The sequence below is a fragment of the Lissotriton vulgaris genome, chromosome 8, assembly GCF_964263255.1.
Source record: "Lissotriton vulgaris chromosome 8, aLisVul1.2, whole genome shotgun sequence".
In the NCBI taxonomy this organism is placed as follows: Eukaryota; Metazoa; Chordata; class Amphibia; order Caudata; family Salamandridae; genus Lissotriton; species Lissotriton vulgaris.
In genome coordinates, this window is record NC_141696.1 from 314,984,674 (window position 1) to 315,056,762 (window position 72,089).

Here is a 72,089-nt window from a genome sequence, read left to right on the forward strand (position 1 = left end):
ATGTAATATGTGACGTCATCAGCAGTGCATTGTGGTCGCGCAAGTTATAGTTAGCTGAACTAACCATAACGGAGGGAATTTCAAAGGTTTCGTATGCGTGAAATGTCCATCTAACTATACCATGTGTGAAACCTATGGTTTTTTTTTGTGAATTTCTAAGGTTTTTTAAATGCTAATTCCTAACTATAACATGTGTGAAACCTACGGTTATTTCAGTGAATTTGCAAGGTTTTTAAATGCTAATTCTTAACTATGACGTATGTGAAAACGATGGTTTTTCTGTGAATTTCTAAGGTTTTTTCAAAGCTAATTCCTAACTGTATCGTGTGTGAAATCTATGGTTTTTTCAATGATTTTCCAAAGTTTTTTAAATGGTAATTCCTAACTATAACGTGTGTGAAACCTATGGTTTTTATCAGTGAATCTCCAAGGTTTTTAAAATGCTAATTTCTCTATCAATTTTTATATTTTTTATATATTTATTTTTCAACAAACTGCCTTTTTATATTGTAATACATTGACCGTATCCTGTAATATGCAATGGCACAGCTAGTTTTTATGATTTGGATAAAGTTTAACAGTATAGTCTATATCTTCAATCAACAGATGAACACTCAAATTCGTTTTTTAACTTTTTTTGTGTTTTTGTTTAACGTGTGCGCAACGTGTGGGCACCTCGCAGGGTTTAAAAAAAAAAAAGATTTTTTTGCCCTTCCGGGTCCTTCAGGGACCCCCTGAGAAGGCCTAGGGGGTCAGGCAGTCTTTACCCTGCCCTCTTGTCACGTTCCTCACTTTTGTTTTTGAGTCACTTCTGCCTCGAGGGTGCGTGCAACGTGCGCACACCTTGCGGGTTTAAAAAAAAAAAAGAAAACCGGAGCAATATATTCAGTGTCCTTCAGGGACCCCCTGAGAAGGCCTAGGGATACAGACACTTACCCTGCCTTCTTTTCATGTTCTCCACTTTTGTTTTTGAGTCACTTCTGCCTCGAGGGTGCATGCAACGTGCGCGCACCTCTCGAAAAAAAAAATTTTTTGCCCTTCGGGGTCCATTAGGGACCCTATGAGAAGGCCTAGGGGGTCAGGGAGTCACTTCCCTACCTCCTTTTCATGTTTTTAAAAGTATTTACGAAAATCGGGTAAAACGTCATTTGTATGCGAGGGTCGCCCAACGTGTGCACCCGTGCGCGCACGGAAAGTCATATGACTTGAAAAAAAAACTTTTGATTGGTTCATAGTAGTTTTCTTTCCAGAATCTTCAAAAACCCCACCCACTTCCCTCACTATCTCTTTCACTTTCCTGGGAGAAGGATCTTTGGTGATTTCTTCCAGCTTTTCATCTTTTATAATGGCACAGCAACAGCAGCCACAGGATACAATTTCTACAGCACACCCAGGCCTGACTCACTCCATCACTACATGCATTGCCATATTTTTAAACACATCAACTAAGCAAATTAATCAGCCACACTTTTCTAAAATGAAGTCTGACTCACTGTGATCTTAGACACATGACAGTATGCCTTGCAATTCAGTAAAATTATTACTACAGTGAAAGAGAGTCTTGCTGGGAGTGCTGTTTCAGGTTTTAGGACAGTGCAGTGGTGTTCAGGCAGTGAAAGAGAGTCTTGCTGGGAGTGCTGTTTCAGGTTTTAGGACAGTGCAGTGGTGTTCAGGCAGTGTAGGGGCTCAAGGTGGGACTGAGAATGTAGAAAGGAGAATTAACTGACATGATTACTACATGCTACAGAGAGAGGTGCTATGCAATTTCTACAGCACACCTAGGCCTGACTCACTCCATGGCTACATGCATTGCCATATTTTTAAACACATCAAATAAACAAATTAATCAGCCACCATTTTGTGAAATGAAGTCTGACTCACACTGTGATCTTAGACACATGACAGTATGCCTTGCAATTCAGTAAAATGATTACTACAGTGAAAGAGAGTCTTGCTGGGAGTTCTGTTTCAGGTTTTAGGACAGTGCAGTGGTGTTCAGGCAGTGTAGGGGCTCAAGCCGGGACTGAGAATGTAGAAATGAGTATTCACTGACAAGATTACTACAGGCTACAGAGAGAGTTGGTATACAATTTCTACAGCACACCCAGGCCTGACTCACTCCATGACTAAATGCATTGCCATATTTTTAAACACATCAACTAAGCAAATTATTCTACCACATTTTTTCTGAAATGAATTCTGACTCACACTATGATCTTAGACACATAACAGTATGCCTTGCAATTCCGTAAAATGATTTCTACAGTGAAAGAGGGTCTTGCTGGGAGTGCTGTATCAGGTTTTAGGACAGTGCAGTGGTGTTCAGGCAGTGTTGGGGTCTCAAGGTGAGACTGAGAATGTTGAAATGAGAATTCACTGACATGAAAAAAAATATCTCCTCAAACACGTTAACAAACCAAATGCAACTATCCCAATGTGTTTCCCTAAGCAGACAAATTCAGAATTACACTCTATGCAAATAAACTCCTGCTTCCACATTAGCACACATTTTTCTTATTAACTTAAACTTCACAACATAGATCCCCTTACAAATTAACTACTCACCTTTAAAAATGCTTTTGTAGATTTAGAACAGTGACAATCACACACCAGATTTTCTTAAGCAGAATCTCTCAATTGTGCACCAGTCACTGGAATCATAGAATGGCCTAACTTCCCTCTCATTTTACACACATATTCTTGTTGATAACCAATGAAATATCTTCCCACAAAAAAATCTAAACCAAACTAACATTTTAATTGGTTCTACATTTCCATACTTTCAAACTCACATAATGTTCAACCTTGCCCCACAGCTCTCTCTGCATGTTACCATGGTAACACTCCATATAACACCTAAATGAACACACAGGTGAAACGTTCATCACCAAATGTTGCAAAACAAACCAGCAAGGGTGTTTGACTTCTCAATGTACAAGCTTATCCTGTGCAATGTACTTTTCAATGACTTGTTCTCAAACATTAGCATTTCTCCTTTTAAAAAACAGTACCATGCACCCTAGTTTTCAATGTTGAATTTTAAGAAACCACCAATCATTTCTTTTTTTCAAGTGCACAGAATCTCATCTACATTTTTATCTAACTTCCTACTTTTCAAACTGCCATTTCATTTCCAGAGCCCATCTGAGTACAACCAGATCTCCCTTCAAAATGCTTAGAGTGTGGATTGTAGGACATAGCTATATTTTCTGGACTGAAAGGTATGCAGCAAATAGATGCTTTCTCAACCTTGACTTACCAAATGTGGATACTATGTGGATTGGCCAGAGAGGATTGAGATGTCACCAATCGATGCCATTGGTAAAATCCTATTTGCATCTCCCACAACCTGACCTCATAATAGTGCACTGTGGTGGCAATGACCTAGGCACATGGAGTGAGTCAGGCCTTGGGTAGGTCTGGAAATGCTTTTAAAGAACACCTTTGGGCAATTGATGTCACTTCTTCCACAAACTGCCTTTGTATATTCTAATATATGCTAAAAGCAAAAATGGAACTGGTCGAACCAATATTGTCCACAGAATGAGAAAGCAAGGAAACATGTAAATAAGTCTGTTTCTGCTTTCCTGAGAGACTATGGTATGGGTTCTATGTACCACAACAAATTGCGTTACAACATGCAAGGCATTTATACAGGAGACGGAGTACATTTCACAGATTAGGGGAACAGAGTCTTCCTCTGTAACTTTAGACTGCATCAGTTCTTACTTGTAGGTACAAAAAACACTCAATGAACACAACAGCTCTTTTTAGAGCCAACCAACATATAAACACTCAAACTTCTTATTCAACTCTATTTTTTAGCCTTTTTTTTCCAATTTGCGCGCACCTCGGGATTTTTTTTTTAATGATTGTTTTGCCCTTCAGGGACCTTCAGGGACACCCTGATAAGGGCTAGTGGGGTAGGGAGTCACTTCCCTACCTCCTTTTCATGTTTTTAAAAGTATTTACGAAAATCGGGTAAAACGTCATTTATATGCGAGGGTCACCCAACTTGCGCGAACCCGTGCGCGCACGGAAAGTCATATGACTTGAAAACAACACTTTTGATTAGTTCATAGTAGTGTTCTTTCCAGAATCTTCAAAAACCCAACCCACTTCCCTCACTATCTCTTTCACTTTCCTGGGAGAAGGATCTTTGGTAATTTCTTCCAGCTTTTCATCTTTTAAAATGGCACAGCAAGAGCAGCCACAGGATACAATTTCTACAGCACACCCAGGCCTGACTCACTCCATGACTACATGCGTTGCCATATTTTTAAACACATCAACTAAGCAAATTAATCAGCCACACTTTTCTGAAATGAAGTCTGACTCACTGTGATCTTAGACACATGACAGTATGCCTTGCAATTCAGTAACATTATTACTAAAGTGAAAGAGAGTATTGCTGGGAGTGCTGTTTCAAGTTTTAGGACAGTGCAGTGGTGTTCCGGCAGTGAAAGAGAGTCTTTCTGGGAGTGCTGTTTCAGGTTTTAGGACAGTGCAGTGGTGTTCAGGCAGTGTAGGGGCTCAAGGTGGGACTGAGAATGTAGAAAGGAGAATTAACTGACATGATTACTACATGCTACAGAGAGAGGTGCTATGCAATTTCTACAGCACACCTAGGCCTGACTAACTCCATGACTACATGCATTGCCATATTTTTTCAAACACATCAACTAAACAAATTAATCAGCCACCATTTTGTGAAATGAAGTCTGACTCACACTGTGATCTTAGACACATGACAGTATGCCTTGCAATTCAGTCAAATGATTTCTACAGTGAAAGAGGGTCTTGCTGGGAGTGCTGTTTCAGGTTTTAGGACAGTGCAGTGGTGTTCAGGCAGTGTAGGGGCTCAAGGTGAGACTGAGAATGTTGAAATGAGAATTCACTGACATGAAAAAAAATATCTCCTCAAACACATTAACATACCAAATGCAACTATCCCAATGTGTTTCCCTAAGCAGACAAATTCAGAATTACACTCTATGCAAATAATCTCCTGCTTACACATTAGCACACATTTTTCGTATTAACTTAAACTTCACAACATAGATCCCCTTACAAATTAACTACTCACCTTTAAAAATGCTTTTGTAGATTTAGAACAGTGACAATCACACACCAGATTTTCTTAAGCAGAATCTCTCAATTGTGCACCAGTCACTGGAATCATAGAATGACCTAACTTCCCTCTCATTTTACACACATATTCTTGTTGATAACCAATGAAATATCTTTCCACAAAAAATTCAAAACCAAACTAACATTTTAATTGGTTCTACATTTCCATACTTTCAAACTCACATAATGTTCAACCTTGCCCCGCAGCTCTCTCTGCATGTTACCATGGTAACACTCCATAGAACACCTAAATGAACACACAGGTGAAACGTTCATCACCAAATGTTGCAAACCAAACCAGCAAGGGTGTTTGACTTCTCAATATACCAGCTTATCCTGTGCAATGTACATTTCAATGACTTGTTCTCAACCATTAGCATTTCTCCTTTTAAAAACCAGTACCATGCACCCTAGTTTTCAATGTTGAATTTTCAGAAACCACCAATCATTTCTTTTTTTCAAGTGCACTGAATCTTATCTACTTTTTTTCTAACTTCCTACTTTTCAAACTGCCATTTCATTTCCAGAGCCCATCTGAGTACAACCAGATCTCACTTCAAAATTCTTAGAGTGTGGATTGTAGGACATAGCTATATTTTCTGGACTGAAAGGTATGCAGCAAATAGATGCTTTCTCAACCTTGACTTACCAAATGTGGATATTATGTGTATTGGCCAGAGAGGATTGAGATGTCATCAATTGATGCCATTGGTAAAATCCTTTTTGCATCTCCCACAACCTGACCTCATAATTGTGCACTGTGGTGGCAATGACCTAGGCACATGGAGTGAGTCAGGCCTTGGGTAGGTCTGGAAATGCTTTTAAAGAACACCTTTGGGCAATTGATGTCACTTTTTCCACAAACTGCCTTTGTATATTCTAATATATGCTAAAATCAAAAATGGAACTGGTCCAACCAATATTGTCCACAGATTGAGAAAACAAGGAAACATGTAAATAAGTCTATTTCTGTTTTCCGGAGAGACTATGGTATGGGTTCTATATACCACAACAACTTGCGTTACAACATGCAAGGCATTTATAGAGGAGACGGAGTACATTTCACAGATTAGGGGAACAGAGTCCTTCTCTGTAACTTTAGACTGCATCAGTACTTACTTGTAGGTACAAAAAACACTCAATCAACACAACAGCTCTTTTTAGAGCCAACCAACATATAAACACTCAAACTTCTTATTCAACTCTATTTTTTAGTCTTTTTTTCCGATTTGCGCGCACCTCAGGATTTTTTTAAATGATTTTTTTGCCCTTCAGGGTCTTTCAGGGACACCCTAATAAGGGCTAGTGGGACAGGGAGTCACTTCCCTACCTCCTTTTCATGTTTTTAAAAGTATTTACGAAAATCGGGTAAAACGTCATTTATATGCGAGGGTTGCCCAAAGTGCGCGCACGGAAAGTCATATGACTTGAAAACAACACTTTTGATTGGTTCATAGTAGTTTTCTTTCCAGAATCTTCAAAAACCCCACCCACTTCCCTCACTATCTCTTTCACTTTCCTGGGAGAAGGATCTTTGGTGATATCTTCCAGCTTTTCATCTTTTAAAATGGCACAGCAACAGCAGCCACAGGATACAATTTCTACAGCACACCCAGGCCTGACTCACTCCATGACTACATGCATTGCCATATTTTTAAACACATCAACTAAGCAAATTAATCAGCCACACTTTTCTGAAAGGAAGTCTGACTCACTGTGATCTTAGACACATGACAGTATGCCTTGCAATTCAGTAAAATGATTACTACAGTGAAAGAGAGTCTTGCTGGGAGTTCTGTTTCAGGTTTTAGGACAGTGCAGTGGTGTTCAGGCAGTGTAGGGGCTCAAGCCGGGACTGAGAATGTAGAAATGAGTATTCACTGACAAGATTACTACAGGCTACAGAGAGAGTTGGTATACAATTTCTACAGCACACCCAGGCCTGACTCACTCCATGACTAAATGCATTGCCATATTTTTAAACACATCAACTAAGCAAATTATTCTGCCACATTTTTTCTGAAATGAATTCTGACTCACACTATGATCTTAGACACATGACAGTATGCCTTGCAATTCCGTCAAATGATTTCTACAGTGAAAGAGGGTCTTGCTGGGAGTACTGTTTCAGGTTTTAGGACAGTGCAGTGGTGTTCAGGAAGTGTAGGGGCTCAAGGTGAGACTGAGAATGTTGAAATGAGAATTCACTGACATGAAAAAAAATATCTCCTCAAACACATTAACATACCAAATGCAACTATCCCAATGTGTTTCCCTAAGCAGACAAATTCAGAATTACACTCTATGCAAATAATCTCCTGCTTACACATTAGCACACATTTTTCGTATTAACTTAAACTTCACAACATAGATCCCCTTACAAATTAACTACTCACCTTTAAAAATGCTTTTGTAGATTTAGAACAGTGACAATCACACACCAGATTTTCTTAAGCAGAATCTCTCAATTGTGCACCAGTCACTGGAATCATAGAATGACCTAACTTCCCTCTCATTTTACACACATATTCTTGTTGATAACCAATGAAATATCTTCCCACAAAAAATTCAAAACCAAACTAACATTTTAATTGGTTCTACATTTCCATACTTTCAAACTCACATAATGTTCAACCTTGCCCCGCAGCTCTCTCTGCATGTTACCATGGTAACACTCCATAGAACACCTAAATGAACACACAGGTGAAACGTTCATCACCAAATGTTGCAAACCAAACCAGCAAGGGTGTTTGACTTCTCAATATACCAGCTTATCCTGTGCAATGTACATTTCAATGACTTGTTCTCAACCATTAGCATTTCTCCTTTTAAAAAACAGTACCATGCACCCTAGTTTTCAATGTTGAATTTTCAGAAACCACCAATCATTTCTTTTTTTCAAGTGCACTGAATCTTATCTACTTTTTTTCTAACTTCCTACTTTTCAAACTGCCATTTCATTTCCAGAGCCCATCTGAGTACAACCAGATCTCACTTCAAAATTCTTAGAGTGTGGATTGTAGGACATAGCTATATTTTCTGGACTGAAAGGTATGCAGCAAATAGATGCTTTCTCAACCTTGACTTACCAAATGTGGATATTATGTGTATTGGCCAGAGAGGATTGAGATGTCATCAATTGATGTCATTGGTAAAATCCTTTTTGCATCTCCCACAACCTGACCTCATAATTGTGCACTGTGGTGGCAATGACCTAGGCACATGGAGTGAGTCAGGCCTTGGGTAGGTCTGGAAATGCTTTTAAAGAACACCTTTGGGCAATTGATGTCACTTTTTCCACAAACTGCCTTTGTATATTCTAATATATGCTAAAATCAAAAATGGAACTGGTCCAACCAATATTGTCCACAGATTGAGAAAACAAGGAAACATGTAAATAAGTCTATTTCTGTTTTCCTGAGAGACTATGGTATGGGTTCTATATACCACAACAACTTGCGTTACAACATGCAAGGCATTTATAGAGGAGACGGAGTACATTTCACAGATTAGGGGAACAGAGTCCTTCTCTGTAACTTTAGACTGCATCAGTACTTACTTGTAGGTACAAAAAACACTCAATGAACACAACAGCTCTTTTTAGAGCCAACCAACATATAAACACTCAAACTTCTTATTCAACTCTATTTTTTAGTCTTTTTTTCCGATTTGCGCGCACCTCAGGATTTTTTTAAATGATTTTTTTGCCCTTCAGGGTCTTTCAGGGACACCCTGATAAGGGCTAGTGGGACAGGGAGTCACTTCCCTACCTCCTTTTCATGTTTTTAAAAGTATTTACGAAAATCGGGTAAAACGTCATTTATATGCGAGGGTTGCCCAAAGTGCGCGCACCCGTGCGCGCACGGAAAGTCATATGACTTGAAAACAACACTTTTGATTGGTTCATAGTAGTTTTCTTTCCAGAATCTTCAAAAACCCCACCCACTTCCCTCACTATCTCTTTCACTTTCCTGGGAGAAGGATCTTTGGTGATATCTTCCAGCTTTTCATCTTTTAAAATGGCACAGCAACAGCAGCCACAGGATACAATTTCTACAGCACACCCAGGCCTGACTCACTCCATGACTACATGCATTGCCATATTTTTAAACACATCAACTAAGCAAATTAATCAGCCACACTTTTCTGAAAGGAAGTCTGACTCACTGTGATCTTAGACACATGACAGTATGCCTTGCAATTCAGTAAAATGATTACTACAGTGAAAGAGAGTCTTGCTGGGAGTTCTGTTTCAGGTTTTAGGACAGTGCAGTGGTGTTCAGGCAGTGTAGGGGCTCAAGCCGGGACTGAGAATGTAGAAATGAGTATTCACTGACAAGATTACTACAGGCTACAGAGAGAGTTGGTATACAATTTCTACAGCACACCCAGGCCTGACTCACTCCATGACTAAATGCATTGCCATATTTTTAAACACATCAACTAAGCAAATTATTCTGCCACATTTTTTCTGAAATGAATTCTGACTCACACTATGATCTTAGACACATGACAGTATGCCTTGCAATTCCGTCAAATGATTTCTACAGTGAAAGAGGGTCTTGCTGGGAGTACTGTTTCAGGTTTTAGGACAGTGCAGTGGTGTTCAGGCAGTGTAGGGGCTCAAGGTGAGACTGAGAATGTTGAAATGAGAATTCACTGACATGAAAAAAAATATCTCCTCAAACACATTAACATACCAAATGCAACTATCCCAATGTGTTTCCCTAAGCAGACAAATTCAGAATTACACTCTATGCAAATAATCTCCTGCTTACACATTAGCACACATTTTTCGTATTAACTTAAACTTCACAACATAGATCCCCTTACAAATTAACTACTCACCTTTAAAAATGCTTTTGTAGATTTAGAACAGTGACAATCACACACCAGATTTTCTTAAGCAGAATCTCTCAATTGTGCACCAGTCACTGGAATCATAGAATGACCTAACTTCCCTCTCATTTTACACACATATTCTTGTTGATAACCAATGAAATATCTTCCCACAAAAAATTCAAAACCAAACTAACATTTTAATTGGTTCTACATTTCCATACTTTCAAACTCACATAATGTTCAACCTTGCCCCGCAGCTCTCTCTGCATGTTACCATGGTAACACTCCATAGAACACCTAAATGAACACACAGGTGAAACGTTCATCACCAAATGTTTCAAACCAAACCAGCAAGGGTGTTTGACTTCTCAATATACCAGCTTATCCTGTGCAATGTACATTTCAATGACTTGTTCTCAACCATTAGCATTTCTCCTTTTAAAAAACAGTACCATGCACCCTAGTTTTCAATGTTGAATTTTCAGAAACCACCAATCATTTCTTTTTTTCAAGTGCACTGAATCTTATCTACTTTTTTTCTAACTTCCTACTTTTCAAACTGCCATTTCATTTCCAGAGCCCATCTGAGTACAACCAGATCTCACTTCAAAATTCTTAGAGTGTGGATTGTAGGACATAGCTATATTTTCTGGACTGAAAGGTATGCAGCAAATAGATGCTTTCTCAACCTTGACTTACCAAATGTGGATATTATGTGTATTGGCCAGAGAGGATTGAGATGTCATCAATTGATGCCATTGGTAAAATCCTTTTTGCATCTCCCACAACCTGACCTCATAATTGTGCACTGTGGTGGCAATGACCTAGGCACATGGAGTGAGTCAGGCCTTGGGTAGGTCTGGAAATGCTTTTAAAGAACACCTTTGGGCAATTGATGTCACTTTTTCCACAAACTGCCTTTGTATATTCTAATATATGCTAAAATCAAAAATGGAACTGGTCCAACCAATATTGTCCACAGATTGAGAAAACAAGGAAACATGTAAATAAGTCTATTTCTGTTTTCCTGAGAGACTATGGTATGGGTTCTATATACCACAACAACTTGCGTTACAACATGCAAGGCATTTATAGAGGAGACGGAGTACATTTCACAGATTAGGGGAACAGAGTCCTTCTCTGTAACTTTAGACTGCATCAGTACTTACTTGTAGGTACAAAAGACACTCAATGAACACAACAGCTCTTTTTAGAGCCAACCAACATATAAACACTCAAACTTCTTATTCAACTCTATTTTTTAGTCTTTTTTTCCGATTTGCGCGCACCTCGGGATTTTTTTAAATGATTTTTTTGCCCTTCAGGGTCTTTCAGGGACACCCTGATAAGGGCTAGTGGGACAGGGAGTCACTTCCCTACCTCCTTTTCATGTTTTTAAAAGTATTTACGAAAATCGGGTAAAACGTCATTTATATGCGAGGGTTGCCCAAAGTGCGCGCACCCGTGCGCGCACGGAAAGTCATATGACTTGAAAACAACACTTTTGATTGGTTCATAGTAGTTTTCTTTCCAGAATCTTCAAAAACCCCACCCACTTCCCTCACTATCTCTTTCACTTTCCTGGGAGAAGGATCTTTGGTGATATCTTCCAGCTTTTCATCTTTTAAAATGGCACAGCAACAGCAGCCACAGGATACAATTTCTACAGCACACCCAGGCCTGACTCACTCCATGACTACATGCATTGCCATATTTTTAAACACATCAACTAAGCAAATTAATCAGCCACACTTTTCTGAAAGGAAGTCTGACTCACTGTGATCTTAGACACATGACAGTATGCCTTGCAATTCAGGAAAATGATTACTACAGTGAAAGAGAGTCTTGCTGGGAGTTCTGTTTCAGGTTTTAGGACAGTGCAGTGGTGTTCAGGCAGTGTAGGGGCTCAAGCCGGGACTGAGAATGTAGAAATGAGTATTCACTGACAAGATTACTACAGGCTACAGAGAGAGTTGGTATACAATTTCTACAGCACACCCAAGCCTGACTCACTCCATGACTAAATGCATTGCCATATTTTTAAACACATCAACTAAGCAAATTATTCTGCCACATTTTTTCTGAAATGAATTCTGACTCACACTATGATCTTAGACACATGACAGTATGCCTTGCAATTCCGTCAAATGATTTCTACAGTGAAAGAGGGTCTTGCTGGGAGTACTGTTTCAGGTTTTAGGACAGTGCAGTGGTGTTCAGGCAGTGTAGGGGCTCAAGGTGAGACTGAGAATGTAGAAATGAGAATTAACTGACATGAAAAAAAATATCTCCTCAAACACATTAACATACCAAATGCAACTATCCCAATGTGTTTCCCTAAGCAGACAAATTCAGAATTACACTCTATGCAAATAATCTCCTGCTTACACATTAGCACACATTTTTCTTATTAACTTAAACTTCACAACATAGATCCCCTTACAAATTAACTACTCACCTTCAAAAATGCTTTTGTAGATTTGGAACAGTGACAATCACACACCAGATTTTCTTAAGCAGAATCTCTCAATTGTGCACCAGTCACTGGAATCATAGAATGACCTAACTTCCCTCTCATTTTACACACATATTCTTGTTGATAACCAATGAAATATCTTCCCACAAAAAATTCAAAACCAAACTAACATTTTAATTGGTTCTACATTTCCATACTTTCAAACTCACATAATGTTCAACCTTGCCCCACAGGTCTCTCTGCATGTTACCATGGTAAAACTCCATAGAACACCTAAATGAACAGACAGGTGAAACGTTCATCACCAAATGTTGCAAACCAAACCAGCAAGGGTGTTTGACTTCTCAATATACCAGCTTATCCTGTGCAATATACCTTTCAATGACTTGTTCTCAACCATTAGCATTTCTCCTTTTAAAAAACAGTTCCATGTACCCTAGTTGTCAATGTTGAATTTTCAGAAACCACCAATCATTTCTTTTTTTCAAGTACACTGAATCTCATCTATATTTTTTTCTAACTTCCTACTTTTCAAACTGCTATTTCATTTCCAGAGCCCATCTGAGTACAACCAGATCTCCCTTCAAAATGCTTAGAGTGTGGATTGTAGGACATAGCTATATTTTCTGGGCTGAAAGGTATGCAGCAAATAGATGCTTTCTCAACCTTGACTTACCAAATGTGGATACTATGTGGATTGGCCAGAGAGGATTGAGATGTCACCAATTGATGCCATTGGTAAAATCCCTTTTGCATCTCCCACAACCTGACCTCATAATTGTGCACTGTGGTGGCAATGACCTAGGCACATGGAGAGAGTCAGGCATTGGGTAGGTCTGGAAATGCTTTTAAAGAACACCTTTGGGCAATTGATGTCACTTTTTCCACAAACTGCCTTTGTATATTCTAATATGTGCTAAAAGCAAAAATGGAACTGGTCCAACCAATATTGTCCACAGATTGAGAAAGCAAGGAAACATATAAATAAGTCTGTTTCTGCTTTCCTGAGAGACTATGGTATGGGTTCTATATACCACAACAACTTGCGTTACAACATGCAAGGCATTTATAGAGGAGACGGAGTACATTTCACAGATTAGGGGAACAGAGTCTTCCTCTGTAACTTTAGACTGCATCAGTACTTACTTGTAGGTACAAAAAACACTCAATGAACACAACGGCTCTTTTTAGAGCCAACTAACATTTAAACACTCAAAATTCTTATTCAACTCTATTTTTTAGTCTTTTTTTCCGATTTGCGCGCACCTCAGGATTTTTTTTTTTTAAATGATTTTTTTGCCCTTCAGGGTCCTTCAGGGACTCCCTAATAAGGGCCAGTGGGGCAGGGAGTCTCTACCCTGCCCCCTTTTCACCTTCTCCACTTTTGTTTTTGGCTCTCTTCTACTTCGGAGTATCAAAATGGCGGCCAAAGGGTGCGAGCACCGTGGGCGCAAACCCGCAATTTTGTTTTAAAAAAATGTTTTTGCCCTTCGAGGTTTTTCAGGGACCCCCTGAGAAGACCTAGGGGGTCAGGGAGTCTCTACCCTGCCCCCTTTTCACATTCTCCACTTTTGTTTTGAGCTCTCCTCTACCTTGCAGTGACAAAATGGCGGCCAAAGGGTGCGAGGACCGTGGGCGCAACCCACAGTTTAAAAAACAAAAAAAGGTTTTTTGCCCTTCGAGGTTCTTCAAGGACCCCCTGAGAATACCTAGGGGGTCACAGAGACTTTACCCTGCCCCCTTTTCATGTTCTCCACTTTTGTTTTGAGCTCTCTTCTGCCTCGAGGGTGCGTGCACCGTGCGCGCACCTCACGATTTAAAAAAATATATATATACTTTTTTTGTTCCTCTGGGGTCCTTCAGGGACCCCCTGAGAAGGCCTATTGGGTCAGGAAGTCTCTACCCTGCCCCCTTTTCACATTTTCCACTTTTGTTTTTGGCTCTCTTCTGCCTCATACACAAAATGGCGGCCAACACTTTCTGGTTTCCACTGATTAGAATGTTGACAGACGTCTAACAACAAATCAGAATTTCGCTCGCGCACACATGATTCGCGCACCGTGCGCGCAGGGGTATACACACGGTGCGCGCTTATAGATATATATATATTTTTTTCCTTTCATTTTCTCAGAAACTACTGGAAGGATTTACACCATTTAACCAAAAGCATGATCTGCGAATCAGAGTCCAGCATTTTGCCAAATTTGGTGTAATTCCGTTCAGCGGTTCGGGCTGTAGCCATGTCTAATCGTCCTATGGAAATTAACATGGGGAAAACACATTTTAGGACCCTCTTTTTTTCTCGGCCCCCGCATGACGAATCTACATGAGACTTTCAGGGAAGGAGCAGAGCAGAGCAGGCCATCTTCTTTGAGAAATTCGCGAAGATTCAGCAACCAGCGCCAAAGTTATTCCCAATAGAATGTTGCGAATTTCCTATGGAAACTAGGTCCTAATTATAACTACCTACTGGCGACCGCTAACAGGTAATACAAAAAAACCATACGTATATATATATATATATATATATATATATATATATATATATATATATATATATATATATATATATATATATTACCTACTGGCTGTCGCCAGTAGGTATATATAGTTAGGATTTTTTCCCTATGGGATTTTTGAAAATTCTATGTCTAATAACTTTGGCGTTTGTGGACGGAATCGGCTGAAATTTTCAGGAGAATGGCACATTTTGTTTCTGAGCAGCCCCTGGAAATTTGGTGGGGTTTCGTCAAGGGGGGGCTGAGAAAAAAGGGGGGTCCCAAAACACGTTTTTCCCATTCATTTTTCCATAGGGCGGTTGGACTCACTTTTAGATCGAACGGCTGAATGGATTTGCACGAAACTTGGCAAAATTGTAGGGACTGTTAGCCCGATGTGCCTTTGCTAGGTCTCAATATATGTGCTCCAGTAGTTTTTGAGAAATTAACGTTCAAAACAAGATATATATCTGTAACAGCGCTCCGGGCTGCGCTCCGGTCCGCTTACTTTTCGCGAAACGGAACTTTGCACGCAGAAAGCTGATTGGCTCTCCGGTGTCTGTCAACATTCTAAACAGTCCGGAGCGGCCGCCATCTTATCTCTCGGTAGGATCGAGAGAGAAGAAGAGGTGAAAAACGAAGGGGGAATATATTGAAAGGGGGCAAGGTATACCCCTCTTGACCCCCTAGGAATGTTGTTGGGGTTATTAAAGGGTCCCGTGGGGAAAATAAAAAAAAAATGATTTTTCACGGTAGAAGCGCTTCACGGGCCGCGAACTGGGCCGCAAACTGATAGCGAAACGGGAATTCGCCATTTTGTGCTTCGTTTTAATTGTTTAGAGACAAAAAATTATCGCCGCACATCGGCCACAATGCATGAATATCGCTGAAAAGTCAGCGATATTCATGCATTATCCAGCAAATGCTCTTAGCCATGTTATCCACCTTCCATTGGATAACATGTCTAAAAACTGCTCTGTGCGTGAGCTTTTTTTTTTTTTGCTGCGTGATGTTTGTTAACGTTCGATTCGATGGAAATCAGGAAGTGTTGACCACCATTTTGTCACTGCGAGTAAATATTTTGTTATAAATGAATCCTTATTGATAAACATTGTCTGCGCCATCTTGCGTTTTTGTCCAATGCCACAATTTTGTCGTGCACGGCAGCCATTTTAGATGCCTTGACCAGGGCCACTCTCTGCACGCCGCCGATCCTCAGCATGGCTCCCCACCCTCACAAGCATCTCCCCCACGCACTGGTCACCCCCGCTCTCTCTCTCATGCATGGGCCATATACTTCCCCCCATCTGCGCTGCTCTTCTCTGAGAATCACACCCTGTGCCCGCCCGACACCTCCCTTTCACCCTATTCACTAACGCACCCTCTGACACTCCTCTTCCTCTGTGTCCGATTGTCCAGGCCGGACCTAGGCTATCACCTAGCCCTGCGGATGTAGTTTATGGCCCCAGCTGTAGAGTATCCAGACATGCCAACCCTCCCGATTCAGGCGTGAGACTACTGATTTCAGTGCTAGTCTTTCGCTTCCCGATTTCTGCAAGGAAAAACCCGGGGGCATATTACCAACAACTAGCGATAATTTTTGTCTCTAACTTGTTTAGAGACAAAAATTATCGCCGCACATCGGCGAATTTTATCGCACATAAACCTTGCTATTAGCAAGGTTTATCGCAAATGCGATAAAAAACGGCCGCAATGCATGAATATCGTTGAAAAGTCAGCGATATTCATGCATTATCCAGCAAATGCTCTTAGCCATGTTATCCACTTCCCATTGGATAACATGGCTAAAACTGCTCAGGGTAGGTGTTAGGTTTTGGAGATATTCGCGCTTAGCGCGAATATCTCCAAAAGTTGGTAATAGGAGATAGCGATGGTTAGGGACTGTTTCCAGTCGCTAAAATCTTGGCACGCCCACTTTGCATGTCATTAGTGATAAATATCACTGATATGCAAAGCGGGGCCCAAGATGGTCGCTATCTCCTTTTAGCTGTCACTAACTGGTGTTAGCGACAGCTTGGTAATAGGGAGATAATTTTATCTCTTTTTTTTTGGCTTTTAAAGCCAAAAAAGCGGAAATAAACCCCCTTGATAATATGCCCCATGATTTCTCGGGGGTTTCAGCTGACAGGGCTTGGTATTGTGTTACGTGCTAATTCTTCCAGGAAACGTCAGAGGGTCGATGCAGGGGTTCTAGAAGGGGTGATAAACCATTTAAGCCTCATGAACAAGCGCATGGTCTTTTAAAGATTTGTGAAGTACTCGGGGCGGCGGTGTGTGTGTGCCCTCTTTCAGGAGCGGGCGGGGGGGCACTGCCAGCAACTTGCCAGGCCAGGCAGTGTTCAACACGTGCATCACCCTTTCTCTGCCTGCTATTGCGCTCCATGCTTCGGAAAGGTAAGAAAAAGAACGTGCATTTGAGTTTGAAATGTCCGATCTTGTAGCAGTACACTTGCAAAGCCCACACATGACAATAACCCGATTCAAGGCCCCATTCACCCGATTTTTTAAACATATATAGCACTCCAACAAAGTTAGATTTTAAAACTTTATTAACTTTTAAATATAACGAACGCAACAAAAACTGTAAATATATTTAACCATTTTTTGAAATTAACCAGAACTATAACGATAACAACAACAACAACAATAATATAACTTTTATGCCTAAATTACGCAAACATTTAGCTAATCTGCTAAAGGGGGGAGTCGCCATTTCTTTACAATAATCAATAATGAAAAATCCACATCAATAGGGTTGTCCGTTTTCTCGATGCAGCACTATAGTGCAACAAACACAGCACCTGGGGTGTCAAGAGTGAACAGGTCTTTCTTTGTTCCTTAAGATGTTATCTGTGTCAACCTCTTCCGAGAATGCTGATGCGTTAGGATTTCCTTGTGTTTCTTAATAGCATTGGTGTCTGTACACTTCTTTGTCAATTCTGTGAAGATGCTAACTGCTTCATAAACAGACGATATCTTTGTTTAGTCATTAGTGTTAAGTGTGTCTGAAACTACAGTGCCCTTCTGTTTTTTTTTCTTCAGGCTCTACAGAGTTTTGTGTGTTGTTCTTTTGAGCGACAATTATTCCAGAGGTTTCAGGTTTACTTGTTTTGTCCTGCAGTGAGTTAACAGCTTTAGAGAGTTCATGTTTATTTGCTATGTCCTGCTGTTCGTCAACTGCTTCAGAGACGTCAGCCTCATTTGTTATGTTTCAGTAGATCCTGGACCTGCCCGGCCGCGCCCAAAATGGCGCCCGTGTAAATGGGACTCGTAACTGCTTGTTGTGTACTGGTTGCCCAACCTTGATATCACGAGATACATATGCAGTTTTGAAGCACATGGCGGAGGCTTGTCTGCTGTAGTGGGGCGCCCCTTTATCGTTTCAGTCGCCATTCCGCCCGCTTTTGCTACACTGTGCCTTTTCCGCCATTTAGCTGTTTAGCGCCCGCTCTTACGGCTACAGCGTCTCGCTCACCATGTAGTTGAGTTGCTCCCACTCTTGCGGTGCAGCGATAGGCGGCTTCCACAGGACTCTTAAAATGGCGGCCGGCTCTTCGGATTTGGGCCTGGTCCAGTAAAATGGCCCTGGGACACCTTGGAACTCGGACGCTTGTCTGCCAGGGCTTGGGTTCCATTCTCGAAAGCGTCCCCTCAGCCTTGAAGATTGTACAAAAGTCTTGGGGGCCGTCGACTCCCGCAGGCTTCCGGTGGGGAGCGGCCGCCATGATTGCTTGCGGAATGGCCACGACGGAGCTACGAGATGGTGGTGCTCTCATGGTGACGCCAGCTTCAGTCTGAAACATCCAGAAACAAGGTGGGGCTTTCATCGTTTGGGAAAAAAAATGTTTTAATCCAATGAAAAGTGTTATTTTTAGGTCACATGACCTAGTCTTACATCATTAGGAAAAGAAAAGTAAAATGAACCAATGAAAAGTTTTATTAACAAGTCACATGACCTGTTATGCTTACGTTACGCGCTGCGCGGCGCGCTCTGGATCGTTTTTGGGAAGCTGCGCCTTGCGCACCGGAGCACTTCCCGGTGCGCTAACGCGTCGCGTCATATGACGCATTACGCGACAATGCAGGTCCAGAATATAGTCAAAATGTCTCCACCAACCAGCGGTCGGAATACAACCGCTTTCAGCAGTCCAAAAAGTTTGGTTAAATCTTAAGAGCGGGAGCAACTCAACTACATGGTGAGCGAGACGTTGTAGTTGCAAGAGCGGGCGGTAAACAGCTGAATGGCGGAAGAGGCACAGAGTACCAAAAGCGGGCGGAATGGCAACTAAAACGGTAAAGGGGCACCCCACGACAGCGTGTCTGCAGGTCAAACGGATTGTGGGACAAGGTCCAAAATGGAAGATTCTTCAAAAGGGAAAAAATTCCGCCGGACCCCGGGAGCCGGCCGCCTATGCCGGGGGCGATCTCAGGCCTCACCAGGGCAACACGACTTGGGGAGGGGGCAGGAGCCAAGCGCCCCCTCTCAGTCTGCGCCATCTCACCGCCCCTCGGGGGCCTCCGTCAAGCGGTTTAGGGAGGCACCGTATCACATTGTTTTCCAATGCAGTCAGGTACACAAATGGACCCCACTTACTTTGAATAGTGAAGCTGCAGCAGGTGCAAATAAGGTTTAAACAGTGTTACAAGAGCTGCTTAGAACTCTGAAGTATGGGACTCAACAACCAGGACTTATGCCATTTGTGTAAGGCAGTGACATGGAAGCAACTCAGGGACAAAAAGCATGAACGAACATTCACGTATGAAAATCTTATTTGGGGAAGGGGTAGAATCCAAACGCCCCCTGCCAGTTCGCGCCACTACACCGTATGTGGAAAATCTGAAGCCATCGTTCTACAAACTCTCAACGCTTGCTATCAGTGCATGAGTTTCATGCTCGATCGATTGAGCTAGCCGGATCGGGCAATAAAAAGTATAAAATAGTTATGTAAATAGTTATTTAATAAAATGTTTTACTCTGTTTCTTTGCTGGTGTGTTGTGTATATTTATAATATTTGCATAGGGTTTGTCGTTATTTTGGGCGGTGTGGGTGGCGGAGTCGAGCTGTCTTGCAGCCCTCATGGTGTGGAGCTCAGTTCATTTCACTATTTTCGTATTTCTCATGAAGGGTTGTTCCTAATGTTTGTATTTTACCGAGGTCAAAAAGAGATCGAATTAGTGGTCTACTGATTTTGCTCGATTACTTTTATTTTTTTACACTATTTTTCACTATCTGCAAAGACTAAACAGAGTATTGCGACTTTGTGCTTGTTTGTAAATAGAGAATGATCCAAAGAGAACCAATTGTAAAACAGTAAATGCTTGGATAATAATCAATCAAATGGAGAGACAAGCAGGTACGACGGATTACAACAGGGGTAAAGGTCTGCGTTAACTACCGTTCACTATCTGCAAAGAGAGAGTACTACTAAGAGAAAAGAGGGGAGTGGGGGGGGGCAGCGTTCAAAGCACATCAGCGTGCATAAATACGAAACGTTTTTACCTATCACGTACTTGACATTTGACAGCTTTTGATATTTGCTATTAAAAAACCATTGAAATTCACAGAAAAAACCATAGGTTATAGTCGATATATAGTTAGGAATTTGCATTTACAAAACCTTGAAAATTCAATGAAAAAAACATTGGTTTTAGGCCATATATAGTTAGGGATTTGCATTTAGAAAACCTTATTTTACTCGCATAAAACCATTGAAATTCCATATATAGTTAGATACGCTAACTATATATCGCGCACCCGCAATCCACTGCTGATGATGTCACATATTACATCATTCATGACATGGTTAGTGACATCACTGATGACATCACTGATGACATCTCAAATGACATCACTGATAAAATCACTGATAACATCTCATTTGACATGACTGATCACATCACTGATGATATCATTCATGTGATAATACCATGAACCTCTTCAGACTCTAATATAACCTTAGATACAATCAGTGTAAACAGACAGTCACAGACTGTCACTCATCCATGGAGTTACTCACACACCTAGTCAGTTATGCAAAAAATCAATCACACCTCCATTTTCTCAACTATACAGTTATACACACCTTACTTATTCAAACATATACTAACACATATTTACTTTACTTTCTTATACAATCCCTGATACATGTTCACAATGATCCATACAGCCACTCACACATTCACTGGCTCTTATGCACAGTTATTTATATATGTCAACTCTCACATGTACTGTGTTTTACATATGTACTTACTTTGACATGTAGCACTGAGATATCCATTCACTCACTAATACACTCATGCACAGTCAACCGCCCATACAGCTGTTTCCACATGCACTTTTGAACCCATACATATAGTGAATCAACTACTCACACATCTATGTACAGAGTCACACACCTCCCAGCCACCCATACACACACACTCAGTTTCCCATACAAATACTTGGACAACCAATGAATAACCCATACAGTTACTCATATAGCTACTGATCAACATATGCAGCAGTTTGTAGAACAACAGATATAATGATGCACAAATTAAAACAGTTTAGTCACTAACCCATGCACTCAGTGAGACACATTTAATCACTCACTCATACAGTCAGTCATGCACCTACTAAATCCTTCATCCAGACACTTATACATCCACTCATTCTTCAATATGTAAGACATATTTTAACTTTACAGAAACATACAGTCACTGGATGTTGTCATCAGTGATGTCATCAGTGATGTCATTTGAGATGTCATCAGTGATGTCATCAGTGATGTCACTAACCATGTCATGAATGATGTAATATGTGACATCATCAGCAGTGGATTGCGGGTGCGCGATATATAGTTAGCGCATCTAACTATATATGGAATTTCAATGGTTTTATGCGAGTAAAATAAGGTTTTCTAAATGCAAATCCCTAACTATATATGGCCTAAAACCAATGGTTTTTTCATTGAATATATATATATATATATATATATATATATATATATATATATATATATATATATATGAGTATACAAAGGAGGCGGCACAACCAGGATACTTTTCAAGCCTTGTTTATTTCACTTCACCCCACCAACGCGTTTCAGCCACAACTGGCCTTGCTCACGGTCGGTTAGTCCCTCCACAGTGTTGCTTTTTATACTATCCCATGTTAGCTGGTTATGAAGCATTATGGGAATTGTAGTTACAATTTAGTGAGAAAAAATAAAAATAACAGAAAACGGATATTGTGTGCATATCAATTACTGCACTTTTGTGACTGAAAGTTCACTGTGGCATATCCATTGTAATGTGTCAATTATTGGGTATAGTACCCGAGTCTTTTATAGTTCATCGATAATTATTCTGATTTATTGGGTATAGTACCCTGGTCATTTCAAGAACATGTTATTCCAGATGAATGTGCAGACCCTCTCCAAAGTTCATCCCTTTCGGATGCTTTGTTCTGAGTCTGATTATCATCCGCGACTCAATTTGACGTAGTTTGCGAACTAGGTCTCCACCTCTTTCCATTTTGTCCAGCATCTTTATTCCATAGAATTGCATTTGTCTCCAGTCTCCATTTTGGCAGGAACTCATGTGTTTGGCTGTGGCGTACTGCATGTTCAAGTTTTTCACTGCCCTGATGTGCTCCAAAATCCTTTTTTTTTAACATACATGTGGTACATCTCACATATTTCATTCCACACTTGCATTCCACGATGTATACTACATTTTTTGAGGAACAAGTGATCTGTTGGTCGATTCTCATTATTTTGCCATCTGGTTCTTCAATTACTTTCATGCTTTTACTGATCTTGCACGCTTTGCATGAATTACATGGTTGGAACCCTTTACGTTGATTTTGTAACCAGTTGGAGTTTGGTTCTGTTTGGGAGTAACTTTTAACCAGTAAGTCTTTGAGAGATGTATTTTTCTTGTATGTTATTGATGGAGCTTCGCCAAGTGTTGCTCCAATGTCAGGGTCCCCTGACAGGAGATGCCAGTATTTTCTCATTATGCGGGCAATGTTTCCACTTTCTTTACTGAAGGTCGTTATGAATCTGGGTGGTGCGTTGGTTTCAATGGTTTTGGTCTGTTCGATTAATGTTTGAGTCCTCGTTTTCAAATCAACTTTTCTTTTACATTTTGTCAGAACACGTTCTTCATATCCTCTTGCTCTGAATCTGCATTTGCTTTCTTGTATCACTCTTTCCGCATCCTCTGGTCCAGAACAATTTCTCTTCAACCGTGTGAATTCTCCATATGGTATGCTGCGTAGGAGGGATTTGGGATGGAAACTAGTCCCATGTAGCACACTGTTTGCTGCTGTTTTTTTGTGAAATAGAGTGGATTTAAGTTTGTCATCAGACACATATATTTTGGTGTCCAGAAAGTCTATTTCTTGTGTGCTTGTATTGCATGTAAATTGTAGACCAAGATCGTTCTCATTCAGTTTGTTGAAGTAACTTTGGAACTGAGTGTCTGTGCCATGCCAAATAATAAACAGGTCATCGATATAACGTACCCATAATATTATTCGATCCAAATCCTGTTGTTTGTCCTGATTCCATGCTATGGTCTTCTCCCACCACCCCATGGTGATATTCGCGTAGTTGGGAGATAGAGAAATGCCCATGGCAGTACCACATGTTTGTTTAAACAATTGCTTGTTGAAGAGAAATATATTGTTCTTTAAACATAAGTCAATCATTTTTATCAGCATCTTTGAGTGGTCTAGATATGCGATGCTACGCTGTTTGAGATAATATGCACACCCTTGCATTCCAACTTCATGACGAATTGACGTGTAAAGTGAAACCACATCGATGGTAGCTAAAAGATACTCTGAATTCCAGGTCACATCCATCAAAATTCTAAGAAAATCCCCAGTGTCTTTGATATAGGAAGGTAGACTTTGGGCAATAGGAGCTAGAAATTTATCAACATAATTGGAGATGTTTTCGTATAGTGAGCCACACGAGGAGACAATGGGTCTCCCTGGGGGGTGAATTAGGGTCTTGTGAATCTTGGGAAGAAAATATATACAAGGTGTTATTGGATGCTCGATAGTTAAGTATTTCTTTTCATCATCATCAATTAGCCCTTTAGTGTACCATGTTTCTAGATGTTCTTGCAACTCCCTCTTCATGTTCACATATGGGTTTGTTTCCAATTTTTGATAGTTATTTTCTTGATTCAGTTGTCTCATGGCTTCTTGCACATAGTCCGATGTTCTCATTAGGACAATATTGCCCCCCTTGTCCGCCGGCTTTATTGTAATTTTGTCATTTTCAATTAATGCTTTAATCGCTCCTCGTTCTGTTTTTGACAGATTTTCACGTGTGTTATTTCTTAGTTTTGAAAGATTGTCCAGTTCCTTTGTTATTGCCTCAGAAAACAGATCTATCTTGTTGCCTGGTGATAGAATCGGATAGTACCTTGATTTTCTTTTCAATCCAGTACTTGGTCTTTCGTCAGTTTGGATATTTAATTCATCCAGCATTTCTGAATCCGATATTGATGTGCCATTTAGGTCAAACAATGATTCAAAACTGTTTCTGAGGTCTGGTATTTCTTCATTGTGTTGAATTGGACATCATCCATATTTTCTTCCTCTAAGTTACTAGCTTCAGTTTGTTTTCCAGCATGTACTTTCGCTAGTTTGAGCTTTCTGATATACTTGTAAAAGTCTATTCGTGTTTCTGTGTAGTCAAAATGTGCCTCGGGACAGAATGACAATCCTTTGTTTAAAACGCTTTGTTCAGTTTCTGTTAGCTGATGATCCGAAAGATTCACTATTAAGTTTGTCTCGGATTGCGATTGCGAAGGGGGTACTGCCGTCTTTCTCCGCTTGGACCTGCGGGTTTTTCTGGTGCTGGTGCGGGGGTTGCCTGGTTTTGTGTCCCCCTTCCTCTTCCTCTGTATCTTCTGTTGGAGTATGGTCGCATTCCCCTTCCCCTTCCTCCGCCTCTCGCAATGCTTTGCTCCAAATTGATTAATTCGACTTCCTCTAAAACAGACCAGTTTTTTGCCTGGTAAGCGCTGCATGTTGATCCATCATCGCTGATGCTCGATTCACTGGCACTCGATGCCATTTTATGCATAGGATAGTTCTTTTTCAAGTTATCATATCGTCTCGCAAATGTGAGAATTCTGCCATGAATATAATCTTGCTCGTCTCTTTGAAATTTGCGTTCTTTGCGCTCTTCAATTTCACTTTCATACGAGTCTAGTCTTGCTTCCATATCTTTACGTAATTTAGCGACTTCCTCTTGGTTGTTGTCGCTTGATATTTTTTCTTCCAATTCTTTTATTTTTTGAGTGATCTCATCCACCTCAATTCGTGCATGTTTCACCAGAATGCGCATCAGGTTTAGCAAGCATTGTGTTTTGTTATCCATCCATTCATCTATCAAGTCTTTCTTCACTTCTGAATGCGTAGGCATCGTGAAAATCCTCAAACCACGAGGAATGCGTTTTACTTCCACATATTTCTCAAGTGCGATTGCTTCCCAACTTTTGTTAATTTCTTTTCTATACAATTTCTCCAAAGCATTCAACTGTTGCTTCACAGTGCTGTCTGATGCTACGGGCGTTGTAGAAGCCGATGGTGTCTCATCTGGTTTCGCCCCAGTTTTGAACATGGTTGTCACTTTGGAAGCTCTCTTTGCTGTGTGAGCTTCCATGATTTGAATGTTTTACGTGCTGCACACTTATAACTTTAAGGGTGAAAACATTTATATGTATTTGTTACTTTAAGGCCTTCTCCTGGTCTGACAACTTCGATAAGCCGCCCGTACCGTTTACGGCGTCGGCGTTTTGTTTACGAAGATTGTGACAGCCACTTCAATCTCCTGCTTAACAGTCACAAGGGAGATTCGTACTCCGCTTACCTTGTGCGGAACTGTCTGCTGCCGGAGGTTTTTCACAGCTCCTCTATGCGTCCGTCACAGGCGATGTCTACTTTCTCAGGCTGCCTTGCAGTGCAGGAAATTGGGCGCATCTCACGGCTTTCTTTCTCGCTGCACAAAGTGATCCTTAAGCCAGTCGAGAGCGCTCCGCAGTGTGTGCTCTGCCCCGGGGTCGGATCCTGACCCAGGGAAATTTGAGTATACAAAGGAGGCGGCACAACCAGGATACTTTTCAAGCCTTGTTCATTTCACTTCACCCCACCAACGCGTTTCAGCCACAACTGGCCTTGCTCACGGTCGGTTAGTCCCTCCACAGTGTTGCTTTTTATACTATCCCATGTTAGCTGGTTATGAAGCATTATGGGAATTGTAGTTACAATTTAGTGAGAAAAAATAAAAATAACAGAAAAAGGACATTGTGTGCATATCAATTACTGCACTTTTGTGACTGAAAGTTCACTGTGGCATATCCATTGTAATGTGTCAATTATTGGGTATAGTACCCGAGTCTTTTATAGTTCATCGATAATTATTCTGATTTATTGGGTATAGTACCCTGGTCATTTCAAGAACATGTTATTCCAGATGAATGTGCAGATCCTCTCCAAAGTTCATCCCTTTCGGATGCTTTGTTCTGAGTCTGATTATCATCCGCGACTCAATTTGACGTAGTTTGCGAACTAGGTCTCCACCTCTTTCCATTTTGTCCAGCATCTTTATTCCATAGAATTGCATTTGTCTCCAGTCTCCATTTTGGCAGGAACTCATGTTCGGAAAAAGAGCAGAGGCCACAGTGGGGGTTAAAATTGCAAAAAACACAGTTGATGGACAGAATGTAGAACAATGTCATACTTTCACCCCAGTACAAGGATCTGGGCCTAAATCCATCGTTTTTTTGCACTCCACACCACCCTGGGTTAGACACTGGCTATATACAAATCAGCTCTGACCCTGTGCCTCATGGGAACAGGCCAGTCCAAACTACCAAGCCATGTCTTTCCCAGACCGGAATCAAGCATCCAAGGACCGGTTTCTGGCTATCAGCCTTCATCAGCCTGGATAGCTTGACTCCAGTGGTGTGGAGAGCCTGGGACTCACGTCTGAGTATACCCAGCACACTCGGGGTGAAAATTGCAAAAAACACAGTTGATGGACAGAATGTAGAACAATGTCAAACATTCACCCCAGTACAAGGATCTGGGCCTAAATCCATCAGTTTTTTGCACTCCACACCACCCTGGGTTAGACACTGGCTATATGCAAATCAGCTCTGACCCTGTGCCTCATGGGAACAGTCCAGTCCGAACTACCAAGCCATGTCTTTCCCAGACCGGAATCAAGCATCCAAGGACCGGTTTCTGGCTATCAGCCTTCATCAGCCTGGATAGCTTGACTCCAGTGGTGTGAAGAGCCTGGGACTCACGTCTGAGTATACCCAGCACACTCGGGGTGAAAATTGCAAAAAACACAGTTGATGGACAGAATGTGGAACAATGTCATACATTCACCCCAGTACAAAGGTCTGGGCCTAAATCCATCATTTTTTTGCACTCCACACCACCCTGGGTTAGACACTGGTTATATGCAAATCAGCTCTGACCCTCTGCCTCATGGGAACAGTCCAGTCCGAACTACCAAGCCATGTCTTTCCCAGACCGGAATCAAGCATCCAAGGACCGGTTTCTGGCTATCAGCCTTCATCAGCCTGGATAGCTTGACTCCAGTGGTGTGAAGAGCCTGGGTCTCACGTCTGTGTACACCCAGCACACTCGGGGTGAAAATTGCAAAAAACACAGTTGATGGACAGAATGTAGAACAATGTCATACATTCACCCCAGTACAAGGACCTGGGCCTAAATCCATCGTTTTTTTTTGCACTCCACACCACCCTGGCTAAGACACTGGCTATTTACAAATCAGCTCTGACCCTGTGCCTCATGGGAACAGTCCAGTCCAAACTACCAAGCCATGTCTTTCCCAGACCGGAATCAAGCATCCAAGGACCGGTTTCTGGCTATCAGCCTTCATCAGCCTGGATAGCTTGACTCCAGTGGTGTGAAGAGCCTGGGACTCACGTCTGAGTATACCCAGCACACTCGGGGTGAAAATTGCAAAAAACATAGTTGATGGACAGAATGTAGAACAATGTCATACATTCACCCCAGCACAAGGATCTGGGCCTAAATCTATTGTTTTTTGCACTCCACACCACCCTGGGTTAGACACTGGCTATATGCAAATCAGCTCTGACCCTGTGCCTCATGGGAACAGTCCAGTCCGAACTACCAAGCCATGTCTTTCCCAGACCGGAATCAAGCATCCAAGGACCGGTTTCTGGCTATCAGCCTTCATCAGCCTGGATAGCTTGACTCTAGTGGTGTGAAGAGCCTGGGACTCACGTCTTAGTATACCCAGCACACTCAGGGTGAAAATTGCAAAAAACACAGTTGATGGACAGAATGTAGAACAATGTCATACATTCACCCCAGTACAAGGACCTGGGCCTAAATCCATCGTTTTTTTGCACTCCACACCACCCTGGGTTAGACACTGGCTATATGCAAATCAGCTCTGACCCTGTGCCTCGTGGGAACAGTCCAGTCCAAACTACCAAGCCATGTCTTTCCGTGACCGGAATCAAGCATCCGTGCGCGCAGAGGTGCACACACGGTGCGCGCTTATAGATATATATATATTTTTTTCTTTTCATTTTCTCAGAAACTACTGGAAGGATTTAAACCATTTAACCAAAAGCATGATCTTCGAATCAGAGTCCAGCATTTTGCCAAATTTGGTGAAATTCCGTTCAGCGGTTCGGGCTGTAGCCGTGTCTAATCGTCCAATGGAAATTAACATGGGGAAAACACGTTTTGGGGCCCCCTTTTTTTCTCGGCCCCCGCTCGACGAATCTTCATGAGACTTTCAGGGAAGGAGCGGAGCAGAGCGGGCCATCTTCTTTGAGAAATTTGCGAAGATTCAACAACCCAGCGCCAAAGTTATTCCCAATAGAATGTTGCGGATTTCCTATGGAAACTAGGTCCTAACTATAACTACCTACTGGCGACCGCTAACAGGTAATAAAAAAAAAAATACATATATATATATATATCAAGGAAAATTCGTCTCCAACCTCCAACGCTGCCAAGTTTCACACAGCCGTGGACAAACGAAGAGAGGAACCCAGGAAATGGTGCCAAACAAGTGCGTTTATTTGTGCTCAGTCTCGCCCAGCATGCCCGCCATTACGCGTTTCGACAGTATCCACTGTCTTGATCACATGATGTGATCGCAAAGTTACATGGGAATTTATTTTCCTTTTCATTGACACAAAAGGTGGACTACATAACGGCCACCATGTTCAAAAAGTGCTTTCAAAAGGGTACATTGAAACAGATAAAGGGCTAAGCCAACAATCTCTTATAGCCCTCCCTGTATAAAAAATATAACCCATAGTGGGTTAATAAACAGAAGTATATACATATATGTGCAAAGTTGCAAATAAATAAGTATGTACAAAAGACTTCATGACTATATACATATAAATATATAAATACATAAATCATAAAATTCAGATGTTGAATCCTTAAAATTAATTTGGATTTCTGTTATCTGACCCTTCTAAAAATCACAATTTAGAAAATATATCCCAAGTGGGATTTTTCAATAAAGTGTCAAGTGCATTATGTAAACATAATCTCATGTAAACATTGGCAATTTAAATCAATAGATTCCCATAATGTAACAAGGAGCAGCCATCATTGCTAAAGTGCAAGAGAAGAATAATTAAAGTGAAAAGTGTAAACAATGAATTGTTCAAAATTATTAAAAAAAAGGGAAGAGCCCCTCCCTTTGAAAATCTTTAAACTGACAGATGTTAGCACACAGTTCCATCCGGGAATACAAAACAGTTTCAATGATTTGTTATTTGTCTTTCAAATTTGCACGGGGCAGTGTTGTGTCATTACAAAACAGTACAATTAGTTCGGGGTTGGGTACAGCTACAGTTAATATGAACTACAGACAGGTGTATAAGTCCTCGCTGGCATTGAGACCTCCAGGGGCACGACTGTTTAGTTCCAAAATGTACCGGGTCTCAAGGACCCTCAGTAGCCCATCCCTATTACCCCCTCTCCTAAGGGGTGGCACACAGTCTATGACAAAATAGGTGAGGTGCCTGGGATCACTCCCATGCACCGCCTGAAAATGGCGTGCCACCGGGTAGGATTGCTCATTATTGGAGATTGCCCTCAGGCAATCTCCAATTATTCACTGAAAAAACCATAGGTTATAGGCCATATATAGTTAGGAATTTGCATTTACAAAACCTTGAAAATTCAATGAAAAAACCATTGGTTATAGAACATATATAGTTAGGAATTTGCATTTACAAAACCTTATTTTACTCGCATAAAACCATTGAAATTCCATATATAGTTAGATGCGCTAACTATATATCGCGCACCCGCAATCCACTGCTGATGATGTCACATATTACATCATTCATGACATGGTCAGTGACATCACTGATGACATCACTGATGACATCTCAAATGACATCACTGATGACAACATCCAGTGACTGTATGTTTCTGTAAAGTTAAAATATGTCTTACATATTGAAGAATGAGTGGATGTATAAATGTCTGAATGAAGGATTTAGTAGGTGCATGACTGATTGTATGAGGGAGTGATTAAATGTGTCTCACTGAGTGCATGGGTTAGTGATTAAACTGTATTAATTTGTGCATCATTATATCTGTTGTTCTGTAAACTGCTGCATGTGTTGATCAGTAGCTATATGAGTAACTATATGGGTTATTGATTGGTTGCCCAAGTATTTGTATGGGAGACTGAGTATGTGTGTGAGTGGCTGGGAGGTGTGTGACTCTGTGCATAGATGTGTGAACAGCTGATTCACTAGATGTATGGGTTCAAAATTGCATGTGGAAACAGCTGTATGGGTGGTTGACTGTGTGCATGAGTGTATTGGTGAGTGAATGGATATCTCAGTGCTACATGTCAAAGTAAGTACATATGTAAAACACAGTACATGTGAGAGTTGACATATATAAATAACTGTATAAGAGCTAGTGAATGTGTCAGTGGTTGCATGGATCATTGACAACTTGTATCAGTGATTGTATAAGAGAGAAAATATGTGTTAGCATATGTTTGAATAAGTAAAGTTTGTATAACTGTATAGTTGAGGAAATGGAGGTGTGATTGATTGTTTGCATGACTGACTAGTTGTGTGAGTAACTCCATGAATGAGTGACAGTCTGTGAGTGTCTGTTTACACTGATTGTATCTAAGGTTATATTAGAGTCTGAAGAGGTTCATCGTATTATCACATGAATGATATCATCAGTGATGTCATTTGATATGTCATCAGTGATGTCATCAGTGATGTCATTTGAGATGTCATCAGTGATGTCATCAGTGATGTCACTGACCATGTCATGAATGATATAATATGTGACATCATCAGCAGTGGATTGCGGGTGCGCGATATATAGTTAGCGCATCTAACTATATATGGAATTTCAATGGTTTTATGCGAGTAAAATAAGGTTTTGTAAATGCAAATTCCTAACTATATATGTTCTATAACCAATGGTTTTTTCATTGAATTTTCAAGGTTTTGTAAATGCAAATTCCTAACTATATATGGCCTATAACCTATGGTTTTTTCAGTGAATTTCATTGGTTTTTTAATAGCAAATATCAAAAGCTGTAAAATGTCAAGTATGTGATAGGTAAAAACTTTTTCGTGTTTATGCACGCTGATGTGCTTTGAACGCTGCCCCCCCCCTCTTTTCTCTTAGTAGTACTCTCTCTTTGCAGATAGTGAAGAGTAGTTAACGCAGGCCTTTACCCCCGTTGTAATCCGTCGTGCCTGCTTGTCTCTCCATTTGATTGATTGTTATCCAAGCATTTACTGTTTTACAATTGATTCTCTTTGGTTCATTCTCTATTTACAAACAAGCACAAAGTCGCAATACTCTGTTTAGTCTTTGCAGATAGTGAAAAATCGTGAAAAATCGTGTTAAAAAATAAAAGTAATCGAGCAAAATCAGTAGGCCACTAATTGGATCTCTTTTTGACCTCGCTAAAATAGAAATATTAGGAACAACCCTTCATGAGAAATACGAAAATAGTGAGATGAACTGAGCTCCACACCATGAGGGCTGCAAGACAGCTCGGCTCCGTCACCCACCCCGCCCAAAATAACGACAAACCCTATGCAAATATTAAAAATATAGACAACACACCAGCAAAGAAACAGGGTAAAACATTTTATTAAATAACTATTTACATTACGTTGGTTTATGAGATGATGTCAGTAGTGGACCGATGTGTGAATAGGTCGGAAGCAGCACAAGGCGCCAAGATCCGGATGGCAAGTCCTGGATGTTGGGTGCCATAGTTCAGAGTTCTGAGTTTGAGCCTTTTTCAATGCCTGTGCTTTGTTGTTTCCCCTCCATCAAAAACAAAAAAAAAATATAAAACTGTCCAAAAATACAAAAAAATCAAAAAATGTTTAGAAAAGCAGTGCTTGTAAGACTGTCTGAAGCTTATTTCCACCTACTGCAGCTTCACTATTCTCAAAGTAAGTGAGGGTCGTTTGTGGACCTGACTGCATTTGAAAACAATGTTATATGGTACCTCCCTAAACAGCTTGACGGAGGCCCCCGAGGGGCGGTGTGATGGCATAGACTCGGAGAAGACGCTTGGCTCCGACCCCCTCCCCAAGTCTTATAGCACTGGTGTAGCCTGAGATCGCCCCCGACATAGGCGGCCGGCTCCCGGGGTCCGGCGGAACTTTTTGCCTTTTGATGACTCTTCTATTCTGGACTTTGTCCCACAATCCGTTTGACCTGAAGACACGCTGTAGTGGGGCGCCCCTTTACCGTTTTAGTTGCCATTCCGCCCGCTTTTGCTACACTGTGCCTCTTCCGCCATTCAGCTGTTTACCGCCCGCTCTTGCGACTACAGCGTCTCGCTCACCATGTAGTTGAGTTGCTCCCGCTCTTGCGGTGCAGCGATAGGCGGGTGCCACAGGACTCTCAAAATGGCGGCCGGCTCTTCGGTTTTGGGCCTGGTCCACTAAAATGGCCCTGGGACACCTTGGAACTCGGACGCTTCCCTGATAGGGCTTGGGTCCCATTCTCGAAAGCGTCCCCTCAGCCGTGAAGATTCTACAAAAGTCTTGGGGGCCCCCCGACTCCCGCAGGCTTCTGGTGGGGAGCGGCTGCCATGTCTGCTCGTGGAATGGCCACGACGGAGCTACGAGATGGTAGTGCTCTCATGCTGACGCCAGCTTTAGTCTGAAACATCCAGAAACACTGTAGACTACCAATTCGATCAGTTCCGGTAGCGCCCCAACATGACCCGGTAGAGAAGAACTTGCCCTCCCCTCTTTGACTGATGGTTCTTGTTGCCTGTCCCCTCTGTTGTCATTTAACAGAACTTTTTGGACTGCTGAAAGGGGTTGTGTTCCGAACGCTGGTTGGTGGAGACATTTTGACTATATTCTTGACCTACGTTGTCGCGTAATGCGTTATATGACACGCCGCGTTAGCGCACCCGGAAGTGATCCGGGGCGCGGCGCGCAGCGCGTAACGTAAGCATAACAGGTCATGTGACTTGTTAATAAAACTTTTCATTGGTTCATTTTACTTTTGTTATTTTAATGATGAAAAGCTTGGTCATATGACCTAAAAATTACGCTTTTTATTGGTTTCGAACTTTTTTTTTTATAACATATATGTTATAATATTCCAGGCTAATGTACTTTCCCGGAAAATTTACAACTGTCCTGCAAGTAAAATATATTCCTTTTTCGAGAAAAAGGGCGTTTCTTCGTTCCATGATGGAGCCGTTGAGTAAAAGAGACTCGGCCTGCTGTCTTAGTCGCCGATACGCCTGATTATCAGATTCTTATTGATCACTTTATGTTGCAGGAGAGGAAAACACAACTGCCCTTGACCATTTATCTTTACTGCGTTCCTACATATTATACCTTTTATCCGTCATGTAATTGGACTGCTTTATTTCACTTGCCTTTTACTGATTCGAAAACAGTGACTAAAAGTAAAAACTTTACCAATGTAAATACTACTACCATGTTTTGTTTTAAAAACCTTTATTGTGAAAATGTCAGCATACAAATACGGGCCTATAACCACGTGGGCCGGCCACGGAGCAAACTGAAATTCGAACTTTCAATAGTACAGTAATCAATAACACATCAGAACTTAATATCTATAGGGATGTCGAAATATTCAATCAATTCTCGTCCCCGCCCGCCATGAGCATCAAAACTGCATTCATATCTCGTGATATCAAGGTTGTTCAACCAGTACACAACAAGGAGTTACGAGTCCCATTTATACCGGCGCCATTTTGGGCGAGGCCGGGCAGGTCCAAGATATAGTCAAAATGTCTCCACCAACAATCGGCCAGACCAGAACCCCTTTTGGCCCTTTATGCTACAAGATGGTGTCTTCCATTCAGAAAATATTGTTGGCAGCATTTTGAAAGGAAACATAAACAGCCGTTCTCCTAGTGAGTCTCACATTGTTACATTTAGGAAGAATGTTGAAGAGTAGTATGTGGAAAATCTGAATCCATTTTTCTACAAACTCTCAATCAGCCTTGGATGGAAAAAAAAATCCTGAAGAATGTACAAACTGAAAACCAATTTTTGTCTGTATAGCATCAACAGCAACGCTTGAGTCAGCTTTGTGTCAAGCCGCCATTTTGATTCAATCAATAACGTCCCCCTGCACACATTCAGGGACCTGGTCATGTCTTCAGATGAAACGGAATGTGGGACAAGAAGCAAAAAGGAAAAGGAAAAAAGTTCAGTCGGACCTCGGGAGCCGGCCGCCTATGTCATGTGCGACCTTTGGCCACACCAGGGCAATAGTGAAGCTGCAGCAGGTGCAAATAAGCTTCAGACAGTCTTACAAGCACTGCTCAGAACTCTCAACTATGGCACTGAACATCCAGAACTTGCCATTCGGATCTTGGCGCCTTGTGCTGGTTCCGACCTATTCACACATAGGTCCACTATTGACATCACCTCATAAGCCAACGGGGCACCCCACGGCGACTTTTGGCGCAGCATTGTAGGATGGCCACACCAGTGCGGCAACTTGCTGGACACCACCTCGGTGCCACCCGGATCTCGGCGCGTTCGAGTCACTGTACCGCAAGAGTGACTGGAACTCAGCTGGACACGCCGTCTTTCGGCGCAGCATTGTAGGATGGCCACACCAGTGCGGCAACTTGCTGGACACCACCTCGGTGCCATCCGGATCACGGCGCGTTCGAGTCACTGTACCGCAAGAGTGACCGCAACTCAGCTGGACACGCCGTCTTTCGGCGCAGCATTGTAGGATGGCCACACCAGTGCGGCAATTTGCTGGACACCACCTCGGTGCCATCCGGATCTCTGCGCGTTCGAGTCACTGTACCGCAAGAGTGACCGCAACTCAGCTGGACACGCCGTCTTTCGGCGCAGCATTGTAGGATGGCCACACCAGTGCGGCAATTTGCTGGACACCACCTGGGTGCCATCCGGATCTCGGCGCGTTGTGCTGCCTTTGGCCTACTGTAGCCGCAAGTGCGGACGCAACTCAGTTGGACGGCGAGTGAAACGCTAAGGGGCGCCGCACTGCAGCCGAGGAGCCTCCATCTTGGGGGAGACGCACAGCCCCCACTGACTGACGCGACCTCACAGGCCAACGGGGCGCCCCACGCCGACTTTCGGCGCGGCATTGTAGGATAGCCACACCAGTGCAGCAACTTGCTGGACACTAACTCGGTGCCATCCGGATCTCGGCGCGTTGTGCTATTCGCACATCGGTCCGCTACTGACGCCGCCTCACGTGCCAACGGATTTTCTACGCTTTTTGTAGCCCTATGCCGCATAACAGGTCATGTGACTTGTTTATAAAACTTTTCATTGGTTCATTTTACTTTTGGTTTCCTAAAGATGGAAGGCTTGGTCATATTGATGGAGCAGTAATTTCTTCTGGTAATTTCTCAATGCAAAACCCTCATGCTACCTCTAATTTACCGCTCAAAAGGTGTTGGGCCCTTCACACCATGTAATACCTTCAGGAGACTTTAAATAAAGATGAACAGTCAAAAATGCAATTATTAATTTAAGCCAATGAGAGTTGTTGAGTGTTTAAAGGGTTTTATTTTCTAGTCAAAAGTTATTTTTTCTCTGACCCTTTATTCATTAGTAAAATATCAATCAGGTTACAGAATTTGGAAAACAGAAAAAATAGCATTAATACAGAACACATTACAGTCTGCATATAGGCATAACATGTAGGAATGTGGCGCAAAATGTCATTCAAGACTCAAAGAGTTTCTAAGAAAAATATAGTCTTGCAAGGCTAATAAAAAATCAAATAGTTTGCAAAAAAATCTCCCATTAAGAAAAATAAATGCATAAGTCAAATAAATCTTTTCAGACCTAATTAATTTGTCTAAGCATAACTTGAAGTTTAGCATCTAATTCTATTTAATCAGCTGTTCTTCTGCATCTGTCTGTGTCTAAAGAGCAAGCAGGGAGGGAGACAGCCCGCCCTTCACGAGACCTCAAAGGAATGTGGCCAAGATATGACGTGGAAGCAAGAAACCTCCCCCTGATACTCCTCGGACGCAAACCCTCAGCAATCTCCCGGGACGTTTCTCGTACCTAACCCATAGAAGCCTAAGCCAAAATGAGCAAGAAGCCAGCTGAGCTGTGAAAAGCCCGCCCCTGTCAGTTTTATACACAAAATTTTGGCAGACTACACAAAATGTTGCATTTCAGGAAAACCTGTATGTTGATTGGTTAGTCATGGTGGCATGAGTTCTCATCACCCTGACGCATTCTAAAAACCTGACCATGCCAGTTTTTAACAAATGAAGCATACATAATAAATACATTTTATAAGTTTGCAACAATTGCTAGGGAAAATTTTCAATAGTCTTCCTTCCTTCCTGCCAAAGCGCAGTCAGATGGACACTTTTAACTAACACTGGTGCATTTGGCAGAATCACAAGGATGTACAGTTCAAGGTGTTCTTGACTTCTTGGCATGAGGAAAGCTGCCACGGTCTGCGCATGCTCCCTTCTCATTCAAAGCAAGCCATAGCTTTTGATGGTTTCACAGGCAGCCATTTAATGGTAGGCCCAAAAAATAAAATAAACAAAAAAGATAATATTAATGTCATGTATAAATGTTTACCTAGCCAAGCTACTAGTTGTAAAGCAGCTTTTCTATTATTTATGACAACATGCAAAATAAATGTGCAATGTACAACAAAGAAAAAGAGGTGTTATTAACTGAAAATATTTAACAAAATATGCAACAAGTCAAAGTCTCTTTAGACAGAAATAGTGAATGTAGATTGCATGGGATGAGCTGGGAAGAGAGAAACATATTCTATTAATCTTCAAAGCTAAAAAGGCCACTTTTCTCTACATTGCAAAAACACATGCTAATTCAGCAGAAGCATTTCAGACTAAATAGGCCTCACTTTCATGTTTTTTTATGTGCCATGTTTTTAACTTGCACCAAAATGTGCGTGGCAATTTAAATGCAGTCTGTCTGAAGCACAAAAAATAAAACAATGCCTGACTGCAGAGGAAATCTGCTCCATCAATATGACCTAAAAATAACACTTTTCATTGGTTTAGAACATTTTTTTTTCCCAAACGATGAAAGCCCCACCTTGTTTCTGGATGATTCAGACTGAAGCTGGCGTCAGCATAAGAGCACCACCAACTCGTGGCTCCGTCGTGGTCATTCCGCGAGCAATCATGGCAGCCGCTCCCCAAGCCTGCAGGAGTCGAGGGCCCCCAAGACTTTTGTAGAATCTTCACGGCTGAGGGGACGCTTTCGAGAATGGAGCCCAAGCCCTAGCAGGCAAGCGTCCGAGTTCCAAGGTGTCCCAGGGCCATTTTAGTGGACCAGGCCCAAAACCGAAGAGCCGTCCACCATTTTAAGAGTCATGTGGCAGCCGCCTATCGCTGCACTGCAAGAGTGGGAGCAACTCAACAACATGGTGAGCGAGACGCTGTAGCCGCAAGAGCGGGCGCAACTCAGCTGGATGGCCGCCACCTGGGGAGGCCCGTTCACGCCGCCTCCCCCACGCCCCCCCCCCGGGCCGCCCCACGCCAATTTTCGGAGCAGCATTGTAGGATACCAAAACCAGTGCAGCAGTTTACTGGACATCACCTGGGTGCCATCAACATCTCAGCGCGTTCTGCTGCCTTGGAACTATTCGCACAACAGACCGCTACTGACGAGGCCTCCTCCGCACCACCTGGGACGCCCCACGCTGTTTTTCTTTGCTGCATTGTAGGATCCCAAAAACCAGTGCGGCACCCAGGTGACATCACCTGGGTGCCGTCCAGAACTCAGCACGTTGTGCTGCCTTGGGACTATTCGCACAAAAGACAGCTTCTGACCATTGTTGCTTTTTTTGTCAAAAATGTTTAAATGTTTGTTACAGTTTTTGTTCCGTTCGTTATATTTAAAATTTAATAAAGTTTTATAATCCCACTTTATTGGAGTGGTATATATTTTTAAAAAATCGGGTGAATGGGGCCTTGAATCGGGTTATTGTCATGTGTGGGCTTTGCAAGTGTACTGCTACAGGATCGGACATTTCAAACTCAAATGCACGTTCTTTTTCTTACCTTTCCGAAGCATGGAGCGCAATAGCAGGCAGAGAAAGGGTGATGCAAGTGTTGAACACTGCCTGGCCTTGCAAGTTGCTGGCAGTGCCCCCCCCCGCCCGCTCCTGAAAGAGGACACACACACACCGCCGCCCCGAGTACTTCACAGATCATTAAAAGACCATGCGCTTGTTCATGAGGCTTAAATGGTTTATCACCCCTTCTAGAACCCCTGCATCGACCCTCTGACGTTTCCTGGAAAAATTACCACGTAACACAATACCAAGCCCTGTCAGCTGAAACCCCCGAGGAATCGTGGGGCATATTATCAAGGGGGTTTATCTCCTCTTTTTTGGCTTTAAAAGCCAAGAAAGCGGAGATAAAATTATCTCCCTATTACCAAGCTGTCGCTAACACCAGTTAGTGACAGCTAAAAGGAGATAGCGACCATCTTGGGCCCCGCTTTGCATGTCAGTGATATTTATCACTAATGACATGCAAAGTGGGCGTGCCAAGATGTTACCGACTGGAAACAGTCCCTAACATCGCTATCTCCTATTACCAACTTTTGGAGATATTCGCGCTAAGCGCGAATATCTCCAAAAGCTAACACCTGACCTGAGCAGTTCTTAGCCATGTTATCCAATGGGAGGTGGATAACATGGCTAAGAGCATTTGCTCGATAATGCATGAATATCGCTGACTTTTCAGCGATATTCATGCATTGCGGCCGTTTTTTATCGCATTTGCGATAAACCTTGCTAATAGCAAGGTTTATCTGCGATAAAAATCGCCGATGTGCGGCAATAATTTTTGTCTCTAAACAAGTTAGAGACAAAAATTATCGCTAGTTGTTGGTAATATGCCCCCGGGTTTTTGCTTGCAGAAATCGGGAGGCGGGAGACTAGCACTGAAATCAGTAGTCTCACGCCTGAATCGGGAGGGTTGGTATGTCTGGATTCTCTACAGCTGGGGCCATAAACTACATCCGCAGGGCTAGGTGATAGCCTGGGTCCGGCCTGGACAATCGGACACAGAGGAAGAGGAGTGTCAGAGGGTGCGGTAGTGAATAGGGTGAAAGGGAGGTGTCGGGCGGGCACAGGGTGTGATTCTCAGGGAAGAGCAGCGCAGATGGGGAGAAGTATATGGCCCATGCATGAGAGAGAGAGCGGGGGTGACCAGTGCGTGGGGGAGATGCTTGCGAGGGTGGGGAGCCGTGCTGAGAATCGACAGCGTGCAGAGAGTGGGTCTGGTCAAGGCATCTAAAATGGCTGCCGTGCACGACAAAATTGTGGCATTGGACAAAAAGGCAAGATGGCGCAGACAATGTTTATCAATAAGGATTCATTTATAACAAAATATTTACTCGCAGTGACAAAATGGTGGTCAACACTTCCTGATTTCCATTGAATCGAACGTTAACAGACGTCACCAGCAAAAAAAAAAAAAAGCTCACGCACAGCCGCTGGAAGACATGTATCAACATATATGAGCCTCCTCAGCCACCCTCAGAAAACATAAGGGGTCAGGATACATCTCCCGCACCCCCTTATACCTAGTAATTTAATTAAAACGAAACACAAAATGGCGAATTCCCGTTTCGCTACCAGTTTGCAGCCCAGTTCGCGGCCCGGGAAGCGCTTCTACCGTGAAAAATATATATTTTTTTATTTTCCCCACGGGACCCTTTAATAACCCCAACATCATTCCTAGGGGGTCAAGAGAGGTATACCTTGCCCCCTTTCATTAAATTCCCCCTTCGTTTTTCACCTCTTCTTCTCTCTCGATCCTACCGAGAGATGAGATGGCGGCCGCTCCGGACTGTTTAGAATGTTGACAGACACCGGAGAGCCAATCAGCTTTCTGCACGCAAAGTTCCGTTTCGCGAAAAGTAAGCGGACCGGAGCGCAGCCCGGAGCGCTGTTACAGATATATATCTTGTTTTGAACGTTAATTTCTCAAAATCCACTGGAGCACATATATTGAGACCTAGCAAAGGCACATCGGGCTAACAGTCCCTACAATTTTGCCAAGTTTCGTGCAAATCCATTCAGCCGTTCGAGCTAAAAGTGAGGCCAAAGGCCCTATGGAAATTAACATGGGAAAAACGCGTTTTGGGACCCCCCTTTTTTCTCGGCACCCCTTGACGAAACCCCCCCACATTTTCGGGGGCTGCTCAGAAACAAAATGTGCCATTTTCCTGAAAATTTCAGCCGATTCCGTCCACAAACGCCAAAGTTATTAGACATAGAATTTTCAAAAGTTCCATAGACAAATAATCCTAACTATATATACCTACTGGCGATAGCCAGTAGGTAATATATAATATATATATATATATATATATATATATATATATATATATATATATATATATATATATATATATATATATATATATATATATATATGTATATCACAAGAAACTCCTTTGAAAAAAGAGCAGAGGCCCCAGTGGGGGTTAGCAGAGAGATCACTTTATTCCATTAATTGCTTCTCAACAGGCGAATGCATTTCGGCATCTCATATACCTTCCTCAGCACCAAGAGTCTTATGGGCAGCAACAGGTAACATCATGTTTAAAATATTAACCCCTTGATAATTGGTTCAGGCCCGCCCCGCCCTAGGGAACAGTGTCCTTTCTCTCCACTCCTAGTCCACTCAGTACTTGTGCACCACAATTCCCAGAATGCAACAGGGATCCAGGTAAGAAAGGCGGGTAATTAGCTGGTAATTATTGAGCAAAAAAGGCTTTTCACAATGTCATCCAGCCTTTTCCCTTGCATATGATGTAAATGTCAGTGTCCCCCTGGATCCCCCGACCACATCATCCTCCTTGCGTGTACTTTTAATAGGTTAGTTGCTACTGGCCAGTTAGGCACTCTTGAAAAAAGGCCCCTTGCAAATTGCTGTGTCCCTGTGGCAACATAAGAGTTCAGCCAACTGATCCATGGAGTTTACCTCACAGTTCTGGGTACAAATGCCTGAAGATCCAGCCCTCAGCTCTCCACACAAGTTACAAAGAGTATGTCCAGTCCTCTTCTTTTCTGCCACAGATCCAGAGAGTGCTCTGCAGAGTTGAGGGTGAGGTGCTACTTTTTTTCAATTCGCTGGCCAGTGGTTAGAGTGACTCCCTGACCAATTTGCAGTACATCCTGCTTACATCACTGCATGCTGTCCCACACTTCTTTAATTTCAGTACGAACCTTCATGGTAACACTATTCTGCCCTTAAGGTTTTCTGGTGTGCATGTGTTTAGGGAAATGAGCAATCCTTTCCTCCTCTACCCTACCTGACTGGTTTTGGGACCAGCTCTTCCTTCCATAGGGCTGGTGTCAAGTTAGCAAATTATATCATGCTTATAGAGGTTAGGGCACATTTACTGGGGACTGCACAGCAGAGCCCCAGTGTTCAGAGTTAAAAAATCAGCACCATCAGCCACAAAAAAAGGAGTGGCCGTGCAAATGGGTTGCTATCTCACACTAAACCCCCTATCTATAGGTGAGGAGCTCTAACTTGTTCCCTCGTAGTTCTCAATACCTAAGCAGAAAATCTTGGAAGGTATTTTCAATTTACTTGGGAAGTTCCAGGTCTGTGGTCAACTTCCCTGTTTGATGATTGGCAAACCTCAACAGCTTTGGATACTCCCCAAGCTCTATGGCCAGGCTGAACTCTGACGTGTCCCAAAGAGACAAGGTCTCCGTATCTTTATGTTCCAAACCACAGAAAAAGACTACCGCTCAATGGCACTCCAACGCAGCTCTCTTTGTTGTAGGTCTCTACTGATAAAGGCAACTGGTTGACCTTGAGCCTCAAAATGTAGTTGGGATGGTACTGCTCCATCCCATGCTCTCAAGCATGTGCCCAAACAAAAAACTCCTTGCTGAAGGCAGGTGGCTTGAGGACTGGTAAGTTGCAAAGTGCCTACTGCAGGATGTCAAATGACTTCTGAAAACCAAATATGTCTGTACGTTCATCTGCTTTGGACTGCAGTGATTATCTGTATTTGTTACAGTGATGATCCCCTGTAGTTCACGCAAAACATCAGTTCAGGGTTTCACTCTTGTATGATGGCCTTAGGTACCAGTTTAAGTGAACTTTCCTAATTCTGCTGAAAGGTTCAAAAACATTGGCTACTTCCTCCTTCATGATGTCCCTTACTTTGTCGTACAGCAGATATAATTTGTTCCTGACTGTTAAGTTGTCACAAGGTCAATATCATTGGCACACCACTGGATTGGACCAGGTGCCAAAGAGAACAGGTCAGCAAATTCACTCATCAATTGCAGACAGTCCCTCTGCTGCTGCAGTTCTGTCACTGTATGGGGAAATCACAATAACCTCCACTGAACCATCCTTTGCATTGTGGGACACAAGGTCTGAAAGGGTATCCCTCACCTCTTCCTGCCCTCCAACTGGTTGGTATTCTACCACGGTCTCCTTTTAATCAAACAACATCTTGATCAGTTCCTGACTGTCTTCAAGATTCTCGTTAGCCTTTTTCATGGACTCAGCCATCCTAGATTTGAGGCCCTGTACATAGTCCACAATTTCCGGCTTGGGTTCCTTGAGAGGTTTCTCCCAAACACCTTGTGAGAAGTTGGCCTGGTATAAATGCTCACTAATTCTAGTGATCACTTTGTACCATGCCAAGCAACCCTTATGATGATCGGTTGTAAGTCAACCTTATAGACCAGTTATCCTAGTGGTAACGTGGACAAAGCAGTCTTAGGCTAAACTCTGAAAGGCATGTGAAGCCAGCTGTATTACCATACACAGCCCCCTTGAATACCAAACGAAAGGACACCACACAGATATATATTGAAAATATATATAGATTTATTAACTACAAATATCCCCTGGGCTCTTTATGAGCACAGAAGCACAAGCGTTAAACACAAGACAGTTTAAAATACACAAAAGTTGCACAATATGGATGAGCCCTAGGGGCCACCTAAACCATATACTATGAAAGTGGTATAAGAGATGCCAATCTAAAAGGAAACAGGCCTAGGGCCTTGGGAATCGCTGGAGATGTTCGGGACTAGCAGTGACTAAGTCGGGAAAGGCCCGCGGGACTCGGGTGCAGTGTTTAAAGTGCACGCACTCACCAATGCAAAGTCTATGGTGCGTAAAAAGTACAAAGTTAGTTAGTTCGGAACCTTCCCAGTGACCTAGAAAGCTGAAACTTGAGACACAGGCCCTAGAGATGTGTACCAGTGTAGGACACCGGCGGAGCTGAGTTACCTCACCCACAGGAAGCGGGTGCATAGGGTCGAAGTAGTGTCGGGTTTCGTCACGCTGGTCGATGGTGCTTGGAGCTGAAGATGCTGCAGGCGGCTGGAGGTGAAGAGTTCCGATGGATCCAAGGGTGGATCTGAAGTTGTGGAGACCTGAAAGCAGAGGGGACAATGCTCAAAGTCACTAGCCAGTGACTACCGTGGAACCAGATTGGAACCAGGCGATGTCGGGTGCAAACAGACGTTGAGGTGCAGCTTCCCTCTGCAGCCACGTGGACACCGGGGTTTGAGGACGTCCAGGAGTCGGTCACGAGCTGTCCCACGCAGGCTTCTCGCTGTTGGCGGTGTCGGCAACTTGATCGGAGCAAACAGGCCTTGGCTAATACAAGCCACGCAGGCGTCAAAAAAGGCTTATCCCTCGGACCAGCAAGGTCAGAGCGGGTGCTCCTATTTACAGGAGCTAGGACAAGTCTGGAGCAACCAGACCCGCAGTGTAGTTTGTCGGTTTCATCGCCAAGATGGCCACTGACCACGTGGCCGGGATGGCGCTTCAAGTGGCACAATGCAAAAGGGCCCCACGCAGATAGTGGAGATGCTGGGGGGCTGATCTTCGGTGCAAGGGCAGCTCGGTGGTGGGGGTTCTCAGTCCCCAAAGCACAACATCGAGGATGCCTCTGATGCTGCGCAGTCAGCTCTTTGGGGGTCTTCCAAGATGTCCGGTCCCACGTCTCTCGGTGCCTCCACGGGTCCCTTCTTTGCAGGAACTGTGGATCGGGCTGTGAGAAGTCTGGGAGCCTGGGTCTTGTCAGGCTCTGGGCTTGGGCTCCGGCGGGAGGCAGTGGCAAAGCAGACGTTGATTCGCTGGTTTGTACCTGTATTCACAGGGTGGCCACTCCTAGGCCACAAGGGAGATTCTCTTCAGTCTTCTGTGCAGCAGAATGTTGAAGTCCAGTCGTCTTCTTCGTGTAAAGTTGATTTCAGGATGATCTGCTGTGCAATGGCACTGCTCCCACTCTTATTCCCAATCTGAGGGGTGGATCACCTACTAGGTCCCTCCTCTGGGTGGAACCAGGAAGGGGGCGGTTACACCCCCTTTCCTTTGTCCAGCTCCTCGCTAGGCCTGGGTCTGGAAAGTCCCAGGACCGGTTTGGACTGGCTTATGCACGGGGACATCTTGTGTGCCCCGGGCATGTCTCAATCTATTCAGCCCTGTCCTACCCAATGCACAAATCCCTGTCTGGGGTGGTGCTCGCACCTCCCAAGGCAGGAAACCCTTTGTCCAAGCCTCCCTCGCTGGAAGGACTCCCAGCAGCAGGAGGTCAGACTTGTGTCTGTGGTGGCAGCATCCATTTTGTGATGCTGAGGCTCTTGTTAACTTTAACCGGGGTTAAGGCTACACACATGTCGTGTCCCTCTAGAAGGGTGGAATGCTATCCCCGTCGACAGAACTGTTGAGGGGATAGTATTCCAATTCTTATGACACCTTACTCGACATGTTTTGATAAAGCCAAACCAAAGATAGCATATAACCGTGAGGATTATAATGCACTTAAGAGTATATGGTATGACAATATCCCGGAACAGCTAAGGGAGTGGTTCCCGACAGCTGCAGACAGGCTCAGCTCATGCTAGAGCACCATCTCACATATTTCCAAGCACTCTGCCTCCAGGATCGAAGAGGCCTTCCATAGGAGTGGCTGATAGGAACATATGTGTCCAGTTTAGGTTTAGATATAGGGATACGATATCTAAGTAAGAGGTGATTACACCAACTTATCCCAGCTGAGTGATCAGCCAGTTGTGTCAAATATGGAGGCCAGGCCAGGGGTGGCACAATACATGCTGCAGCCCCTGGTAGGCCTTGGCTACACCTATGCCCTGGGTACCTATGGTACACTGTTACAGGGGCCTATAAGGTGAACCAATTCCAATTGTGTTATGCACCTAAGGTACATTGAGTCCATTTTAAGGAGAGAGCAATCAGCCTGGGGCCCTGAATAGCAGGATCCCAGGCCAACTAAGTCAAAAACCAGTTAAACACCAGGCAAAAAGTTTGGGGGTAACCATAGTCAGATATCCACCTTCCTACACACCTCTTACAAGACTCAAAGGCGCTCTGACAGGGATCCCATACAGAAGCTCAAAGGGGATGTAGCATACCTAATTCTGCACTACTACCCACTAGGCAAGGTAGTATGATGCTCCACTTTCATCTGCCTTTCAGTGTATTTTCCCTTTCTCAACAACACTTGTAAGTCACCCCACACCCCTCCCACGTGGCCACCAGTATGCAGTCATGTAGTTTGTTGCCCTGGTTCATATACCCTCCTTAGGGAGACTCTGGGAAAAATACCAAGCAGTGCTCTGGCTACCACGGGCACAGTCACTTTCCTGAAAGGTATTGACACTGGATATCTAGTGGTGTTGTCAACTACTACCAGAATAAACATGTTCCCTGGGACTTCCCTAGGGTTTCGGGGTGCAAGAATGTCAATGCCCTCACCTCTAAGGGCTACCCGACAATGATAGTGAAATACCCTAGGCTGTCTCCATGTTTTGCCACTTGGCTGACAGGTGGTGCAGGAGCGAAAGACCTCTCCACCTTTTCAGTCATCTGGGGTGAGCAAAAGTGGTTTACAAACCTTTCCCATGTTTCCACCTGCCCCAATAATCCCTCACAAGGAAATATCTCAGGCCAAGTCTATTAGGAGGACCCTATGACACTGAGGAGCTAGCAGCCTCATGGCTGTCCCTGGGTTATGATAACTAGCCTTGCTATACAGGATACCATCTTCCCAGGATATTTTATGTGTTCCACTGGTTCCTCCTTTCGCCTGTGCCTCAGCCAGATTTTGAAGGCCTTCTAAGATAGGCCACTCTTTCTGCACTTTGCAGCCCTCCTCTTGAAGAAGGTCCCCTGCTTCCTGCAACATCTCTCCTTGTGCTTTAGAGATGTGTTTAAGAAGAAATATGAACAGCTCACATACTGTTAAAATACCTTCATAAAATGAAAAAGGAATTTTAATTATAATTAGTTTTCTTTAATTAGTGCCTACATTTAAAATGCATTCAGGCATGCACATGTAACAAAACTACTTGTCAATGTCCATGCCTCAGACTGTAACCTGCACTGACTGCAAAGTGATTTGCAGAGAACCCATTGAAGCTATATTTAACCATGAATAACACGAGGCGCACAGTCGCTGCATTGAGTTAAGGCGAAGGCCAGTCTAGATCTGTACAATGTGTCTGTACAAATTCATAACATATTCATAACATAATGGTAACCTGGGGACTGAGCGACAACTATGGCTGTATGTAGTAAGACCTAAAAATATGTTATTTCGTTCCCAAGCCGGCATTTCGTCAATTAGAATGTAACCATATAACTATCATTTAACATCAAGTGAAATTTGCTTTGATAATATATAAATTAATTCAATCTGTTCCTCAAGTCACGTGTTGACAACATATCATCAAATAAATATTTTGTTATCCACCCACCTACACATCACACACATTAGGTGTGAATGTGTTTCAACAGTTTGTATGAGTATTGTCTTTCCGTCCTCACTCGTGCGGGATCTCCTCCCCGACTGCGGATATAAAGCCCTTTGTGAATTCCCAAAGTCATAAATCTAGACGTTTGATCTAAATTTAGATCAAACGTCTAAGTTTATCTTTTTGAATCGGGCCCCTAAATTTGAAATTCGTGCAAGCAGCTTATTTTTTGGTACATTTTTGTCACATGCAAAAATGTAATACAATCTGCAAATAGACAAGAAAGAATCCCCGGACTTGGAACTCCTGTATAATGCACAAATCTCGTATTCAAATTAATATTTCACCGAGCTTGCAGTCTGTGCGTGTGTATTGGGGGTTCGCACTAACCTCGTTAATGCAATAATTAACGCATGTGTGTTTTATTGAATAGAACTGAGTCCTCTTTATGTGTGTCAATGGTGTCACAGTTAGAGATTTCTCCATGCAGAAAACACATTTGCGCAAAAGTCAAAGTTCCCTTGTTACTAATTTACTGTTATGGCCATCATGTCTTATTAGATTTCTATAATTAAGTCTTTTGCCTTTTCTGTGTAAGCAAAAAGTCGTGTTGATGTATTTGTGCACCTTATCATATTACTTCTGGGTCAGCATGTTTTAAGTGTTTAAAGGCCCATTTTGCTAATGCTTCTTCGTAATTGTGCTTAGTTTGGTGTAATCTCAGTGTAAGTGCCTACGCAATGAGAAAGAAAATTTGCTGCAGCCTTTTGTCTGAATGTTACATTTACATCGAGTAACAGAAGAAAAACAAAGAAAAACACTAATAATATTTTGAAGAATCATTAATTTTCTAAATTATTTGTGGTGGGACGATTCGCAAGTACTTTGATGCATTGGAGGTATCTATGCAAAATACTCTTTAGAAACAAGGACCTACACCGCTTTTCAGAATTCTTTTATGCCTTGACTATGATTTTATGCAAAAAGAACAATTGATGAACAGAATGCAGAACCATGTCATACATTCACACCAGTACAGAGATCTGAGCCTAAGCCCATCGATTTTTTGCTCACCATGCCATTCCAGTTTGGACCCAGCCATATGCAATACAATCTTGACCCTGCGCCCAATGGGAACAGTCCATCCCGAACTGCCAGGCCAGGTCCTCCCTGGATTGGAAACAAGCATCCTAGGGCCGGTTTCACGCTTCCAGCCCTCATCAACTAGGATAGCTTGACTCCAGTGGCATGGAGAGAACAGGACCCACGTCTGGGGATACCCGTCCCACTCAGGGTGACAAATGCAAAAAGAACAATTGATGGACAAAATACAGAACAATGTCATACATTCACCCCTGTACAGAGATCTGTTCCTAAACCCATTGTTTTTTTGCTCACCATTCTAGTTTGGACCCAGCCATATGCAAATCAGTCTTGACCCTGGACCCAAAGGGAACAACCCAGCCCGAACTGCCAGGTCAGGTCCTCCCTGGACTGGAAACAAGCATCCTAGGGCCGGTTTCGAGCTTTCAGGTCTCATCAGCCAGGATAGCTTGACTCCAGTGGCATGGAGAGCACGGGACCCACGTCAGTGTATACCCGTCCTACTCGGAATGACAAATGCAAAAAGAAATATTGGTGGACAGAAGGCAGAATAGTGTCATACATTCACCCGAGTACAGAGATCTGGGCCTAAATTCATCGTTTTTTTGCTCACCACGCCATTCCAGTTTGACTATGATTTACAGCACTTAGCATGTGCAAACATGTGGGTCTTTATCATTCACTACTCATTTAGTATGGTCGGCAATATCCAATGTGTTTTCAACAATTGAACAAGGTATATTGTAACTAAAGAGGATCTCTTGGTAAAGGTGTTCAAAAAGTAAAAGTATGAACTCATGTTGCATAAAAGCTAATGAGAGAGATGAAATTCTCTAATATATATGGCAGTCACATTCTCTCAGTTTTTTTCCATAAACACTGGAGAGGTCACTGTAGCAGGGTCAGACTTGGAAATGTAAAATTCCTCTACTTGAGTTACATAACGTGCTGTCAGTGACCATTCTGGTAAATTATGGATTTTGTGACTTAAAATGGCAGAACTCTGTCACATAAAAACTCATTTCATCACCCCGCACTGCTCACACTGACTTTAAGTGCCAGGAGTTTGTTCTACACTATAAAATCAGTACTAACAGTACCACGCAGTGCACCAGTGGGCACCGCTTCATTCTGCTGTAGATGTTCTACTCAAGCTATAGCTTTCTCATTGCAGACAGTGGCTACCTGGTGCTCACGCTGAGAAATGTCACAGGAGGTGTTCTCGCAGCTGAAAATTGCACAAAGGGATGCAAATTCTCACTCGTAGTTGGTGAGCTACATGTCGGAAAACTCTGCATTCCAAGTGCAATGCGAAGGGGACAACACTCCACGAACTCCTCCTGTGGAGCGGAATTGAGTACCAACCCTGAAGGAAACACGGGGCATATTATCAAGGGGGTTTAGCTCCGCTTTTTTGGCTTTAAAAGCCAAGAAAGCGGAGATAAACTTATCTCCCTATTACCTAGCTGTCGCTAACACCAGTTAGCGGCAGCTAGTAGGAGATAGCGACCATCTTGGGCCCCACTTTGCATGTCAGTGATATTTATCACTAATGACATGCAAAGTGGGCGTGCCAAGATGTTAGCGACTGGAAACAGTCGCTAACATCGCTATCTCCTATTACCAACTTTTGGAGATATTCGCGCTAACGCGAATATCTCCAAAAGCTAACACCTGCCCTGAGCAGTTCTTAGCCATGTTATCCAATGGGAGGTGGATAGCATGGCTAAGAGCATTAGCTCGGTAATGCATGAATATCGATGACTTTTCAGCGATATTCATGCATTGCGGCCGTTTTTTATCGCATTGGCGATAAACCTTGGTAATACCAAGGTTTATCTGCGATAAAAATCGCCGCAGCTCAGCGGTAAATTTTTGTCTCTAACCAAGCAATAGCGATAATTATCGCTATTGCTTGGTAATATGCCCCACAATTTCTTCAAATTTGGTTCTTGATTTTGCTGGTGCGTGAGGACTGGCTTTGGAGCATTATCCAATAGACGGTGCACTTAAATCAGTATTTTACTTGAACATTTTGTTGCATTTGGCACCACACATTTTTTTTTTTTTTAACTGAATGTATGCCAAGTTTGAAATTGTGTTGCTGGTTGCAACACACTTATTAGAGGTTAGGGCTTTGTATCAACACTTACCCACATATCAGAAGTAAAAAGAATGTAGCCGAATCAACATATTTTTCTGAATTTAATTTCCTGATTCTTGCTGGGTAGTAGCAAAAGAACCTGAGTGTAGGTCTGTGTGGTTCTTTTCAAAGGGCCAGTTTATGAAAACCCATGACCTAAATGATTTATTGCAAAGTAGGTACCAGAAAGCGCTTGTCCAAGAAGAGCACAGGGCTCATGGCACACATACTTACAAAGCATGGCTTCATTAATGCTGAAAGAAACGCAAATCGCCCCCTCTCGCACCCCTCATCTATATGGCAAAATTATCTTATTGAGATAGTAATTATTAAGCAGCCAATTAACCGAGGGAAAACCAATTAAGTCTAATAGGCAACTCACGTGCTATTTTATGCAATTCACAAAAGTGTTGTCCATTTGTTTCGAATGCCTCTAAAAAGTTCTTATGAAATGCACGTTGTGATAAATTTTCAATAAGTTACTCCTTTTGAAATCCAAGTAACAAAACTTAATTCATTACATAATTCCCAGGATAAAGCATTGCAAATATCAATATCCTATAAACAATGAGGGTCGAGCAGTTGTGTCGCCCTCCTGAGCAACAGCCAAGTCCAATACACATGCCATATCATATTTTCAAAAACATATGCCAATAAAATCAAAGTATACATATGCACCGACCCAAATAATAGCAGTCATGGATACATACATATTTGACCGAATAAACGTTGGCACATGTTTCCAAAATATACGAAAAAGTACATTTCTAAAAGAGGTGCTTTTGGCTTTCCCCCCATAAATGGAATCACATTGAAAAGTTCACCCATTGACTATGAGAATTTGAGTCACCTGCCCGCAATGTTAGAATGCAAGCTTCCATTTGAGTCAAATAGGGAAAACTGGTCACAGCAGATAGTGTGTCAGAATTACCCGAAATGGGTCTCAAACTATGACTCTTGGCACCGTACTCCAAAATGTGAGATTCGAAATTATTAATATCCATCATGAGAGACGACATTAAATTAGAGAAGACTGTAATAGAAGTGTCAAGCTTCTAGGCGGGCGGGATCGCTAGGCAGTGTCATCAGCAGGCAATAGCATTGGGACTTCCTACCGCACAGCCTGTGGTATATCCTATCCACATTGTATCAGATACTGGCTGAGTCATTGATATATATAAAAAAAAATTGGAGCTAAAGAGCATCCCTGTTGTACTCCCCTATGCAGGCCACATGGCATTGCATTTGTAATCTGCTCAAAAGCGGCTGATAAATTCAAGTGTAAGAAATGTACAAATGTAACCAGTTACCCATCCAGCCCCCTCTCATGTAAGGTGGGCCATGACTTGGATCGATTGTTATGATTAAAAGTGCTGGAGATGTTCTTAAAAGCAAGGTACAACAGGCTGTTGCTGGCAGCTACATTTCTACTAATAAGAATGTGAAGATTCAGGCTTCTGTTCCACTGTAACTAGGCCCTCCACAAACCCATACAGACTGGGACACAGAATGTTTTGAGTATTAGTCCATGTCCTTATTCAGTTGTATACCACCCTTCCCAAGTTTTAAGCATTAGAGTGGATAATAGAAATTGGCTGGTAAAAACAAGGATCAGATCAATCAACTTTTTAAAATATTGGTACTATCAGAGAGGAGGACCAAAAAGGGGGTAGTTAGGAAACATTCAGACAATTAAAAAGATTAGTAAGTAGGGGAGCCCAAATATAATGGTTACAACTGAATAAATCTATAAGGATTCCATCAAGCCCAGGGGCTTTGTTTGGAAGACATTCCTGCAGGGCTGTATTAACTTTTCCAGTCACCAGACTGCTGAGAGTTGGTTCGATGTGCATCAGTCTGTCAGTAAGTGCTTTAACACAATCAAGGAGTAGGACCCCTAAATCTATTGCATAGTTTATCACATAAAATATCTGAAAGGACTTGTTCAAATGGCTTCAGGCTATACTCCTACATTACTATTTACTGCCAAATCTCTGGTGCCGGCGACTCTCTGCACCTTCCTTTGGTGCCTCACAGTCAGCTCTATAAAAAGAGAGCAAATAATGATTGGAGGCAAAGAAAGGCTGGTACATGTTCCAGTAACTCCGGTAATGGTATGAACATAGCCAGAGGACCTGTTGGTGATACTCGACCACTATGAGCAGGCCCATGACTTGAAACATCTTACTCAGTTTCTTTATTTAACACAGGTACAGCTCTCACAATGAATATGTCTGCAGTGTTACTAGCAGGCGAAGAGCTTAAAATACCCACAGATGTGTGCATACCCATGAAGATTGTCCTTAAGCTCCTTGTCTTCCAAGCACGTCTTGGGCACTCAAAAATTAATAAAAAAGGTGAAAGAGGGTAGTCATGCCTGGCTTTGTACGTGCACGGACGGGCGCAGATGGGCTCTCTCTTGGCTGGGCACGTCCCGTTCAGCAGGAATGTGTGCCGATTTAAGAAGCGCTCTTGTGCTTCAAGAGCCCCTCTGCACACGGGTTGGTGTAGTTCTGGCAATCCCAGCTGGTGCAAGCACTCTCTTCAAAATACGTCCCCAGGGCAGCGAGAATGCGTGGAGGTTTAAGTAGCACTTCTGTGCTTTAAGGGCCCCTCTGCCCTCTGGTCGATGTAGTTCGTGCAGCCCGAGCTGTGGCAAGCACTCTCCTAAAACTATATGCATGCCAATGATGGCTGTCCATCAAGGAGACCAAACAAATGCTTTTATAGTATGGCCAGCGTGACTAATAGGAACATGACATTCCTAAACTTGAGTCCTGCCCGTAAAAGTTTCCTAGTTCAAATAAAAGAATCCCTGCTGTGCATCTTGAAAACTATTGATGGTCACTTCTGAAAGGGGAACCGGGGAACTTCAATTTGAAAATGTACAAAAGGAGGTATCCTCAAAATAACATCAAGACGTTCCAGGGCTTGCGCAGCAATAAACATGCCTGTATAATTAAACCTGGATCATTATGATGTCTTCAAGTTTTTGTCCAGTTTCACATCTTTCAATGTAGATGCAGAAAATCTTTTTTTTAATACGGAACCACATTGATCACTTCTTCTTGTATTAGGGGGCTGGAGAAAGGAGGTCATAGAAAAATTAAACATGGTGTTAGATTGGAATCTGGTAAGAAACCTTGCAAAATGGCCAATTGTAATAGTAGTAAAGTTACTACAAGTTTAAACGTTCTCAAATGTGTAATTTCCTATTGTAAATCAGGCCCACTGAGTGTAAACTCACTACAAAACTGTAAGGTATATGTCTCCACTACCAGAGTAATGCAATCGACTTACTCTTGTTTGGGTGGGTGACGTTCCTCCCTAACCCCCTCCTTGACCCTCCCTAAACCCCTCTTATTCCCCTTTCATTTCATCCACTTTTGTAATAACAACCTCACAAAAGAGGTAGTAGTGGTTCCGAAAGGGAAATATATCGCACATTAAGCAAGGTCATATTAATAGTAGAGCCAATATTGTGTGAAAATATCGAAGTTTGAACAAGGTGCTATGGAGGTTCGGCCCCTTACTACCGGAAGGTGCTACTTGCACATTAGATAACTAATGTGCATTAAACATTACACATATTAGAACCTTACTTACAGCACTCTCTTTGGAGTAAACCAAAATACCATTTAGTCCTATGTATAATAGCAATGTGAATGTAAGTGTTCACTATTTACCCAATTCAAAAACAGAGGTCCCAATTTGATATCCTCCAGATATACAGAGGGTACTGTAAATAAGGTTCTAATATGTGTCACATTTGTAGTAAGTCTGCCTCTTTTCCCACCCACTCCCACCAGTTCCACCTGCATTTACTACTGATCCATATACTCAAGTGTGCTTAGACACAACAGTCGCAGTGGAAAACTCCACACACATAAGTATTTCAAAGGCATAAAACTCAGCATGTGAAATGCAATTTGTAGTGAATTTATAGTACTACAAAATGTACTGCAAAGTGCCGTTTTTTAATCAGACCTTAGTGCCAGATGTACGTTGAACTGGTGTTAAACTGTGACCACTATTTTTGCGACCAGTGTGGTATTTTACAAGCTGAACTATGTACTAATAGGTCAGTACGTTAAATACTGATTCTTAATGGGTCTCAATTTGTCCTAAGTCTTGAATAATATTGAGGTAAGTTAGATATTGTGACCCACTAGAATCACACTAGTCCCAGGAATGGCGGACTGCTGAGGTCAGCAGACCATCATGTCTGTGATAGCTTTTAAATCAAGTTTTCTTTTTAATGCAACCCATTTTCTTTGAAAGAAAACAGGAGGCATTAAACAAATGTAAAAAAGAGTGTCTAACATTTTTTAAGAGTGGATAATGGCTTATGAGACCACTGTCTACTCTTAAAAACATTTTATTGCAATATTCTTAAAGCAGAAGGGGTGCCTTGGGGCTCCCTTCTTGTTTGTGAATGGCTTACCACTACATTTCAGTAGTTGGTAAAATAATAAAGTTATGTGACAGGACTTCGGTCACAAAACATGAATACAGAATACTGCAAACTGGCATTGGAAGGGACATCCTGAAAATACTCTTTCCAAATGTTGATTCAAACTATGGTCTGAAACCCAAATTGCCATTTAGTAACATGTTACTGAATCACAGTTTGTGGCTTGCACATCAAAAGACTTTTTTGTGGTCACAAAAGACCAATTATGGGAATGGTTTCTGGCCCAAAAAAACACATAACCCCGTGAAGAGGCAGGCAAAAACAATAAACTTCCCTGAGAAAAGGGAGAAGTGTCCAACAGTGATGCGTCCCAAACCGCAGGAGAACCTAGAAAGAGAGAAAGGACAAGAAGTAAACAGACAGGAGGGGAAAGGGCAGAAACTGACAGAAAGGTATACAGTAAAGAAGGACTCAATCTTCAAGGAAGAAGGCAGAGAGAAGGAGAGAAAAGGTTGCAAGGAGAGCAACGAAAGGGGTAGAAGGAGAGCAGGCAGACAAAAGAAGGGTAAAAGAAAAGTCCCATGGAGACGGGAAGAAGCAGGAATGCTGTGACCCATTAAGGATGAGACCTCGAGAGGCAGGACAATGATCCAGATTCTGACAGCTCAGAAGGAAGAGAGACTGCAGACAGCGAGGAGGAAAACCCCTGAACAGAGGAGTGATGAATGCCACCATTGGTTGCTAAATCGCCCACCACAACCCAGAAGAGTTGTGACTGCCCAAATGCCAGGTGCTGGGGGATATGTTCTTTAAAAAACTCATATTAGGTTCCCTCTACTGTTTCATATTCACTTTTATACCCTAATCGTTGAAGTCACAACCTGGAAGAGATGAGAATTGGCTCAAGTGTGATGCATATTGTCTATATACATGAATGTTGGTAAAGGGATCTTACCCCCATGAAAATATTGAGTGATGAATAGATTTATGTATTTCAGCCTCAAGAAACTAGTAAAAACTGGTTAAAGTAACAAAATAATTGGTAAAGAGCACAAATGCTTAGTGATGAAGAGACTACTCTTTAAAGGCACAATAATTATATGGGCTGCATATATATATGACAGAGAGCAGAATAACCAGACTTATACTAGGAAAGGAACACATTTTCAAAGAACCTTGTCAGGATACGTACGTGGACATTCTTGTTTCTGAGGGGCATTGGTGACACCATCCCGCCAGACATGGAAAGGACACAGAGGAAGATATTACCAGACCTCCTAGTTTAACCACATCCTGACCTAAGCACCAGAGCGACAACACCTAAGGATTTTATTTTTATTTTAGCCCATATTTTTTAGAGATTTCTTGTCATATCTGTTTTGGATATCGATATTAAAGCCATAATTACAAACTCCTAAGTGTTAATTTCAACCATTCCTTTGTAGGCCCTAAGCTCTAACCTGTATGCTTGGAGTGCATATAAGATAGCTGGGTGCTTTTTGTTAATTGTTTCATAGAAAATGTGAGTGAAATTAAGGCATGCAAGGGCTTCACTATCTCAGCATATAGCGGCAAACATATCACTGCGAAGTTAAGAAATTGCATCAGGGCTTGAAATTCTATAAAAATATTAGAAGTTTGTATGGTGGCACACTTCTGCAGGAAGTCCAATGCCAGAATCTTTACTAGCTGGATAATTCATATAAGAGAAAGAGGACATTCAAATAAGTGATTTTAGATATTTTTTTAATTATTTTATATCTCAGTGTAGTTAAATGTTGATTGAAGTCATTGTCTATAATGTTAATGTCATCAATATAGGATGGCACCTTAAGATGTTCTAGTAAGATCTTGATGCGGCATGGTACCTTTAAATCAGAACTATTCCTATAGCCAATAGGCAAACATTTAAAAGAGAATTGAAATTTGTTGAATGAGATATACTCGCTGTCAACTGCTATATTTTGACTGAAAAACTCATTGGAAATGTCCAAGTTTGTTTTGTATTTTTTCCATGCGAGATTCATCATGAGTCCTGTGCCATGAGTGTTTTGTACTTACAAAGTAACAATGGTCCCTCACAAAGATAGATTATGGACTGTAATTAACACAGAAATACAATGATGTATATGTTATATATTCCCATTGGATTTGATTAGAAAAATAAGGAAACCATGAAAGTGGAACAGTAGTCAACGAAAAAGTGAGTTTCTGAACTCAGGCATTGCAAACAGTGGCCGAAATACAAACAATAGCTAGGCCAGATACATGTAGATAGCACCATTGTTTGTGGCCTAACTATTGATTGTACTTCGGCCACTGCTTGCAGTGCCTGAGTTTGGAAACTCAAATTTTCATGGAATGTTGTCCGACTTTTAAGGTTTCCTTATTTTTATTCTACGTTAATTACTGTCCATAATCTGGGGGCGCTAGAGAGCCGACAAGCAAGATGGCTGCAATCTCTGGAGGCTCCGGCAGTCTGGGAGCAAAATCCAACAACATCCTTACACAACGGCGGTAGCAATCCTGCAAGAATCACAGTCTGGCTTAGCAAGCCTGGGGCACGCTGAGACAGTAAACAGCATCCGAAAATGAGAAAAAAAGAGTGAGCTAGCTCATTGGAAATAAAGTGCGGCCTGCAGCTAAAGATAATGGGTGGCACCCTCACTGTATAGCGGCCTCTGTGGTGGCCGGGAGAGTTGCCCGGACCCCCCAAACGTCAATCCACGCTACATGCAGTCACAGACACTGGAGACTTGCCCCTGGGCCATCCATTGGAGGTGGGCACCCATGTTATCTAAGACTTGAGAGGAGGTGAGGCTTACCACTGAAGAGCTCTGATAAGCTGTAGACTGCAACCGCACCAGCCGCTCACCCACTCCCTGTGACTGCTGGTGGGAAGCAGTGAAGCGGATGCCCTGACCCTGCGGGATGCCAATGTGACAGATGTGCTCCTGGGGCCTCAGCGGGGGATGACATCTGGATGGTGGCTGTTGTGTCGGCTGCCCACAGCCCATGGTTGCCAGTGCTGTGGTCCCCGAGCCACATCCGGAGTTGAGCGGTGAAGGTGCCAGAGGGCCTGCTCAGTACACACAAGAGGCCCTGCCACCTGCGCATTGTGGGCAGCCACCGGCATCTCCGGGGCTGTCTGCCTGAGACCAGCGACTGGTGCCTGCATGAGGTGACTTCCCTGAAAATAAGAAGTGAGGCCGGCTGCTGAGGGGAACTAGTGGTGACACGCTGGGAAAATCTGCCAACAGGCTGAGAGACTGCATGATTGCTTCCACGTGGGGACATGCGAAGATTGAGGGTGCCAGGTGGTGGTATAAACAAGTTGCTGAAGGGGGATGTCGGGCCTTCTGGGACCACCGGACAACCTGGCCATGTCAATAGCCTACCACGGCTGCAGATGATGCAGAAGGGCCTGGAGTGGCTTCCTGGTGGGAGAGCCGCATTTAAGGAACGTGCTGTGCTCATACCAGACCTCAATGCGACGTACTGCCAAAAGTAGGCGCAAAGGGCTCAACTTTTGAATACTGCCAGTCTGCCTTCAGACCAGAAAGAACAAACACAGTGGCCAGAACATGCTGGGACCCAGATGACTGCACAGCAGTGCATGATCCAAGGAGTGCTTGCTTTGAATTCCTTTGGCACCTCCCCTCTGGGCAGGGATCCTCCAGTGTCCATGTGAGACGCATTGTGCCTGTTGTACACGAACTGCTGCACAGATCATGAGCTGCGTGGAGGGCAAACATGCAAAACTGCAGTTTGATGCCTAAAAATTCACTCGTAACCACGCGGAAGACACTGAATTCAACTGCATGGACGACATCATTATCAATGCACTCAGATATGAGATACCTCCTACTAACCATGTGGCAGAGTCTCGCATCCATTGATTCCAAGATGGATGCAATGAGTATGCATATGGATTTTATAACATAAGGTTGGAGAAGCATGACGGCTGTATAACTGAAACTAAACAGCAAATATCCTCCCTGAAGACACCACCTCAGCAAACAGAGAGCGGATCCAAGGTATGGAGAAACTCCTGAAAATTATCTCAGCCAAAAATGAGTACTTGGAAGCGCGTTCACACAGAAACAATGTACAAATTGTAGGGTTTCCAGAGTCCATACTCATGGGCAGCATGAAGGAGTACTTTGAGTGCTTGCTGATAGAGATCAGGGTGCTGAGGTATTCTCCAAAGTGCTGGTGGTGGAGAGGGCCCACCCCACATTCCTCGCCAGACCTCCACCGGGTCCCCCCCGCCCAATTCTTGTGCATCTACTCAATTACAAAGAACGGGACATGATCTTGAGACTTGCAAGGGACAGGCGGGAACTTGTATATAAGGGAAAAAGCAAACTCCAACAAGCTAATATACCATATTCTATGCTATATATGTCCCGTCGCCATGTCCTATATCCAGGAAAAACGCACATTTTCAACACCACACAACAAACCCAGGATTTCCTAAAAGTTATAAAGTGTCGAGCTCCTGCAACCAAGAACACCATCTCCAGCACCAGAGGAGGAATGGTTGAGACTATTGCATATTCTCTGAGATTGAAACTCACCAATTGTGACTTCCGGGCTAATTCAATGCACGCCTGCCACGGCCAAGACATTAACTATACCAGGACACTCACAGGGGTCATCTACTCAGATGTATGTTGAAACCGCTGCTGAAAACAGATAACCTGCTGCTTAACAATTACTTTCCGGGCACCCTTGCACATGCGGGGTGAATTGCCAGGCTCCCTAGTGCATGTCACCAGTGGGAGCTCCATGGACAATGCTATGGTTTGCTTCGTCTTTCCCACACCCCTCCTTTCTCCCAACTAAAACCTATTTTGATATTTTCTTTTTTACACTTTTCTCTTTTCACCTCCTCTCTCTCCTGATCCCTAACCCGTAAAAAAAAATTATAAACTACCCTACTGGTTCTGATTCATTTTTGAATGTTCATTGGGGACTCGGGTAGGTTGACATTCGCATGCGAGTTTGGGACGTGAGTGTAGGTGGGGGAAGGGGGTTTCCTTGTTGAATACAGCAGCATTGCAAGTAAAAGTTTTGTTTATACTAATGATAGAATGGGTACTGACACTTACCTAAGCTCTTGTTCAGACATACACAAAAACTCCTGGCAGATACTAGGACACACCTAAATTGAACCCGGATCTTACCTACAACTTTCTAACATGGAATGTATGGGGTCTTCAAGACCCCCAAAAGTGCAGACACATCCATAGTCATCTCGATAGGCACCATGTGCAGGTGGCAATGTTACAAGAAACACACCTAAACCCTAAGACGTGAGCAACTAATATTGGAGGGAAGTGGGCTGCACACAGATGCTTCTCATCTTACTTGACATACTCCAGGGGTACTGCAACCCTAATCAAACCTAGTGTAAAATACTGTCTGATTGGCGCATATCAGGATGCAGAGGGCAGGTATTGTATGATGATATGGCAGGCTGGCAGATTACTCAGTCATGCTGGTTAACTGTTATGCCCCCAACATTGATGACGCCACTTTCTTTGACAGACTCTGGAGGCAAATCTTGGATATAGCATCCACATATCTCATATGGGGAGGAGACATCAATGTAGTGTTAAACCCCAAAGCCAACCACTCAAATTCAGCCCCCGCCCCGTGCTCAAAACCAGAGAAGCACCTCACCGGCATCATTGCAGATCATCAACTATTTGATGCATGGAGAGCTCTTCATCCCACGCAAAGAGAGGGCACCTTCTAGTCTAGTGTGCATTCTAGTGGGTCCCTTATAGATTTTTAGCTACTCTCGGAAGGCCTGGGTATATGGCTCAGGGACTCATTACACTTGGCGCGTACACTCTTGGACGATTCCCCTGTCCTGTTCAAACTATCCCCTCCAGGCAGTGTGTTCCTCTATCATTCTTGGAGGCTCCAACCCACACGCTACTAGATTGCAGCTTTCAGGAGGAAATATATCCAGAAATCCTTGAATTTTCCCTCAAAACAAAGACAGCATCTCATCGCTGGCATATGTATGGGAGAGCTTTAAGGTCTCTTAAACAAGAAGGGGAACAAATAGGGCTGTTTAACAGGGTCTAGCGTATATGCCCTGGAAATGTACAGAAAGAAGGGTACGCTGTTCCCCAAGTGGACGGACAGCAAGTGCAAAAAGGCCACCGGAGGGGAATCCTCCTTGTCGGAACTAGAGTCCTCACACACCCAGCAAGCTAGGTTTCAATCATTCATCATATGGACTCGCTCCTCGTCGGGTTGACGGTGCAATCCCCCACGGGCACCAATAAAGGGTCTCTTTAGCGGAGATCTTCTGTTCCTGTAGATGTGACGTGAGTGAATGATATATTAAAAAAGGTTGGATAATCCAAAAAATGGGTTTTAATGGGATGTTTATCCACCTTTATTAAAAATATAAGAGAATGGCTGCTCGCTGGCTTAATGGTCCAGTGGAGCAATGCTCAGCTCTAGAAAAGTGGTCGACATGTTTCACGCAATGAGTACAACATTAATTCTCTGCAGTTCATCAGGACCTATATACAACATCTATATACACAAAGTGGATGGTGGAGGAGTTCCTACCTACCACTATTCCTTAGTGCGAGCACGTAGTCCCGCCAAATCTAGTGGAAACCTAACTAGAATGTAGCGCTTGCTTTATGTGGTCTTCTCTGCTCGTGATACCTCAGTTGATGGTATCCTGTCCATTACGGATGCCTGCTGGAAACCTGACACACGCGCTGAGCCAAGAAACTGGTAAAAAGTGTGTAGCGAAGAGAGGGGGAATCCTATGAGATATCAGAAGGTCATTGCATGGGTTGGTATACAATATTAAACGCGCAGAGGCCTGCCTGGTTGGCACACCTCAAAGAGCTACTAATAGAATATACAAACATGGCAGAACAAAAAATCTAGGTTCCGCTCCAAATACCATGACGCCCGGGCCTTTGGAGAGGGTACGCACCCCGGTAAAGCCCTAGCAGAGATTATCCGAACACCTAGATTTGCCAATAATGTTCTTGAGGTGGCAGACAAGGCGGGGACGAGGCACACTAACTCAAAAAAGATACTACACATATTTGCTGACTACTATGCTCAGCTTTATAACACACACAGAATGCGCCAACCCAACATGACATCTTACTTAGAAGACACAGCCCTTGGCTAGATTAGCAATTCCGGCAGAGAGTTTCTGGCAGCCGATATTGAAGGAAATAAGATACGGGCTGCCATAATGAACCAGCGCTCCTTCAAGGACCCGGGCGCAGATGGCTTGCCCGCAGACCTTTATAAACGCTATGTTGACCACCTAGCTCCCATTCTTCAACAAGTCTATGAAGAAGCCAGGGAGATTGGTACTCTCCCCATGACGATGTGGCAAGCCATGCTTATTTCCCTCCTCAAACCAGGCAAAGACACCACAACATGCGAGACTTATAGACCCCTGTCACTGATTAATTGCAACACTAAGATTCTGGCCAAAGTATTAGCCAATAGGTTGACATTGCTGATGGAGGGGTTGGTATTGCAAGATCAGGCTGGTTTTATACCTGGGAGAACAACCTCACACAATCTGCACACCAATAATCACCCAGGGTTGGACCGATCACTCCCTTGTTATTTTTTCCCTACTTCTTCCAGCTGGTTCCTCTAAAGTTAGTGATTTAGGTACTAATAAATATAGTAGGCAGTGGTCCAGACTTTTGAAAAACTCCACACTATCACTGTTATTACCAGGGGGGTTCAGGTTGGGGGAAGGGGTAGAGGAGAGCTACCAGCGCCTCTGTCAACAAATTACAGATTCCCTGAATAAGATAGTCCCCGTGCGGAAAAAGAAGGATAGGCCTAAGCATGCCACCCCTTGGTATTCTAAACACCTTCTCCAGTTGAAATTGCTGTGCAGACAGGTGTAAAGAACATGGAGGAAGCACTACTCTGAGCTAGATAGAGCCCAGTTGAAACAGTCACTCTTGGCCTATTAAGCTCAGATTAAGTGTGCTAAAGCCAAGTACCTTGAGGAGATGTTGGCTCAAGCAGCTAATAAATCACAGACTTTGTTTAAAATTGTCAATGATCTCTCCCATCTGGTCTGTGCGACCAATAACATCCCGGCCTCCCAGACTTTGTGTGATTCCTTGGCTGCAGCATTTGAGGGCAAGATTGCATTTTGAGTGGCTGTCTGATACATGCACTCCTTGTTCTCACTCCGCTTCCTGTACCCCCAGTTCTCGGTCTCCAATTGGGTTAGAATCTCTGTCTACGCCAGGCACTTCCGGGGAAGCCAGAGAGTACTCGCCACTGGACAGCTTTATCCTTCCATCCTAAGAGGACTTTTGTACTCTGTCCAGTGGTGTGTCCTCAGGCTCCCCATTGGATCCGCTGCCCCATAAGTTTTGGAAAATGTTCCGTGAGGAACTTTTTCCCCCTCTGTACTCCATCTGCTGTCAGTAATTTAGTACCACCACTATTCCTGACAGCTGGAAACTTGCTGTGGTCTCCCCCCTTCTGAAGAAGGCCACATTGGACCCTACCTGCCCTGTGAATTAAAGGCCAATCTCGCTGCTCCCATTCCCCGTTAAGATCATGGAGAAATTTATCACCAAATCTCTGTCCACTTTCATAGAGGCTAACACCTGCCTGGATCTGGCCCAGTTCGGCTTCCGGCCAGCTCATGGCACGGAATCTGCGCTAGTGGTTGTCCAAGACGATCTTCGCTCGCGGGTCGACACTGGGGGGGCAGCCTTTTTAGTGCTGCTCGACATGTCGGCCGCGTGTACACGGTCAACCATGCTACATTAATTAGTAGACTGGAACAGATTGGGGCAGCTGGCCGGGCCCGGGATTGGCTAACTTCATATCTTTATAATAGGCACCAGGTGGTGGCTTTGTCGCCTTTTAGATCTGGTACCTGAAGGGTAGGACAAGGGGTGCCCCAGGGGTCAGCAATCAGCCCTATCTTATTAAATCTATATCTCCATCCTTTGATTAGGCTGATTAAATCCTTTGGCATCTCGGTCATCAATTACGCTGATGACACGCAGCAAATTTTTTCCTTTGAAGGCAGAGATGCCATCTCTAAGGAAACTTTCCATCAATGCATGACAGCCACTGCGGATTGGCTGAGACACAATTTTCTCCAGTTTAATGGATACAAAACAGAGGTACTGTACTGCTCCACGGACAGAACTCCTCGCCCTTTGCCAACGGGCTTTTGGCCAGTCTCTTCCTTGGGCACAGTTGTGGCAGCGGATGCTGCTCGCAACTTGGGCGTTATGTTTGGCCCAAATCTTCAGCTTGATTCCTTTGCAAATAAAACAATCGCTACATGTATGTTGCTATTGCATACATTGCTTAAGATCCTTCCCATGCTTCCGGCACCTGTTAGACCGGAGGTGGTGCGCAGTATCATCCTGAGCAGGCTTGATTACTGCAACGCTTTACTTCTGGGTGCCCCAAGTACTCTAATCGGGAAGTTGCAGCCCATACAGAATATGGCAGCGAAGCTTGCCCTCTCTCGGATGCGCTCGGCCTCCTCTTCCTTAGCGCTAAAAGATATGCCCTGGTTGCCCATTCACCAGCGTATCTGTTTTAAGGCGTCCTGCATTGTGTTTAGGGCTCTACATGGACAGGGGCCTGTCGTACTACAGGAACTCTTTTCCTGGTATTCGACAGCTAGACCTCTTCGGTCCTCTTCTGCATGCCTGGTGGCAGTCCCTAGAATCCAGAGGATATGGATGGGCGGCCGTTCCTTTGGCTTTACCGCTGCAAAACTTTGGAACTCTCTTCCCCTGTTCCTGAGGAGTATGTCCAAACTTTCCTCCTTCAAGAAAGGGCTGAAGTCTTATCTCTTCCCAAGGGCGGTGTAAATTTCCGTGACTGTGCATTGTCAGGTAGAGTCAAAGCGCCAGTATACCCTTTGGGTGACAGTCTGAACTATAAAAGTATGCGATACATACATACATACATCTGTGCACTATTACAAGACATAGTTCCGGAGTTATAAGCAGCTGCATTTTTTTAAGATGCCACAACGGCCTTTGATTCCCTAGAATGGGACTCCATGTTCATGTTACTGGGCAGAAGGGGTCTCCCGCCCCAATTTCTGTAATGGATAGCATTACTTTACACTCAGCCAGTTTGTATGACACAAATCAATGGACTCTAGTCCAACACATTTCCAATTTCAAGAAGTACCTGCCATGGGTGCCCTCTTTCCCCTCACCTTTTTGCTTTGACAATTGAACCCCTTGTGGCCAAACTTCATCAACACCATAGAGAATATTCAATACTATACCCCTCATGCCAAATATTAGTCTCACTATGCTGATGACATTACCCTCTACATCCGCTAGCCACATACAAGTTTAAATCCCATCCTCAGGGAGTTTATCCAATATGGAACTTTGCCAGGGATCCATATCAACTGGAACAAATCACAGATATTTCCACTTATGCCCAACACATTAAAATGGTACAACACAGAAGTAAAATGTTTAAGAGTTGTGATAACCCAAGACAGAGAGGAATCACTCCTGGCAAACTATGGCACAGCCATTGAATCGATCACAAGCATGATAGCCCAATAGATTTCCCTGCAGCTAGCAAGCAGAATTTCCTTAATGAAGATGATTATCCTACCTAAACTACGATATTTATTTCTTAACATACCCTATCACCTTGGCCACCCCTTCTTTCGCACACTTTGATCATCGCTAGTGAAACTGGCGTGGGGCGGTGGGCAGACCCCTGTAAACTGGCAGACTCTGACACAGCCATTCTCTCGGGGCGGTTTTGAACCACCAGACATGGAATTGTGCTTCCTGTGCACACCGGATCATCATGAAATATACTGGCTCCATCCACCACCATTCATGCCGCACCTGGCCATCAACCAGGGTTAGATGGCCCCCACCCCCACGACCTCCTTCCTAGGAATGAAAGCCCTTGGAGAAGGAACCTCCCACCACATAGTGGCCTGCATCAATCTAGCATGGGAGTGACTAATTAAATCAGTGTGTAAACCCTTATTATGTTCTCCGCTAATGCCTCTCCCATATCATCCCCTTGTCACTCATGATGAAACTGTGTGCCGAGACAAGCTCTGCAAAAGATGCCTAAACACAAAAACAGCAGGCACGCCTGAGTGGTGAGAATGTCATGGGACTGGAAATCTTATTATATATCATGCTTAGGCATGAAGTGAGAGCCAACACTCCTGAGTTCCCTTAGAAATCTCCCACGCTCGACCCTCTACATACCTTGCTGCAAATGTCAGGGCCAGCACATGATGCATATAGACTCTATCACACTGCATTGTTAAACCACCCAAAGATACCACATGACACCAGGAAAGCATGGGACCACAAACTAGATGAGCCGCTGACAGATAAACAGTGGGTGTTTAGTTGTACACAAACATGTGCCGTTACAGCAAGCAGCAGTTTGTGGATAATACATTTTAAGTTCCTACATAGAATGCATTACACGTCAGCACACATATGCATATATGCATATATGTAAACTGAGAAACAATGACGGCTGTGACAGGTGCCGTCAGAAGGGAGCAGGGTTTCTACACCTCGCCTGGCAATGCAAGGAGGTACATAGCTATCTGGCGGGAGGTGATAACAGCCCTATCCATGATGGTTAAGTCCCCTATAGCTTCATCACCGACACTGGTGCTGCTTGGATACACAGCAGACTTATTAACACCACATAAGAAGTTTGTTGTGCTAGGCCTACTACTAGCAAAACAAAAAGTAGCATGCAGATGGGGCAGAGGGTGTGCCCCCAATTTTAAGGAATGGTTCTCAGAGCTCATATAGTGTAAAGACCAGCTTTTTGCTCATGTGGAGCTTTTACCAGCCTCGACCCGCCCCAAAGATTTTTGGGAACCACTACTAGTGTACTTGCCCCAAAATTCAGATTGACAGACCTCACATACCAGATCAGAGAGACATGACAAGAGTAATGTAATTGATATCCACCACATTAAAGTAAACTAAGGACTGAGCAAATGGTCCACCATCTTTGTTACACAATACATAATACTGGAAGGTCTAGTGTATTCATAATGACATGTACATATCTACCTGTTTGGAATCCATATCTGACAGGCACTGAATGATAACTCTAAGGCCTGTTGTAGACATCAATCTTTCTATGGAATTAGGATATATGTACACCTACCAACTGTGCATTGTGTTTTTTTCTTTTTTTGGCCTACTGTCGTATGTTACGGAAAAGTTCAATAAAAATATACTGTCCATAGTCTATGTTGTTAGGGATAATTTTTCCATTATAAATACTTGTACCCCATGTTCCTTCGAAACTGCTTTGGTTCCCTTGTTTCTTGAAAATATGAGTGTTTTGTACAGCATAAGTATGGGCGAGTTAGTTCAAATTTCTATAGACTAAAATTATTCCATAATATTTCCCAGAAAAAGAGGGATGCTCATAGTAGAAATAGAAGGTGCTTATTATATATGAACACTTACATATTGCAGCATATCTCAGATAGCTTTTATGTCACATTTTGCTTCAGGCTTCAGAGGGTATTGATCTTGTATCTGAGGTTCATTACATAAAGGAATGGCATGTGAGACAGAAATCTTATTTCATCCTGCTTGGTTTGTAAAAAACTCTGAACCTTGCTTTAAAGCCTCCCTTGTAAAGACTGGAGGCCAGTCAACCTTTACAAGAATTAAAGACGTCTGACAATTTTGGCCAGGATGGTTGTTAATTGTTCATGTCTGGAGGGTTTACATGTCCATCAGGAATCTCAACCATTATAAATTCATCAGTCTGATTCACCACCAGAAACTCTGAGAGTTTGGTGCTGACTGCCACATACACTGTGCTGTTCTGCAGAAGCATTTATATCTTGCACGGCATATTTGTTACTTAGTACAGCCACTTTCTTCTTTTTAAAGCAAATCTTAGAGTCAGGACCATTTTCTTCCTTCTTTACACCAATATCAGCTTCACTTCCTGATTCATTTTTCTGAATGGCATATTCATCTTTTCTGTGATACTAGGCCTGCCCAGTCGTTTCTACCCTTTTGTGGTCAAAGTTCTGAAAAGAGTGGGAAGAAAGGCTATAAGTATACTGATCCAGCTTTTTGATTTCATTCTGATCCCTACAATTGTATCCAACCTGGCTGGACTCCTGAGTCAATTGAAATACAGTATTGTCTTCTGTTCAACTCTCTATTTCTTTCTATTCGCTGCCATGGCTTTTTCCTAGCCAGAACGCTCAATCCTTTACTTTGAGATGCAGTTTGACAGCTCATTATTTCAAAATGTCACACCCTACACATGTATAGGTATCGGAAATTAACTTTGGTGACCCCTCTTCACAATCCTGAACAGGAACTGAAGCAAGACTGCAACTTCCATGTGAAATGCGCTCAGAATGATTTAGGAAACTGTTTAATATCATGCCTAAATCTAGAGCCGTTGCAACCCCATGCTCATTTTGTACTTGTTTTAACACATCTAGAAGCACTTCTAATGAGAGTGTGTCATGCATAGTAGTATAGATGAATGCAAATCTGCTTCAACATGTGTTGCACTCTTCTGCAGGTGTCCACACCAGAAAACACAAAGTTGGAATTCTATGATTGTCTTGTGGTGTTATGTGAGTATAGGCCACTTGTAACTGCTTAATCATTCAAGCAATCCAGAAAACTATTTCAATGTGCTTTAGGGGCACTTTGACCACAATAACATGTGTAGTCTTTGGGCTAATTGCTTTTCTGGTAATCTGTGCCTATGGTGCAGGCCCTATTCGAGCTGCTGTGCCTACTGTAGCATGCAGTAGGTATAACCTCCTATATAAAGCTACTATTTAATTCAGTAATCTTACTACATCTCCTGCCTGCAAATGTGCTTGATGAAGATATGGTGCATTCCCGGCCAGGTAGCCCTGTTATTACTTGGTGGGCTCAGTCTGTCCTTATGGTGTGTATGTGGTAGCCGACCAATAAACCAGTTTTGGATTTCTAGGTAGATCAAAGGGAGCCTAAAGTACTGATAAGCTTGGAAATATAGATAGATAGTCTTGCAGGGGTATATGTATGAAAAAGCCCAGTTGCGGCATCCACAGCATCAAGCTCTACTCACAAGTAAAACATTTCATAACCATATAAAGCATGCGTATTTGCAACCAATGTTACCACACCCAAAGCACCAGGAATGCTTCCATCAGAACAAACCATTTTTTCAGGACCACTTGATTAAACATAAAATCCAAAATGTGGAAACAGAATGAGGAATATTTAAGCTTGACAAACCCACAGTAAACAGGGGTTTCCTATTTACCTTGAAGGAGGCAGCCAATATTACAATGGACTTCTCCATATATTTGTAATGATTGGTTTCTTTAAGTGTGTCATGGACAACTACTTAAAGATTCAGATAATCCATGCACATCATTTGATGCAAATGATATGATCTTGGGAGTGGACTTCACTAGAGCTGCAAGAGTAGTATTTCAACGCTCTGGGTGCAAGGACTCAGCCAGTGCACTAACACGAGACAGAAATCCAATTGGACTGCAATCCTTATACAACCTACTGAGCAATACTGCACACAAACTGATTCTGGTAATGATCAGTCCCATAAGATCAGTTCAGAGACACAGATAAACATCATCTTTCATTAATTATTAACAGGCTCAAAATGGCATTAAAAATCAGTAGAGCGGGGCGTGGCCGAGATGGCGAAGGAGTAAGACGTGCCTGCGAGCTCCTCCGGCACCCCAAGCCCTTCACAGCTTTGTCTAGCGGTACTGGGGCGATTTCAGCCTCGACTTTGACTCTCCTTGGCTCACTGAGGTGCCCTGCATTGGTTTGCTCCTTCTCCCGTCGTGCTACGACCTGGGACAGCGGACTTAGCCGAGGTGTTATTTTGGTGACGCACGAGTACTGAAGCAGCCTACGGGGCTTTGTCTGGGCGACGTCGACTCTTCACACGAGGGGACCTGGGACTCTAGCAAGTTACTGAGCGAAGCGCTTGCTTTGCGAGTCCCCCCACTGGGATTGTTACGGACCTGCCAGCGATCCCGGCATCCTAACAGGCTGTTGTCGCCGAGTGGAGGCGACGAAGGGGCGCCGGCCTGTCTGCCAGCTAGCTGGGCAGCGCAGAAGACCACCGGACGAAGAGGTGGTGTCGTCTTGCCTCTTAACCTCTGAGCTGAGGTGTCGCACCATGACGGCGAGAACCCGCCTGCATAAACCAGGGAAGGATGGTCCTGGTAAGGGGGCGTCTGGATCGCCCCCCGGCCCTAACAAGTCGCCGACCAAAGACGACGCTGATGGCCCGGTCACGAAGGCCTTCCTGATAGAGCTTTTTTCCTCCATCAAGGAGGATATTACGGAGCTGAAAGCACAACTAGCCTCCGACCTCCGCGAGGTCCGCCGAGATGTGGACAGCATCGGCGAGCGCGTAGCGACCTTGGAGGACCACGACTTGGGCCTCAATGGGGATGTCCCTCAGCTACAGCAGGATCTGCTCCAGCTCTGCGAGCAGAATCTGGATGTCCAGACCCACTGCGAGGACTTGGAAAACTGGCCCGTCGTAATAATATCCGAATACGAGCGGTGCCATGGGATGGAGACAGTGGGAACCTACGAGAATATGTGGAGGCTCTCTTTTTGCAAATTTTGGCGGAGGACGATCGCACTGAAGTCAAGATGGACAGAGTACACCGGGTGGGCCTGCCTCGTGGCGCGCGCTCGCCGCCTCCCGACATCTTGGTTTGTGTCCACGACTTCCAGCTGAAGGAGACGATCTTGCGGAAGGCGAGGGATACCAACAATCTGCTTTTTCGTGGGCACAGCCCTCAACTTTTTCAAGACCTGGCGGCTTCCACCTTGCAGAAGCGACGGGACTTCCGCCCGATCACGGCCTTTCTGAGGGAGCACGGGGTGTCCTACTCCTGGGGTCACCCCTTTCGACTTATCTTCAGGTGGCAAAATAGACTGGTACAAGTGCGAACTCTGGCAGCCGCCAGGGAGTTGCTCGGAATGGAGGAATCACCTGCGTCGGCGGACGCCAGCGCCTCTCCAAGAAGACGTCACCGCTCCCGCTCCCCAGCTTGGCAAAGAGTGGGCCGACATGGCGTAGCAGAGGGGCCGTCACTATCAGCAAGCCAGAATGAAAGGGGAGAAGCTTTGGCCTCGGTGGCCCAGGTGACAGAGTCGAGCCGAGTGGACAGCTCTTCGGCGGCCTAGACCCTCTCAACAGTGGCCCGTGGGAACCGGGGGGGCTCTACCATCTCAGGTACTCTGTGGGACAGTTCTACGCTGGAGGGTTACCCCGACCCTGGATTCGGGGGGGGCATTACCAGGGTCTTCTACCCCCGACCCTTATGGTCATGTCCGACTTTCATTGTTCTCTTTCTTGTTCTCTCTTTCCCTTTTTTCAGTTTTGTTTTTGAGGCTCCTGTGGTTTTGGGTGGGTTTGCTGGGGATGGCTCCCGCTGGTGGTGGCTGGGGACCTGGTATGGCTGTGGTATGTCTGGTTTATATCTGGCGGTGGGCTGCATTGATTGGAGCGATGGGGGGGGTACTGGACTCTATGTCGCCTGTTACAATAGGCTCCTGGAACGTTAAAGGCCTTAACTCTCCTCAAAAACGCCAGAAAATATGGAAGTATATTCTTGATCATAAGCTGGATGTGGTGGGTTTGCAGGAGACCCACTTGGCCCGTAAAGATGAATCTAGACTTAAGCACAGACAGTACCCCCTGATCTATAAATCCTCAGCCTCTACTAAGCACAGAGGGGTTGCGCTTTTGTTCCGCTCTTCACTTCAATTTCAGCCTGTGGAGGTGCGGGGGGACAAGGATGGGCGGTGGTTGATGGTGAAGGGGATGCTCATGGGTAAGCTTTGCACGTGGGTGGTTGTTTATGCGCCAAACACGGGCCAACATGGATTCCTTGAGGCCTTTCTGAGAGTGGTGGGGGACTTTGGGGAGGGAGCGTTGATTGTGATGGGGGATTTCAACTTGGTTTGGGATAAGTGTCTTGATTGCTCACATCAACAGAGGACAGAGACGGGTCTCTTCTCCCCGGAGCTGCGAGATACTTTTTTGAGTCTGGGCCTTATAGATAGCT